This window comes from Lutra lutra, chromosome X, assembly GCF_902655055.1.
Source record: "Lutra lutra chromosome X, mLutLut1.2, whole genome shotgun sequence".
NCBI classification, from domain to species: Eukaryota; Metazoa; Chordata; class Mammalia; order Carnivora; family Mustelidae; genus Lutra; species Lutra lutra.
Window position 1 is genome coordinate 89,918,911 of NC_062296.1, and position 72,089 is coordinate 89,990,999.

General features: G+C 41.7%; 3 long non-coding RNA genes, 1 other non-coding gene and 1 pseudogene across 4 annotated transcripts; 1 reads left to right on the plus strand and 4 right to left on the minus strand.

Moving 5' to 3' along the window:
• Nucleotides 1-13,945: 13,945 nt before the first annotated feature.
• LOC125092215 (uncharacterized) lies at nt 13,946-28,715 on the minus strand. Its single transcript, XR_007124847.1, has 5 exons — nt 28,693-28,715; nt 28,317-28,388; nt 27,050-28,209; nt 26,925-26,964; nt 13,946-13,955 (listed from the first exon to the last, which is right to left on the minus strand). It is a non-coding gene; the product is annotated as an uncharacterized LOC125092215 (long non-coding RNA).
• LOC125092214 (uncharacterized) lies at nt 19,562-21,649 on the minus strand. The gene is made up of 3 exons (XR_007124846.1): nt 20,893-21,649; nt 20,499-20,557; nt 19,562-19,741 (listed from the first exon to the last, which is right to left on the minus strand). It is a non-coding gene; the product is annotated as an uncharacterized LOC125092214 (long non-coding RNA).
• Nucleotide 28,716: 1 nt separating the features above from the next.
• LOC125092213 (uncharacterized) lies at nt 28,717-32,922 on the minus strand. The gene is made up of 6 exons (XR_007124845.1): nt 32,577-32,922; nt 32,442-32,472; nt 32,109-32,172; nt 31,718-31,993; nt 30,554-31,498; nt 28,717-30,448 (listed from the first exon to the last, which is right to left on the minus strand). It is a non-coding gene; the product is annotated as an uncharacterized LOC125092213 (long non-coding RNA).
• Nucleotides 32,923-33,845: 923 nt separating this feature from the next.
• On the plus strand, nt 33,846-37,178 carry LOC125091547 (40S ribosomal protein S18-like; annotated as a pseudogene).
• A 13,478-nt stretch (nt 37,179-50,656) lies between these two features.
• LOC125092554 (small nucleolar RNA SNORA76) lies at nt 50,657-50,785 on the minus strand. The gene has a single exon (XR_007125008.1). It is a non-coding gene; the product is annotated as a small nucleolar RNA SNORA76 (small nucleolar RNA).
• Between the last annotated feature and the right edge of the window lie 21,304 nt (nt 50,786-72,089).

Genomic DNA, 72,089 nt, shown 5'->3' on the forward strand with positions numbered 1-72,089 from the left:
AGAAATGCATGTATTTATATGTATGTGTGTGCATAGACACATAGCTTCCCCCCGCTCCCCCGCAACAAATGGCTAATGTCGTTTACCTCTTGTGACAGGATTGGTGGGAAACTCGGATCTTAAATACGTTATTTCACAACAAGTAAATTGTTCTGCTTAGATTATTTCTCAGTCTGTCAAGTGGAACCCAGCAGACACGATTGCTGGAGTTTCCATTTATTCCTGAGTATGTCATCAAGGACGGTTAGAAGCATGTGAGGAAACCCAGCTGTCTGCTCGGGGCTGTAGTAGAAACCCCAGGCTTCAGGGGGAGCAGAATTGCCAGATCCAGAGACAAGCAGCCCCGGTCTGTTTGGGCCTCCCCAGGATCCAGTACGAGACAGATTCTCTCTGGCCCTGACCAAGTTCCCTGCTCCGTGCCAGGGGCTGTGGAGACCAGAGCCAGAGGATCAGACATGTTCGCACAGAATGCTCTCTTCACAAGTTGCTTACCAGCAGCCTAGAGAATCCAGACCAAACACAAATGAAGTCATTTCATCAGGACTATGCATTTTTTGACAAAGAACCAAAACAGGAAGCAAGATGCCATTAAAATCAGAAAGAAGACAAGGATCTTGGGGTGCCTGGGGGGCTCATTCAGTTAAGCAACTGCCTTCAGCTCAGATCATGATCCCAGGGTCCTGGGATCAAGCCCCATGTCGGGCTCCCTGTTTGGTAGGGAGCCTGCTTTTCCCTCTCCTGCTTGTGGTATCTCTCTCTCAATCAAATAAATAAATGAAAATCTTTTTAAAAATTAAAAAAAAAGAATAAGAAAACAAGGATCTCTACACCATTGTTAGTTAATACAATTCTAGAACAGCTATAGGAACATCGTTATTAAAAACGAGAAAACAAGGGGTGCCTGGCTGGCTCTGTTAGTGGAGTGTGCAACTCTTGATCTAGGGGTTGTGAGTTAGAGCCCCACATCGGGTGTGGAGATTCCTTAAAAAAAAATTAATAGAAAGAAAAGAAAATGAGAAAACAAAATGTATTATTTGGAGTTAATTGCCTATTGAGAAACCCAAACATAATTAAAAAGTGGTTATCTTTATGGAAGTTTAGTAAAATGCCTGGTTAAGGAGAAATGTAAAAATGTAACCAGTTTTCCTACTCTCCCCAAAGTAACTAGTCAAAAATATATGTTATATTGGGGGAACAACACTCTACCTCAAAATATCCAGATATAACCTTAATTTAAAAAGTGAATCTATGTGGGGCGCCTGAGTGGCTCCGTGGGTTAAGCCTCTGCCTTCGGCTCAGGTCCTGATCTCAGGGTCCTGGGATCAAGCCCCACAACGGGCTCTCTGCTCAGCCGGGAACCTGCTTCCCCCTCTCTCTCTGCCTCCCTCTCTGCCTACTTGTGATCTCTCTCTCTCTCTCTGTCAAGTAAATAAAAAAATAAAATCTTAAAAAAAAACAACTACTAATTGTCAATTTAAAAAAAAGTGAATCTATGTAAGGAGAGTTACAAGATATACTGAGAGGTTCAAAGAAAATTTGAATAAATGAATATATAACCCATGTAACAGGATGAGAAGACCAAATAGTACAGAAGTATGTGTTTTCCAAATTAGCATTCAAATTTTTTTTTAAAGATTTTATTTATTCATGGGGAGGGAGAGAGAGAGAGAGAGCAAGAGAGTGCACAAGCAGGGGAGGGGCAGAAGGGGAGGGAGAAGCAGACTCCCTGCTGAGCAAGGAGCCTGATGTGGTGTTTGATCCTAGGATGCTGGGATCAGAGCATACTTAGCTAATTAAGCCACTCAGGCACCCCAAATTAGCATACTGATTTAACACAACTGCAAGAGTAATTAAATGAGCTTCTTTGCTAGATACAAAACCATACTGTAAATTTTAAAAAATTATGTCAGTGGACCCTGGTTCAATACTTCCTTTAGAAAGAGATGCATTATTGCATTGTTCTACTTTTCTGTGTGTACACACACACACACACACACACACAAAGACACATTTAAAAAATGACAGAAATGGGAACATGGTGACACTAGCATGAAAATGCATATTTTCATCAATGGAAACAAAGTGATTATAGAGAAACAATTCTAATCTATTTGAGAAGATAATATGTAATAAAGAAAGCATCATAAACTAGTGGTCAAGATACTATTCGCCCAAGAGTTAACAAGAATTGGCTATCTGTAGGGCAAGTGTTAAATTTCGATTTCACACCATGCAAAGAACAAAATGCAAATACTTTTAAGAATTACAAAAAATAGTGGAGAAGTGTTGATAGTTGAATATTTGAGTGGGAAAGGACCTTGTAAGCCTAAGTCAGAGAGGGAAGCTAAAAGGGATAAGATTATTATAGACTAAGGAAACAAGATTATTTCCTTAAGAAAATAAGAAAAGAAACGATGCTAGAATTAAAATAAAGAACTTAATAAAAAATTTTTAAAAGGACTAAAATAATTACATTTAACTACATAAAAATACAAAATTATTTACTCATGTCAAAAAGATTATACACAACCATATAATATTTCAAGTGGGGTTTCTCTTAACACTGAATAAATATTTTAACTTTTAGAATTTTATTAATGTTGTATATCATATTTAAAGATTAGAGTGTAAGAAGCATTTTTCCAATTAATAAAAGAATTCAACAGAAGTCATTGGGACAAAAGCTTCTAGCAGATCAGTAGTGGAAAGGAATTTCTTTCTCTGACAAGGATATTGGTTACCAACCATTGTAGCAGATAATCAGACTTCACTGGAAACTCTGGAATCATTCCCATCAGGATCGAAAGAATTAACTCCTGGGCCAATTTTGTATTGGAGTTTCTAAATAATTCAAAACAAGAAGAGGTTTAAGAATTTTTTAAAAAGAAGATAAAACAGTCTTTATTTGTAAACAGTATGATCAACACCATAGAAAATTCAAGAGAATCTATAACAAACTTTTAGACTGGTAAGACTGGCTAATGTGTTGGTTCATAACCCTCTCCAGAGCTTCCTGGTTGTGAACTGAACCCAGCCTCCCCCGTGTAGGGCAGGGAGAAACAGATGAGGCAGGCCACTCTGTTGGTAGGTGGCAGTTTTAATAAGCAGAAGGAACTTATATACGAGGAGGTCTCAGGTGGCAGGGAGACAAATGGACCCCCACACCCACCCACCAACTCTTATTTGTTCATTTGACAGAGAGAGAGATCACAAGTAGGCAGAGAAGCAGAGAGAGAGAGAGGGGGAAGCAAGCTCCTGGCTGAGCAGAGAGCCCGTTGTGGGGCTTGATCCCAGGACCCTGAGATCAGGACCTGAGCCGAAGGCAGAGGCTTAACCCATGGAGCCACTCAGGCGCCCCACATAGATTCACTTTTTATTTTTTTTTTAAGGTTTTTTTTTTAATTTATTCATTTGACAGATAGAGATCACAAGTAGGTAGAGAGACAGGCAGAGAGGGAGGAGGAAGCAGGCTCCCCGCTGAGCAGAGAGAGAGCCCGATGCGGGGCTCGATCCCAGGACCCTGGGATCATGACCTGAGCCGAAGGCAGAGGCTTTAACCCACTGAGCCACCCGGGCGCCCCAGATTCACTTTTTAAATTAAGGTTATATCTGGATATTTTGAGGTAGAGTGTTGTTCCCCTAATATAACATATATTTTTGACTAGTTACTTTGGGGAGAGTAGGAAAACTGGTTACATTTTTACATTTCTCCTTAACCAGGCATTTTACTAAACTTCCATAAATCCCAGGACGCTGAGATCATGACCTGAGCCAAAGGCAGAGATTTAACCCACTAAGCCACCCAGGCACTCCCCACCCACCAACTCTTAAAGTATAAAAAGGCCTTAACTAGGTTTAGTCACTTATACTGCGCAGGTGTTCTCACTATCACATCACGGTCTCAAGTCCATGTCCTCGGAGCAGACTGTGGGAGCATGAAAGGCAAATGGAACCCACATTCCCAGGACAGGGGAGGGGACAAGGAGCCTATGAATGTCTGGATCCAGCTCCTGGATCCATCCATAGTCACATCTTTTCGATGCTGTTTCACAATGCTTTGTTGAATACAATATCAACACACTAACGTTTGTAGCATTTCTACTTACAGTGATGACCGATGGTAAATGTTTTAGAATCAAGTTCTTATTTATCATAGCAACCAAAAGTACAAAGTACCTAAGAATAAATTTGCACAAGATGTGAAAAATCTTGTATGGAGAAAATTACAAAACAGCACTGTAGGATGTGAAAGAAGATCCAGATACATTTAGAGATCACAGGTTCCCAGAAGTAAAGATCAAGAAAACCATAGCACTTTGTGGGCACCTGTGTGGCTCATTGGGTTAAGTGTCTGCTTTTGGCTCAGGTCATGATCCCAGGGTCCTGGGACTGAGCCCCAAGGTGAGCTCCCCGCTCAGTAGGGAGTCTGCTTCACCCTCTCCCTCTGACCCTACCCCCTCTTGTGCTCTAATAAATAAATAAATAAATAAAATGTTTTTAAAAAAGAAAGAACATGGCACTTGTCTCCAAATTAATCTATAAATGCAATGGAGTTAAAAGAAGTCTCAATAGGGTTTTCCATGTAATTTGACAAGCTGACCCTAACCTTTGTATAGGAGAGAAAAGAGACCACTTAGCTAGTCAGAATTCTCCAGAGAAGCGGGTTCAATGAGCTACAAAAGCAGATTTATTATGAGGAATTGAAAATTGGCTCACATGACTGGAGGCTGAGAAGTCCTACAGTCTGCTGTCTACAAGCTGGAAACCTGGGACAGCTGGTGGTGTCATTCCAGTGCTGAGAGCCAGGGAGCTGATGGCCTAAATCCCAGTGCAAAGCCTGGAGAAGATGGATGGCTGTTCCAGCTCAAACATGCAGGCAGGAAGGGAACGAATCCTCCCTTCTTCTGCCTTTTGTTCCATTTAGGCCCTGAGTGGATTAGATGACGCCCACCCAGAAATGTTTGATCTGGGCACCCCATGGCTCCATCAAGTTGACCCCCAAAATTAACCATCACAATAGCTAGAATGCAGCCAGAGAGCTTGCTCTGCCATATATCGAGATTTATTAAAGAAATACAGTAATGCAGACAGTACACTACTTAAGTTGAACAAAATAGACCCAGGCATATATAGAGACTCAATGCAAGACAGAGAAGACCCGACAAATTAGTGTGGAAAGTATGAACTTGTTACCAAATGAGTCTGGAAAAACTAGTTATCCTCCTGGAAAGAAAATTAAGTCACTATCTTACACCTCACAAAAATAAATTCCAGACAGACTATCGAAATGTCAAAAGAAACCGTGAAAAATTTTAGGAAAAAATTAAAGGAAATGTCTTTATAATCTGGAATCTTTGGAAGAGTCCACAGACAAGCTCAAGAAAACAAAACCCCTTAATTAAGGAAAAGGTAGACAAATATAGCTACACTAAATTTATAAACCTAAATGCAACAAAAACACCTTAAACAAAATTTAAAAGACAAGTCTTAGAAGATATTTCAATGCATATAACCAATAAATGTTAGTATCTAAAATATGTGGAGAAATTTTTACAATGCAGCAAGAAAAAGACAAAGACCCCCAAATGGGCAAAATATATCAAGAAGTAAATTCAGAAAAGAGGTAACCTAAATGTCAAATAAGTAAAAAGTGGCTCTATTTCTGTAGTTATTGGGAAAAGGCCATCTCAACGGCCAACAGATTGGGAAAATGAAGAAAAAGGAACTTCTTTCCTACATTGCGGGGAGAGGTGTGACTTGATAAACCATGATGGAATGAGATTCCTCACTCCACCCTTGTGGCTCTGTAACCTGGACGACTCTGACCTGTGCACAGGAAGTCACACAGCAGATTGGCCTTTACGGCATCATTTGTGACAGTGACAAATGGGAAGCGTAAACACTCATCGACAGAAGAATAGGTAAGTAGATGATACTATATTTGGAATATTATAGAGCAGTTCAAAAGAGGGAGCTAGAGCAACAAGGGTAAGACTCATAAAGCAATGAATGAAAAGGCAAGCTGCTGGATGACAGCACATATGGAGGACGCCATTTTCAAAACTATAGTCTTAACATGGCTGCACGCACATATGGCGGCGGCACACAATGTGTAGAAGATTGATTTGGGATACGATATAGAGTAAAAATAAAAACATCTTTCGAAGACTTCGCTAGTTTTATTTATCACAATATGAATTCTGAGCTAAAAACTGTATTTGCTCTGGAAACACAATTTCAAATACGTGTGCCTTCCCCTACCCAGTGCCCAGCTCCAAACAAATTGGAGCTTCTAAGTCTGTCCCGGATTGATATTCTGGGGCCACCAGCGCATGTGGCTTTCCAGACACCAAGGGAACAAAGGTGATGCGGAAGCTCTGAGGTTGTCCTCCATCGATGGCTGGAATTCTAACTGGAGAGCCTACCAGCTCACCAGTGCATGGAACAAAGCTACTTCTATTCTGCGTATGTTGTGCACATAAAACATCTTGGACATGGTTAATGCATAGCTTCCATCTGGCATTTTTCATATTATGTAAAATTGTTATGTCAGCAACAGATGGTGGAGCTAAGTGTTAAGAGATTTTGCTTATGCCCAATTATCAGGTTTGCAAATCTGAACGTGAAACAGTTCACAGGTCTGGGGAACTGCATGAGCTGCTGGATTTTCTCCTGTCAAGCTGCCTTACAGTGTATTAGCTCTTGTCTGCTTCTCCTTTCCTCCTTTCTAATAGACCTTGATTTTGTTCTGACGTCCTCATTTGAGCTCCTGAGCTGATTCCCCAACCATGAGTCCAACGAACACTTGGCACTGGTTTTTAGTAAACTGAAGGAGGACTTAACAACGGTTGTGTGAGTCAAGTGTTTGTATCTCTTCTCTCTCTCTGGCGTGATCTGACCAAAGAAGATGTTAGATGTATTTATTCCAGCAGACATCTGGTGACCACAAAGAAATGTCAGCTTAAGGATGATGCTAAGGACAGTGGAAAGGGAAATCAGAGAGAGTCAGAGCCTAACATTATTGAGCCGTTGAGTACTTGTCCACTGCCCAATTTCTGGACATGGTGTTTTGTCAGATGAAATATTCCCTTATTGTTCAATTTTGTGTGAGGTTGGCTTTCTTTTACTTAGAGCCCAAAGCATCCTAATAGGACATGGAGAAGCTCTCATGTTCATTAATTTAGAAGTCTCTTGCTATAAAATGTATGAAATACAGTGAAAAGGAACCATAGACATGGGTCAAGAGCATTTGAGCTCCTGCTTCCCCACTTGGAGGTCCCTCCACTGTCATTTCATTGAGGAGGCAGGAGATCTGAAATCCAGCCGAGGGCAGCACACTGATTTGTAGGTCTTACATTTGTTTAGTACTAAAATACTTCCATATATGATTGCTTCATCAACTGTGTGAAGTAAGCTGTTTAGGCATTTAAAAAATCTTTTAAAAAGATTTTATTTATCTGAGAAAGAGAGAGCAAGTGAGCACAAGTGAGTAGAGGGGCACAGGGAGTGGGAGAAACAAACTGCCCTTTGAGCGGGGAGCCCAGCAATGCAGGGCTTGCTCCCATGACCCTGAGATTGTGACCAGAGCTGAAGTCAGACACTTAAGCAGCTGAGCCACCCAGGCACCCCTGCATAGGCATTTTTTAAAAGTGGAACTTCAGGGGAGTTAGTAATATTATCGAGGGCAAACAAGTAAGAAACAGATCTCCTAAATTTAGGACTATTGAACTTTCTGCTGACTCCTAACAACTGTTCAAATATAATGTATGAATTAGTGTTTGCAGAAGAACTACCATACCAGCACTTAATCATGTGATGATAAATGTTTTGGAAACTGTAATGGACAGGATAGGATACGTTATGCCACAGTAACAAATTCCTTCAAATCTCAGAAGCTTGTAACAGCAAAGGATGTTTTCTCCTCATCGGGAACAGCGGGGTGGGCAACCAACCCCTCTGGTTGTCCTCATTCCAAGCCCCAGACTGATGGCCGGTCATCATGGTGGAGGGAAATGGGCATGGAAAACCACATGCTGACTCTAAAACGTCTGGCTGGAAGTAACACGAGTTGGGTCCACTTGTGTTCCACTGGCCAAAGCAAATTCTATGGCCAAACCTGCTGTTAATGGGGTGGGGAAATATGGCCCTGTCCTAGAGAGTGCTAATGCCTATGAACACAGGACACTTCCCATATTTCAAATGAACTTTCGTTCTAATTCTATGTCCCTAGATCCCACAACACTTGGCCTTGAGAATGAACAATTCATAAGGCTCTGATGTCACTCAGGAATTCGACATAACCCATGACTGATGTAGGAAAATGTTTCTCTGCAAGAACACTAGTTGTGCGAAACTCCCCTAAAGAATGGCATGCGTGGTCTCCTGATTTGGGAAAATGCTACATCCAGCTTCTCCCTTGTAACTTGGCAGTAGGTGGTAGTATGTTCAAGTTTCTAAGAAGTCCTGCCAAAAGCTTCCCAAATCTATTTCATCATGGAGCTTTTCATTTTCTTTTTTTTAATAACTTTGTTCTGCATGATTCCTATTGGCATCCCACAGCACTATTGTGGCCTGACTACCCCTCGGGCCAGGTTGCTCCAGTGAACCTGGGTTTGGGGTCAGGTCTCCAGGGTTTAGGTCCACTTCTTTCCCCAAATAGCAAGGAGAACTTGGTACATTATTCATCATTCTCTTTTAATTTCCACATTTGTTATGCAGCAATAATATTATTAGCCTGTAAGCCTCTAGTGAGATCGTTAATGTGAAAACATCCTGAATGATGTGTGTTGAATCCTGAATACATAGTGTGTTATGAATGCAAGGACCCAGCCTTGGACAAACACTTTAAGATCTGTCTTTATCCGAGTCCCGACTTCTTTCTGCACTGCTCGCGAGCCCATGGCTTTGGGCCCATGTCAAAATAGGGATAAACAGATACAGGTGCTTGATCTGAGCTGCCGTTGGGCTCCGCAGCCGGGCTGTAAGCATGGAGCTCTCCTCCTGGCAAGGGTTAACAGATGTGAGCCGGCCGTGAAATAACATACAGGAAAGTACTTTATAAACGATGAAGTGCCATACAGATTCATCAGTTTATGAGTGATACATTCCCCCTTACATTAGTCCTTTTTAAGATTTTGTTAAATGGTAAGATGCCTTTCAAATGCTACATTTATTTTCAGGTCCAATAAAGAGTTGGACATTTTGAAACTTCGCATGGACGCAAGTGCAGGCATATTCTCATTCATTCATTTATTCTCGCAACAAGCGTATATTAAGGGGCAATCTCTATGTATCTATTTTATATACCTGGTTTTATCTCCCTCTAAATTTTAAATGGGTTATAAATACCCACAAGGTGCAATACAAGATAAATAACTGGGTGAACAGGGGGAAAAACCTTAATTAGGGACGGAAGAGATGAAACAGCCCAGAAGCTATTCCGTGCCAAATACAGATTCCGTGAGGTCCTGCCCTGCTCTTTTAGCCTTTAGGACACAAGCTTGATGTTGAGCTCTCAAGGCCAATACAAAGACTAAAACACACTCCACTACAGATGTCCTTCGAGAAAAGCTAGAAAGTGAGTGATGATTTGCTGTATTCCGAGTTTTAACTGTTGACAACGCTTTTAAATTTGTTCCCCAACTGCAGGCTAAAGAAGATATTTGTGAAAGCTGAGTCTAGCCTACAGCTTTCAAGTTTGCAATCTCAAATGCGTTCGCTGAGGGAGGGTGGCTTTCATTCAAGGAGAGGCGAGGAGGCTGGGGTCACTGTAAAAGGGACACAGTGCAGAATCTGGGGGATGGACATGCTATGGGCTGTGTCCCCCTCAAATTCACATGTGAAGCACTGATCCCCAGGATGCCTGTTTTTGGAGAATGGGCTTTCAGGAGGTAATTCAAGTTAAATGAGGTCATAAGGGTAGAGTCCTACTGCAATGGGATTGGTGGCCTTTTAAGAAGAGGAAGGTCACCATCCATGTGTAGGCATCAAAGAAAGGCCATTTGAGGACAGAAAGGGGAGGAGGCCGTCAACAAACCAGGAAGAACATGATTACCAGACTCCTGATCTAGAACTTCCAGCTTCCAGAACAGTGAGAGCATCTATTTTGATTGTTCAAGCCAGCCAATCTAATGCACTCTGTTACGACAGCCGGAGGCCACTAATGCGGGGAGCTCCAATTTCCTGACCCCTGTCACCCCTGTCCTGCTGACGTCAGGACAGCCACACTAAGGACACGTTTACCTCTTCAGTCTTCTCCAGATAGGTTTTGTCAGGAAATGAAGAGAGGAAAAGGCTTAGGAGGAGTCTTCAATTTGAAGGCTGGGATCCTGGATGAAGTGAACCAGGGCTGGTCAAGATGAGCGGCAACAAGCCCCTGGATTCTAGAAGACACAAAGCATTAAGTTAAGGCTCATGTCCCTAACACATCTGCTGCTGAAGGTGTATTCTGCAGTTGGCATAAACTTTAAGAACCTTAGTTTTGGGGTAATAATAGCCTTTAAGGAGCCCAGTTTTCAGTCATGTCCTTCACATGGTTTCAAGGGAGCAACGGAGATTCTGTAAGTGATCTGTGAAAAGGTGTGATCTGAGAGAGATATCTGCCAGAGAGAAAAGCAATGGTACTTCTGTAATTGCTGATGGGAAGGCTTAGGGCTTCAGCCTCCCTCCTTCTATTTGGATCTCCCCAAGTGGGTATAAAGGAAAGTCATTGGACCCTCTGACGGGGACTATGTCTCTTTTTGTGAGTAACGTCACCTGATTCTTAAGCGACTTGGAGAGCACAATACACTAGCAGCTCAGTTTGTGCTTTTGGGACTAAGTCCTTCGGAGAGTGGCAGAAGAGTTATTATCAGATGAGTTCCATTGAGGACACAATTAGAATTTGATAATGAATGACTATCAGTCCATGCAAAATAAAGATATCATTCAGTGGGGTGCCTGGGGGGCTCAGTGGGTTAAATCCTCTGCCTTCGCCTCAGGTCATGATCCCAGGGTCCTGGGATTGAGCCCTGCATCGGGCTCTCTGCTCCACAGGGAGCCTGCTTCCTCCCGTCTCTCTCTCTGTCTGCCTCTCTGCCTACTTGTGATCTCTCCGTCAAATAAATAAAATCTTTAAAAAAATATATCATTCAGGAGGCTTCTAACATATTTTCCCATTGTATGACTGGACTTTTCATACTTAAATGAACTTACCCCAACCTACACTCCACGATCGTCTCCTTCCTCTCTCCGCCCTTCACTTCCGGCTAGTCACGTGGCTTTTCAGATATACCTACAAATGTCACCAAACGTGTTCCTGATATGTAGGAGACAGCATGTCATCGTATTTAAAATCATGAACTCCGGAGCTAGGCTTGTGGGTTCAAAGCCCAGCGATGACAGTTACTCTGAGCAAGTTACTTAATATCTTTGTGGCTTAATTTCTTGATCTGCAAGATGGAGATGGCATTAATAGGGCTTACCTCACAAGGAGGCTGTGAAGATAAAATGAGTGAACACGTTAAACTTTTGGAACATTGCCCAGTGGATAAGCCTTTCGTGCTTATTAAATAAAATGCCTCTCTTGGTATGCACCTTTCTTTCTGCTTAGATGCTCATCCTCCACTCTGTCAGCCCCCACCCTATTCCTATGGCTTTTTTTTAAAAAGCAGATTTATTGAGGCATAATTGACATGCAAATATTGGAAGTTTTGACATATGTGTGCATTCATGAACACATCACTGTAATCAAGGTAATGAACAGCTCCATCACCCCCTAAAGGTTTCTCATGCCCCTTATAATTCCTTTCTTCTCTCCTGCACTTCCTTCCCCTGCAACTGCTAGTCTTCTTTCTGTCTCTAAACATTCATTTGAATTATCTAGAGTTTTATAAAAATGTAATCGTAACATAGAGCCTTTGGTGTCTGGCTTCTTTCACTTAGCGAAATGTTTTTGAGCTTCAGCTATGTTGTACTATGTATCAGTAGTTAGTTCTTCTTAATTGCTAAGCACTATTCCATTGAATGGATATACCACAACTTATCAATTACCTGTTGACGGACACTGGGATTTTGTCTACTTTTAACAATTGCTTTTCTAATGCCTTGAGCAGGGTCTGACACAGAGTAACTACTCAATAAATAATTTTTAAAAATGAACAAAATAATGTCCTTCTGGTGTGCTTCAGCTTGCCCTTGAAGCTCGAGTTATCATCAAAATGAATATTATACAACCATGATACGCTATGGTTTCAAAGAATATTTGATCAAATGTAACAAAGCAGATTGCTGATAAGATAGGAGGCAAAAAAGGCAAAGCCTCAGAGTGCATAAAAACAGAGTATAGGGGCGCCTGGGTGGCTCAGTGGGTTAAGCCGCTGCCTTCGGCTCAGGTCATGATCCCAGGTCCTGGGTTCGAGCCCCGCGTCGGGCTTTCTGCTCAGCAGGGAGCCTGCTTCCTCCTCTCTCTCTGCCTGCCTCTCTGCTTGTGATTTCTCTCTGTCAAATAAATAAATAAAATCTTAAAAAAAAACCAAAACAGAGTATACATGGAGAAGGATTCCAGTAAGAAAGGATGAAGAGGTCTTTGACTTTACATTTAATGCTTTCCTTATTTTCCAGATTTTTCACAACAAAGAGATGAAATGTTTCTATTTTCAAAAGTATAATTATAACTCATTTAAATGTTCCTTCCTCCATGAATGCTTTGCCATCTCTCCCGGGCAGTATCAATTATTTCTTCTGTAAAGGCAACAAATCTCAACGGCCTATAAGATCTTCTCACTCCTGGGTCTGTGGGTTGGCTTCAGGCTAGGGTTGACTGGGCTGCTCTTATTCTTGGCCTATGACCTTCTCATGGCGTGGCCTTTTCCTAGGACCTTCTCATGACATGGCCTTGTCCTGGAAGAAGTGAGTGCAAACACGTGATACCTCTCAGAGCTGAGGTTCAGAACTGTCCCGTTGTCCTTCCCGTTGACATACCATGGCCAAAATGAGACACACTGCCAAGTTCACATCAGTGGGGCTGAGAGTAATCCATCCCATGAAGATGAGAAGGGATGGGAGACTAAGAACTTGCTGAACAGTAATTTCATCTGCCATGCAATAGGGGACAAAACACTGCTTTCAGGGTCTTTTGAACCCAGCTTTGGAAGTGGACTTGACTACTTAAGAGCCATGTGCTTCACCCCTTTTGTGATCTGGGGCTAATAAAATTGCCTGGAAGAGAGCGGTGGTGAGCTTTCAGTGTGGTGAGTGGAGGTGGCCACAGAGGTGCACTCGCCAGAGCTCCTTCTGGACAACCCATTGTGAGGAACCTGTTTCGCAACACTGGCTGCTGCCCTCTGGGTCCGCCATCCGCGTGCACTGAGGCCATGCTCCTCTTAGGCTGCAGGCTGCCAGCAATGAAGCACAGCCAAGAAACTCTTCTGGGCCCATGGCTGGAGGATGGGGGATGCCTGAGAGAGGACACTTGGACTTGAAGATGGCCTATCAATCCAGAAACATTCCTGCCTGGACCACAATGCCCCCTGAGGCTCTTCCTCCTCAATCCCCCTCCTCCCCTTCTGTGCACCAGACCCACATTGCTGTGGGGGAGGCCCCCTGCCTGCTTCTGATTCCTCCCCTTTGTCCTGCACAGGGACTCTCCCCAGGATGGCTCCTGCACACGCACATTCACTCCTCATTTCGTCTTGCCCTTTGCTTCTTGGTGGCTCCAGACTGAGATGCTATCCAGCACCCAAGGACAAGTAGGAAGTCAAGACATTTTGTTTCTCAGTGACTGTTTCTTCCGCTTACTGTCAAGATCTTTGGCGTGGATCTCCTCTACAGCCACACTCACCTACTTCAGATAGTTGTGTTTTAACTGTGGGAAAACACGTAGGACGGAAAATCTGCAATTTTAACCATTTTTCAGGGTAAATTCAGGAACACCAATTACCTTCATGAAGTTTCACAACCATCCCTGTCAGCAGTTTCTAAAACTTTTCCATCACCCCAGAGATGCAAACCATGAAGCGCTAACTCCCCACATCCCCTCCCCCAGTCCCTGGAAACCTCTCCTCTACTTCGAGTCTCAGAGAGCTGCTTTTATGACCTATCCCCCCACTTAACTGAGCTTGGAGAGAGGAATTTAAGCCTACAACAAGTGTTTGTATCGTACGTGGCGTACTGAATCTTGACTGCAGTGGAATGAGAAATATAAACAGGCATGGTTCCCACAGCTCTCTTCACTTGAACGTGATTTTGGTTGACTTTACCAGCTCTCAACGTCTTTGCTTCATAGTAAAACTTGGAAACAGGAAAGCGAGGATGTGATGCTCATTACAGTTGGAAGTTCTAGGTCTCATCTTTCCCCCTTGCATCCTCCTCCTCCCCTCAACTGCATTTTCTAGAAACTCTGACACCCAGCTGTTTAAGTATAATAGACAAAATAGTCAAGCAAATAGTCAAATAGTCAAAGTAGTTCAACAGATAATTCTGGGACAAAGACCTAGAAGACGACAAAGCCTCCTCTTCCCGTCAGCATGGAAAAGATAGCACGATATGCTGTAGAGGTTTCTTCCAGAAGGGTCTTTCTTTGACCTGGCATTTGACCTTGTTTCTGCTCAAATGAAATGAACTGGCTGGTACCTTTGAGTAGAAATGTGCATAGGCCCTCCTAAAAGGACCCTGGATCACTTCAGAGTAAAAGCACAACAGTTACCTTCTGAGAAAATCAACAGTGCAGCAGCTAGAACACGTTCAGATTTAGACTCTGCACAGCTGGGTTCCCAGGCCTGATGAAGGGATCAGGGAGCAAGCATTGGGAAGGACCGCCATGGAGAGCCAGCCTGGAGTCGGGGGCATTGAGGTCAATCACTACCTCCAACTGGCTGGGGGGGGGGGATTTGGAGTTACCTTTCTGACAAGGTAACAATTTAGAGTAGAGTTCCTCAACCTGGGCACTATTGGTATTTGGGGCTGGGCCTTTGTGGGTGATGGGAGCTGTCAGGTGCATTGTAGGACATTTCAGGCAGCAGCCCAGACTGCCATTGTCCAGCTGCCAGTGTCCCTCCATTTGCCCAAGTGAGGACAACCACAAGTGTCCTCTAGACACTGTCAAAGGTCCCAGGGGGGTGGGCGATGGGACAAAACCACACCTGGCAGAGCATAACTTAGATAAAAATGGCCATGAATGAATCTTACCATTGCATTCTGTGTTTCTGCATTATGAATGTGGACATACTGTTTTTCCAGGTGTTTCTCTTAAAGCTTTTCTGTTTGGATTTCTGTGCCAGAATGAGGAAACGGAAGGCATGCTTTTGAGGATCTCTTATTCTATCATATCCTTCCTTCTTACTCACACCTGCTTGGGTTTTTTTTCTTTCTTTCCTTCCTCTTCTTACCGAGAAATAACTATTGTTTTACAGAATTGATTGAGGCTTGGCAGTTTACTCTATTTTCCTACTGCACTAACTCAATAAATAGATACTTTTCCATAACAAGTAACAAAAAATACTTTTTGACAGGTGGTTTATACTAGCCGGACATCATTTAAAAGAGCACTTCAAGGGCTTTCGTTTGACGAAGCATCACAAGAAACACTTCCTTTTTGGAGCTTCACAAAAGTTCTAAAGGGGTATTAAATCCTCTTTCAGGCAAGGGGCTGTTACATGGAAGCCCCCATGTAACAGGACTCTCTGTGGCTTGAGGGAAAAGCAGTAACTCTCTCCATAAGCATTCTCTTGGCCCAAGCCCACCAGGGAGCTAAAGTGTAATTAATGTTTGTAAAACATTTTTGAGATGGAAAACACTATTAAGTCAGACCACTGCTACGAAAAGTGTTATTTTCAAAACCTCACCGACATGCTAGCATCTGTCTTAACTAGTCCTGAGGCAGGCCGTAAAGGCTAGAAGTACCAAGGGGTGACAGAGATGGGGGTCCTAACAGGACTCCCGGCGCCAGGCAAGGAGGTGCTTGAGATAATGATACATTCCTCGCTGGCACGCTGACTACAGTCCTGCTCTCCAGAGCAGTCTTGAGCAACTAATTATTTATGCGAGTGAATAATGGAAATGCTTCTCTTCATTTTATACCTCGGATGTTGCTGAAACAAATCAAGAGTTTCCAACCCAGGGTGCGAATCAGGAGGCAGAACGAGCCAGCTGGTGACAGTGAGTCTGCTAAGAGATTCAAACAGTAAGGGACACGGTCAGAGGCCATAAGGGACCCAGGGATGTCCCAAACATGGGGCTACAAGGCTCAGCAGTCTTGGTGACATCCCCTCGGGGCATGGCCCTCTTCCCAGTCAGAGGTGGAAAGGCAGGGAGTGGGCACCCATTTTACTGCCGTGGACGGGGCAGAGATTCCAAGTATCTCAGGGGCTTGGGATTCATAGAACCCAAAGGCAAAGCAAAGCTGAAGATGTATCCCTTCCTCTGAGCTAACCTGGTTTGGGTGGCAGAATGACCTAGAACCTGGCCCCTGCTTCAGCTTCTGCAGCCTGGCGCACTCGTGTTGCACGCCATCTGTGCGGCCAAGTACTGGGCCTTGGGACACTGAGCACAGCAGGATGGAGGTACGCCTCTGAGCTGGATCATGCTAAAATGCCTCAGGAGGAATGTGGAAGCTGCTGGAACACCTAACAAGGACCTCTACCAGATTGTAGCATCTTGCCCCTCCCTCCCTATCCAAACCAGTTCCAACCACAGGAGTAAGTGTGCCCCAAGTGGCCACTCCCTGGGGGCTGGAGACATGTCCGACTACTTTCAAACTATGAGATCCTTAACAGATGGCATGCACGATGAGAGGGGTACTTGAATAAACTTGTAAAAATTGGAATTTGTTTGCAATTCTGTTCTCACGTGCTAAAAGTAAACACTTGGATGTATTTTATCCTTTAATGCTTTGGGGGGAGAGAGTTGTGGACACATTCCGTGCAGTCTGATCACTGATCTTTCATTCTGGTGCCGGTAATAAGTGGGAGCCACTGGACTGTAAATTTGAGAGTCCTTCACCAGATACCAGTTCGCGGTCCTGTGGAATTGCATAAATTGGGCAAAGACACACAAATTAGGTAACTTTGTTTTCTTTCAAAGAGCACCCACTGCATTTCAAATGCAAGCCAAGCCCCTCCCCACGCTGTACAAGGCCTTGCACAGTCTAGCCCTTGCACACTCTTGGGCTGCTCTCCCCTCTCACGCACAGCCCGCCGTCCACATTGCCTCTGTCCTTTCCACACGTCTGCTTGCATTTGCTACTCCTGAATGCCCGCACCCCTCCCATCTTCCCAACTGGTTCTTTCTTTTCATTGTTTTAGCTCTCTTCAGAGAGGACTTCCCTGACCACTCAAAAAGTCCCGTTCCCCAAATAGTATCACCTTACCTTGTTTTTATAGCACCTACTACTCTGATTAAAGTTCATATTCACTTGTATATTATTATATCCAGGGTGTCCATTTAATGTATTGTCCAAACTGAGCCATCCTTGAGCGTAAGAGCCATTAATAATTATGCTGGGACAACGAAATGCTGAACTAACAGGGCCCCCAGATGTATGAATCACTGGAATTGTCGCATGCCAGGAAATGGAATCTTCCTTAGGGCATGGATGTTGTCTGGCTTTTTCACTGTTGATCCCTGGGCCGGGGAAGTGCCCCTACCACTGGTGTTGAATGAAGGACTTCTATGTGCATGGATTTACATGGTTAATTTTGCCTGGTCATTTTTGTAATTTTCTAGATATTAAAATACGTGCATATATATTTACAATTTTAAGAGAAAGAAATCTTCCCCAAATTATATCAACTGTATGGTAACTATGTAAGATGTAGTAATATGGATGTTGACTGATAAACACAAAATTTTCCTTGGTTCTGTATGTGTTTTAATGGCGGTATAATGGTTGAGTTTTTCCTTCTTCAACCTCTTATCTCTGTGACAATACGGTCTGTAAAATTTTCAAACTAAAAGAAAAAAAATGGGAAGACAGAAGAATGTTTCCTTAAACAGCACATTGGATCCTGAGCTGGATCTCCAGCTTTTGGCTTACCTGTTTTATGAATTCCAAGCTCCTGAAACACATCTGTCCCGAACCATGGGGGCCCGCTGCAATCCAGGCCAGTAAAATGGTGGTCCACTCCTTGCCCGTCTACATGCTTACTTACTTCCAGTCACAGTTAAGTGGACTGCTGCATTGGATGGCAGAACCGGAGTCACACTCACAGCCGTGTGGCAGGAAGTCTGGGAAACGGGTTTTTAGCATTCTTGCTTTCAGACACTAGAAGAAAAAATGTTGGTTGGATGGGCTGATCCACAATCATCCAAACTCTTCAGAAGCATTCATTTACTTAAAAAAATACTGAGTGCCTGCTATAGACATGGCCTGGGGTGAAGGCATCTTGTCAAGTTTGTTCATCCTCATTTAATTTTCTTTCTCCATCACTTTCGTCATCTACTGTTGCAGATTAAACCCTTTACTTCTCTTTTCCTACGGAATTATACCTACTGGGTCTTGCTCTGACATTATGTCCGATGGTGTTGAAATGCAGAGAACAGTGGCTGCAAATGGGCCCCAGAACGATGATATCAGAGGAGGACAGAAGTTCACAGGGATCGCACTTGGCTGAACTGAAATTCAGACTTGGTCGCTTCCCTTCCTGGGAGGCATTTGTGGCTAGGGGTTTGGGACAGAGACCCGGGGCCAAAGAGAGTTTTATACTGAATATATGAACAAAAAAATCAAAGTGTATGTTGAATAATCTGGCCAATTGGAAGTGCATTTCCTGAGCTATATTGATTCGAACAAGCACTTCCCTGATTTTTTTTTTTAAAGATTTTTATTTATTTATTTGACAGACAAAGATCACAAGTAGACAGAGAGTCAGGCAGAGAGAGAGGAGGAAGCAGGCTCCCTGCTGAACAGAGAGCCCGACACGGGTCTCGATCCCAGGACCCTGAGATCATGACCCGAGCCGAAGGCAGAGGCTTAACCCACTGAGTCACCCAGGCACCCCATGCCTTACTGATTTTTAATTCATCTCAGTTTTTCAAATTGAGAAACCAGGATACTAGAAAGGGCACATCACAACTAGATAGCTGTGTGACCTTGATGAACCTCTCTGTACTCAGGGCTCTCTCACTCATGGTGGTGTTGGGCTAAATGATCATTAAATTCTTATTCAGCTCTCATTTCCTATGTGTCAATGATATAAGCTAAATAAATTAATAATTGAATATTTAGATAAGAGATATTCAAGTTCCCCATTAATCTCTATCATGTTTCACCTATTTTCCTAACATATTAACTACTGCCTATTCATATCAGGAAAGGGAGAGTACAGATGTTTTTTGCCCACAGTATGTACACCCGTATTCTTCTTCCTTGGTTCCCCTAACCCTTTAATTAAGAATTGGGTTTTTAGGCCACTTTTCTTTAGGAATAACCACATTTCATATGAAGTCTGTCGGTATTGATGGCTCCAAGATATTAACACATTTCATAAACGTGGGCCCAAGATTCCTGGTGCAAATGTCATTAGGGAGAAATTAAATTGATATAAGAAAATATGATCATGAATAATATTTAATAGTCATTGAACATTAAAATTCTTTTAACAAATTATATAGGTAATCAAAAAGAAACATTCTATTTCTTTCATTTCCATAGACAGCAATGTTGATAGAGATGCCATCGTCTCTTCACTGGATATGTGCAGAATCCTACTACAGTCATTAGTGTTGTTAGGAACACCATCATCTCTTCTCAGAATATCTAAAACACCTGAAGAGAAATATTATGTTGTAGATATATGACATCTTACCTGGATACCTGCAGAATCTCATGGTAATTAATATGGTTAAGGACACACCACTCCTTGTCTAGACTAAAATATTCCAAGGCCACTTGCATGGTAAGGGATAGATTAGCTCTTACCTAGATACATGTAAAACTCCAAAGTCAGCCCTATAGTTACATAGTCATCATCTGCCTGCGAATGGGTAAAAGCCCCACGGTCACAAATATATTCAGACAAATACCATCTCCGATCTGAGTATCTAGCAAGGTGCAGGATCAAGATCGTGGTAGGGACACATCATCCCTTGCTTAGAAAACTGCAAAATCCCTGATTAGGGACACCAACAACTCTTACCTGGACATCTACAGATTTCCAAGAAAAATACCTTAGTTAGAGATACCATCATAGTGTGACAGGATATCTGCAAAATTTCCCTGATCACTGCCTACAACTTACAAATACTTGCAAATAAACATGGTCACTAGGTTGGCTTCAGAAGACCAACACGGTCTACCTGGATATGTGCAGAGTCTCATGAGCTCTAACTCTGGTATAAACACCATTATCTTGTACTTAGTGCAAACAAAATTTTGCCTACAATACCACACAGAGGTTCTCAACAATCTCTTAACTGGAGAGAACGGTGGAGAACGGTGTTTAATGATAATGCCCAAAGCCGGACACCTGAAAATCGAATGAGCACTGCACACCTAAAATGAACCGTAAAATGTATCCAGATACCTGAAAAATCTAGCGAGAAGACCTTGGATAGAGACACTTTTCTCCTCCTGAGTGGGTAGCTGCAAAAACACAAATCAAGAGATGATGGTTCAAATAACAATAGTATTCATTCATTCATTGCATTTTTTTACTAGCATTTTATTTCCTTACTAGCACAAGTTCAATTTATTCATTCATATGGAGTACATTTTTCTCATTTTATGCATTTCGAGCAAGACTTTTTTCCACAGGCAGCTATTAGAAACTAAAAATATTATTATATGACTTGAGTGGGTCATTTTTCCCTGGGATTGTTTTTGAATCCCCTTATAATATTTTTAAATTTTAATTCCAGTAAACATACAGTGTTCTACTAGTTTCAGGTGTACAATACGGCAATTTGACAATTTCATACATCACCCGGTGCTCATCACGACCATAGTATTTAATCTGGGATTTTCCTGGTATATTTTCTTGAAGGCCTTCCATCATCTTTTGAGTGTATTCTATAAAAACTCATGGTAAAAACTGCGTTAGGAATACATGTATTATCTGAACATCTGAAAAATCCCATCAAATTCATGAAGTCTATCAAATCTACCTAGAAACTTGTGGAAGTTCAAGGTCAACCCCCTAGTTAGAGACACAACAGTCTTGACAAGATAACTGTAAGAAGCCAGCTCAAGAAAGAGGAGATGAGCAAAATGCTAACTTACCTGGACACTTATGTAATCTCTGATTATCACTGATGTTCTACAAACATTATATCTAAACTTTAAAATAATAAGGGCTAATGCTTACTAGCATCGATTGACAATATCATTTCTTACCTGAATACCCGCAAAAAACCAGCAGCACGAGGTTAGGAATACCATCCGTACTTACTCAGCTATCCAAATGTTAGATGGCCTAGCGCATGGAAAAGGCTATCATCGTCACTTACTTGGATTCAAACAAAATCCCTTTAACGATCATTATGAGGATTACCATGGTATCTTACCAGTAACCTGAAGAACACATTTTGGCAGATGTGTTAGACACACCTTTATTACCTGGACCCTGATAATAACCTTGTCACCAGCGTCACTGCAGGACTCTCTGAATCTTTTTTTTTTTTCTAAAGATTTTATTTATTTGTCAGAGAGAGAGAGAGAGAGCGCGTGCACGAGCACAAGCAGAGAGAGTGGCAGGCAGGAGGAGAAGCAGGCTCCCCATTGAGCAAGGAGCCAATGTGGGGCTCGATCCCAGGACCCTGGGATCATGACCTGAGGCAAAAGCAGACACTTAAATGACTCAACCATCCAGGCATCCCACGACTCATTAAATCTACCTAGAATCACAGACAGGCCTACCTCGCTGTCAGAAATGCCATCACCTCTTGAATGTTCTCCTGTAAGAAAGCAAAAACACACACACAAACACAAAAACAACAAAAATAAACCCAAACCACACTACTAACAGTAATTACATAGATATTTGCAAACTGCTCAACAACTTTTTTTCTAAAATATAAAGCAGTAGGATAACACAGTTTCTACAACTGGTAAAACATGATCATTTCTTACCTAAAAACCTAGCAAAAAGAAAAAGAAAAACCCATGGTCAAACAAGAACGAACATCCCTTATGTCAGTATGTGACGACTGGATGGTCTGTGATGTGATGAAGGTGCGTACCATCGCTTACCTGGATACCAGAAATGTCACCTGTTAATAACCATTAGGTTCATCATGAGCTTAGCACATGAACCTAAAAAACACATTATGATATATGTATAAAAGAATACAACTTGTTCTACCAGGACATCTCCTAAAAATCTTTATCATTTTCATCATTGAAAAACATTAACTATACCAGAATCTTTGTATACTCCAAGGTCAAGATCACAGTCAGGCGAGACAACATTTCCTAACAAGACACTGGCAAAATTCCCATGGTCACTACTGTGGTAGGAAACATCATCCTAATGGCCTAGCTATGATATTACTCTAACATTCAGAGATAAACAAAAATTTTCTTTAAAACATAGAAAATGAAAACACATGGTTTCTATATGGGCAAGGGATCTATATCATTTCTTACCTGAATGCCCCTGAAGAAATCATGGTATCAATGTTCGGGCCACCGCCAACACTTAGCAAATTCCCTGGAGACTGGATGGCCTGTCCTGTGGTTTAGGCCCACAGCCTCCCTTAGCTGCATACCAGCAACATCCCTGCCCCCATTAATGACCCGTATTAGGTTCACTGTGATCTCTTGACAGGAATCTGAAAAAAAATGTTATAAAACATGAGTTTAAGGACACAACTTTCTACCAGGACACCTGCAAATAACCTTGGTCACTTCATCATGATGACACATGTCAACTCTGGATACTTACAGTACTCCCAGGTCAACACCAATGTCAGAAAACCATCATTTCCTGACTGCACACCTGTACAAAATCATATGGGTAGTACTGCGGCGGGGAAAACCATGACAAATACCTACATACCTATGATCTCTTAACATGTATGGTGTTAAACATAAATTTTATCTAAAATGTAAAAAGTAAAAATGCATAGTCTCTAGAATTGGTAAGGATTTTTATTTCTTACCTGAATCCCTGTAACAAAATCATGATAACAAGAAGTGTCAGCACACGTTACCAACTTACCTAAACATTTGTGGTTTCAGCCTAGCATATCACTTACCTCGATACAAGCAATGTCCCGCAGCCCCATTCATGGCTATGGCTAGGCTCAGGGGATCTCTCCATGTGTGCTGGAAAACGTGTTGTGGTTTATGTGTTTGGTACACGTCTCATTCTCCCTGTGCACTTGCAAATCCCCTTGTCACTTGTACCATTTGTACCATTTGGGGACCCATTTGTACCATTTGGGGACCATGGGGACCATGAACATTACCTGGACACTCCCAGAACACGGAGGTTAAACTCCAGTAAGGTTTACCTTCCTCTCTTGGGGGCACACCTGCAAATATCTCACAGTAATAATGCAGTTACAACAATATAATAAAGAAGCTGGATGTTTACCATTTGTCTGCCACTGTGAGTGAGAAATACACTTTATCACCGTACAAGAGAACAATAAAAACTCCTACTTGGCTGGTAGTAGGAGGGTCCAATTAATGGAACTTGTACTTGCTCAAAACGAGGGAAGTAGGAGTCTGGAGCAAGGACGTCTATAATGAGTTCACATTACACCACGCATATACGGTGCACTGTCAAGGCCTGAGAGGGATATCTGCAAAAATGTATGCTAGCCGAGGTGTTAGAGCCACTGTAATCACTCACCTCTGTGTATGAAGATCATGTGACCTGTGCCATGGTGTAGACCCACGTAATCACTTACTCCAGCATCTGATATGAGCACGACATTAACTATCAGTGACAGGCTCACAGTGAGGTCTTCACATGAACCTGGAAACAAATAGCGGAAAATGTGCTTGGTCCACAGCTCATTCTAGTGGGACACCAGCAAAATCCTCGGTCAACTGTATCATCTGCAGTTCATCAGTGTTACCTGGATACCTGCAGGACACTGACATTTTATCCTAATGAGAGATACCTTCCTCTCCCGAAGGGCTACCTGCAAAACTGCCCTGGGCAGTAACGTGGTGAGGGATAGTATGAGGAATGAGCAGGTCTTTGCCTATCCACCACCCGGGGTGTAGGAAACATACAATCTCGGAACAAGAAACCAATAAAGTCTCATACTTACTAGAACTAGTTGGGTCAATTTCTGAGCTGCGAAGATGTCAAAAACACAGTTAACACAGTGCTGAAAGCCACATTCACATATGAAAATCAAGCAGCTCTCTAAGGCGGTAATGCCGCATATTCTCATACCGGTGTACCAGGAAAGGCCTTCACGGGGACACTTGTGAAACCACTAGGTGACACGGTGTCTGGGAAACCACACTCAATCACTCAGATATCTGAAGATCAGATGGTCTGTACTGAGTTAAGACCCACTTTATCACTGATTTGGTTACCAGTAAGGTCCTGTTAAGGACCATTGTCAGGTTCACTGTGATCTCATGACTGCTGGAACCTGAGGACATGACGGACAAGTGTGTTGAAGGACAAAACATGTTTTATCTACAAAAATTTAAAAAAAAAATCCTGCAAATAATCTTGATCACCTCCATTGCTGCAGGAACCACCAAGACTCCTGGAATCCTCGCAGAGTTTAAAGGTAAACACCAGTGTTAGAGAAACCTCATTGTAAGTACCATGGTATGGAACAGAGGAGTAAGTTACTGGAATACCCACCTATCCCTCAGTTGCTACTAAGGTTATATATACAGTATATCTAAACTCTAAAATAATAAAGACTTATTGGTTATGTTGGGAAAGACTTATTATGTTGGGAAAACATAACTGAGTAACTGCAAAAGAAAAAAAAAAACCCACCATGGTAACACAAATGTTAAGAACCCCACTGACTCTAAGATCTGAAGATCGGTGGTCTGTAGGGAGCTTGGGGCAGAGAGCATTACTTACCTGATTCAAGCAATGTCCCTTTAATGATCATTAGGAGGTTCACCGTGATCTCTTGACAGGAACCTGGAAAACACTTTGTAGCAAATACGTCTATAGTCACACTTTCTACAGCTGGACCCCCCAAAAAACCTTGTTCACTGCCATCACTGCAGAACTCATCAGCTCTCCCTGGAAACTTGAAGTACCCTAAGATCTGTGCCATTGTTAGAGACGTCCTCATCTCTTGACTGCTCTCCTGAAAAATACCAAGGTTATTCCTGTAACTCAGAGCTTAGTCGTAATTATGTGGATATCTGTAAATTGCTCAACAATCACATGGTCAAACATAATTCTCTCTAACATGTAAAACAGTAGGATAATATGGTCGCTAGAATTTATAAGGTTTCTATAATTTCTTACCTGACTACCTGCAAAAGAGTCATGATAATAAGAAACGTGAGAAACACATCACCTATGTAAATATCTGATTAAATATTAATTAATATCAATTAATATCTGACTATTAAACACAGATACTAAATATCTGTAGGCCCAAGCATCACCCACCTCCATACAACAATGTCCAATGTTAACTACCATTGATAGGTTTACCATTAATGTGTTGACGTGAACTTGAAAAACATACAGTAATAAATGTCTTATTTCACTTCCACACCTTCAAAGTCCCTTGTCACTTGTATCATTTTGGGATCCATCCACAGTACCTGGATACTTGCAGAACGCCAAGGTCAAACCTTAAGAAGAGACACCTTCCTCTCTTGGAAGGGTGCCTGCAACCCCTTTGTCAGTAACACCTTAAAGGACGATATAATAAGTACATGAAAACCTGCATAACCATCTTTCATTAGTATTAATACATGTTATTTAATGAAGAATAGACAAATCTCACTCTTAATAGTATTACTAGGGACAAGTTAATTTCTTAACTATATGATGACAAAAACTAGGTGAATGTAAGTGTCTCAGAAACATTCATTTTATAGATCCTAAGATTGAGAATGTCTCTAATTCTCAACATCTGTCACAACATCTCCTACCCATACACTGGGGAGGCAAAGGCCTTAACAGGATGCCTGCAAAAAACATGGTAACACTGTGTTGAGAGACCCCATCCTCACTTCCCTAGATAGGTGAAGATCAAACGATCTGTACTTACATACCTGCTTACTATCGAGGTCCAACGCACAACTGTGGTGAGGTTCACTATGACATCATGGCTTCTGGAACCTTTCAAAAACAAGTGTTTAGGGGCTAAATGACAGTTTGTTCAACTTGAATCAAAAACGAAACAAAAAAAGGTACCAGCCAATCATGTTATAGTCACATCATTAAGGGAACCACCAACACTACCAGGTTCTTTCAGAACTTCAACGTCAACGTCAGTGTTAGAGACGGACCACCTCCAAGCACCTGTAGAAGTCTCCTGGTCAAAAGCACGGTGTGGAACAGGAGGATGACTTAGTGCACACCTTCATATCCTTCGGTCATCGCTCAGGTTAAGCACACTGATAGGTAAACTCTCAAAAACATTAGGGATATCCTTGGGACAATAGCATTTCTTCACTGAATCCCTGCATAAAAACAGAAAAGTTAGGCACACTGTCCATCCTTCCTTACATAAATGAAGACCAGACTGCGTTTAGGGTGCCAGAGGCCCACGTCATTACTTACCGAGACACAAGCAAAGTCTTATTATTGATCATTAGGATATTTACCATGACTTCTGATAAGAACTTGACAAACACCTGTAAAAAAGGTATCTGCCGGGACACCTTTGCTGCCAGGTGCCTGCGAGTAGCCTTCCTCACTACCATCGCTGCAGGACCCAACATCTAACTCCACCTGGATTCCCTCAGTGCTCCAAAGTCTATGCCATTGTCAGAAACACCATCGTCTCTTCCCTGCTCACCTGCAGAGGGACCCTGGTTACTGTTGTGCTACACAATTCCATCGTCATTATGTGCAGGCCCACAAGTGTCTCCTGGTTAAAAATAAATTTTCTCAAAAATATAAAACAGTAGGATAACATGACTTCTAGAACTGACAAAAACACTATCATTACTTACCTGAAAAGCTGAACTAAATCACATAGTAGAGCAAGTTTAGTCCTTCATTATCACTTAACTAGGTATGTGAATGTCAGTTGGTCTCATGTGTGAAGATAAACAACATCGCTCATCTGGATACCAGCAATGTCCCCCGTTAACCATTAATTTCACCTTGATCTCTTGACAGGAATCTGAAAAGCACACGATATATGTGTAAAAAAATAGAACCTGTAGCAAGACACCTCAAATTAACTGCCTTATGAGAACATCAGCTCCATCTGAATATCTACAGTACTCCAAGGTCAAGACTATTATCAGATATGACATTTCATTATGAGACACCTGCAGAATTTCCATGGCTACTGCTAGGGTTAAGAAGATTATGGTAATTACCTGAATGTGGCAATCTCTCATTACTCACTGGGATAACATAAAAGTTTCTCTAAAATGTAAAAAGAAAAAAAAAGCACATGGTTTCTAGAACTGATAAGGACTATCATTTCCTACCTGAATACCTTCAAAGAAAAATGGTAACAACTGATTACAAATGTAATCACCTAGCCAGCTATATGGAGAGCAGAAGGCCTGGGCAAGGCCCACATCATCACTTACCTGCACACCAGGAACATTCCTGGTGATGAGCAGTGTTAGGTTTACCATGACTTCTTAACTGGAAAGACGCTGTGAATGTGTGTTTAAAGGACATAACTTTTTCCTATCAGGAAGCCTACAAATAACATTCACTTCATCATTACGAGACACATCAGCTCTACAGGATTACTTAAAATAATCCAAAGTTAATACAGATAAAACGGTCATACTATGATTGGTCACCTCTAAGTATCCTATGGAGAATACTATCACAGGGAGTATCATAATAAAGACCTGTGTACATGCAGTCCCTCAACACTCATAGGGTTAAAAATGAACATTTCCAGAAATATAGAAAAGTGGAGAAATACGGTCTCTGGAGCTGGTGAGGACTCCATCATTCCTTACCTCACACCTTCAAAAAAAAATTCATGGTAACGAGGAATGTAAGGACGCTCATCACTTACCTAGGTACCTGAAGGCCAGATGGCATATGCTGTGGTTTCAACCCACAGGATCACTTACCCCCATACCAGCAGTGTCCCACACTATCCCTGATAAACTCACTGTGAGGTCTTGATATTAACCTGAAAATACACACCGTGGAACATGTTTTTGGTACAGGAATGATTCTACTTCCACTCTTGCAAATTCCCCTGGTCACGTGTATCATTTCAGGACCCATGGGGACTACCTGGATACTTTGATTTGCAGAACTCCAAGGTCAAACCCTGGGAAGGGACATCTACTTCTCTTGAAAGGATACCTGAAAAAAATTCCCAAGGTCAAGAACACAATGATGGTATAAGACAAATTATTTGGATTAGATACTATCTCTAAAGAAGATTAAGAAAAATCTAATTTTTATTAGTATTATTAGGATCAAATTAATGTCTTCATTGTACACATGCCAAAACAAGATAAATATGAGTCTTGAACATTAATTACATAGCTATCTGAAAGTAAAAATGTCTCTAGTAGGTTAATGTCACATAGATATTCCAGCAAAGAGCAGAACAAGATACATGCAAACAAACAGGTAACACAAGTATTACAGACATCATCCTCACCTGCTTCATGCTAAAAATCAGATTCACTTTATCATGTACCTGGTCAAGGGCAAGGTTCTGTTAACAAACATTGTTAGGCTGACTATGTTTTCTTGAAAGGAAACTGAAGAAACACACAGGAAAAGTGTGTTTAAGGACACGACTTCTACCAGAACACCTGCTAATAATCCTTTTCACTTTCATTATTACGGAACACATAACACACTGATTCTACCCTGACACTTGCATTAATTCAGGTCAACACCTTGGTCAGAAGAAAGCCATCGTGTCTTAACTGGATTCCTGCAAAAACACTGTAGTCACGACTGGGGTAGGAACTTGACAATTACAGATATGGTCAACTCTCAACACTCACAGGGTTAAACATGTTCTTTCTAAAATGTAAAAAGTGTAAAGTCATGGTCACTAGATTTGGTAAGGACTATCATTTCTTACCTGGATACCTGCAACGAAATCATAGTAACGAGAGGTATTAGACACCATCCCTTACCGACATTACATACAGGATCAGATGGTCTGCGCTGTGGGTCATCCTCACTTACCTCCATACCTGCTGTGCGCTTCCTGTACTGTGACTGATGTTTTAACATGAACCTGAAAACACAGCATAGAAAACTTGTTCCACCCACATTTTATTCGACCTGGGTAACTGCAAGTTCTCTTGGTCAGCGCATTATTTTGTGGCCCCTTCCACATTACTGGGCAATATGTAGAACTCAAAAGGTTAAATTGTAGTTAGATTTACCTTCATCTCTTGAGGAGATACCTGCAAAGATACCACAGTCATTATCACAAATCTGGAACATATGATAAATTACCTGGATAACGGACTACATAGGTCCATTGGTATGGGCGTATAAGCACATGTTATCTCTGAACAAGGAGACAGTAAAAGCTCAGGCTAGTATTGTCAGGGACAAATTGATTTCTGAACAGTTTATATGCCAAGAAGATTAATATAAAGGCCTAGGAAACATTAATTGCTTATATATCTGAAGATAAGAAATCTCTAATAATTTATTGTCACATCATCTCATATTTTTATACTAGCAAAGAACTTAATGGGATCCCAGCAAAAAGCATAGTAACACTGTGTTAGGGACACCATCCTCACTCACCTAAATATCCAAAGGTCAGCTGGATCTATGTTTTGGTAAAACCAGTCTATCACATACCTGGTTACTGGCAAGGTCCCGTCAAGGACCGTCATTTGTTTCACTGTGATGTCATAATGGCTGGAACCTTAAAAAATACAACAAGTGTGTTGAAGGACACAACTTACTTTACCTGGGGGGAAAAAAAGATACAAATAATTTTGGTTACTGCCATTATTGGAAACCATTATCACTACCTGGATATTGGCAGAACTTCAAGATTAACACCATTATGAGAGACATCGCCTTCTTGAGTATCTGTAGGGATCTCATGGACAATGATGTGGGGTGGAACAGTAGGGTAACTTACCTAGACACCTGTATCTGCCTCCATCACTACTAAGTTTAAATGCCCATTGAATAGAAACTTTATAGTACTAAGGGCTAATGGTCACGACTAATATCTATTGGAACAGTATCATTTCTTAACTGGACACATACAGAAAAACATGCTATCGCAAATGTTAGGACCATCCACACTAATCTAAGTATTTGAAGATCAGATTGTAAGGTGCTTTAGGCTCATATCATCACTTACCTGGATGCAACCAAAGTTCTGTTAACAGTCATCGTGAGGCTTACTATGATTTCTTGACCGCAACCTGAAAATCACATTATGACAAAGGTCACTACAGACACACTTTTCCTCTCAGGTCCCTGCAAATAACCTTGTTCAGTTCCATCATTGCAGGACCCATCAGCTCTACCTGGATTTTGCAGTGCTCCACCACCTACACCACTGTTAGAAACACCACCATCTCTTGAATGGTTATCAGCAAAAATACCATAGTTTCTAGTGTGATGGACAGCTCCATGATCATTACAGGAACACCCGCAAATTGATCAACACTCACATGGTTAAACAGACATTTTCTCTAAAATAGCTACCAGTAGGATAACATGATTGTTAGAATGGGTTAAAACATTATCATTTCTCACCAGCACACCTTAAAAGAATCACATGGTAAAAAAAGCTAAGGCAATCAACATCTTACACATTACTTACACACACACACACACACATAGATCAGAGGGTCTGATGTGATAAAGATATACACCACCACTTACCTGGATATAAGAAATGTCCCCCATTAATGACCACTGTTAAGTGCTTCATGATCTTGAAGAAACCTGACAAAATAATATGATGATATATGTGTAAAGGGATATGACTTGCTGTAACCAGAACACCTGCAAAGAACTTTGGTCACTTCCACTATTAGGAGAACGTCAACTCTACCTCAATGCTTGCAGTACTCCAAGGTCAAGGCCATTGTGGTTAGGTAAGACAATATTTCTTTAGAGGACACCTGCAAAATTCCCATGGTTACTACCAAGGTTGGGAACATCATGATAAATATCTGGATATGGCAATCCCCCAACACTCACAGGGTTAAACAACTTACCTTTTCTAAAATACAAAAAGTAAAAACTCAACATTTCCAGAATTGGTAAGGACTATCAATTCCAACCTGAATATCTGCAAAGAAATCATGATAACAACTCTTAGACACACCATAATCACTTACCTATTTGGAGATCGGATGGCTTGTGCCATGGTAGGGCCACAGCCTCCCTTACCTGCATACCAGCAAAGTCTCTGCCCCCATGAATGACCTATGCTAAGTTCACCGTGAGGTCTTGACTGGAACCTGGAAAACACATCATGAAATTTGTGTTAATGGAAGCAACTTTTTCTGCCATGATACCTGCAAATAACATTGTTCACTTCATCATTATGGAACAAAGTAACTCTAGCTGGGTACTTGACATTAAAAATTAGCACCAATGTCAGAAAACCACCAGTGTTTGGACACTTCTCAATATCATATAGATAGTACTATGGAGGGAAATATAACAGAAATACTTACATATATGTAATCCCTCAACACTCACAGTGTTCAACATAGACTTCCCTGGAATAAAAAAGTGAAAACTCCTGTTTTCTAGAGTTGGGCAAACCATCATTTCTTTCCTAAACACGTGCCAAAAAAATCATGGTAACAGGAAGTGTGAGGACACATAATCACTTACGCACGTGTGTGAAAATCTAATGGTCCGTGCTGGGGACGCAGGCCCACATCATCACTTACCTCGCACCACCAATGTCCTCCATCAACTACCATGAAGAGACTCACCATGACATCCTGAAATGTATTGAGAAAACACACTGTGGAAAATGTTCCTGTTTACATCTCATTTAAACCATACACCTGCAAATTCCCTGGCCATTTGTATTGTTTTGGGATCCATCAGCACTACCTGGGTACTTGCAGAGCTCCAAGCTTGAAGCTTGAAAGAGACTGGTTCCCCTTGGAAGGGATCCCTACAAAAAAGCCAGGGTCAATAATGCCGTGATGGACAACAGGACACATTACTGGGTATCGGCATATCCTTCCATCACCACTGGTTTTGAAAACACAGTAGCTCCAAACAAGGACACAACTCTCATTCTTACCAGTATTAGAGAAACACGTTAATTTCTTAACAGAATACATGCCCAAACAATGTCAACATAGAATCATCAACATATTAATGCACAGGTATCTAAAAATCCGAATGTCTCTAGTAAGCTAATGTCACATTATCATATACCTGTGTACTAGGAAAGATCTTAAGAGGATATCTGCGGATAAACACAGTAACACAAGTGTTAGGGACACCATTCTCATTTACCTAGACATTGAAGATTAGATCAGTCTGTATGGTAAGACCCACGGTAGCACTCACCTGGTTACTAGTAAGGATCTGTTACCAACCACGGTGAGGTTCACTGTGTTCTCCTGACAAGAACCTGAAAACGCACAAGCAACGATGTGTTTGAAATGCAAATTATTCCATGGGGAAACCTAAACATAACCTTTTCACTCCCATTTCCATGGAACACATCAATTCTACCTAGCGACTTCCATTACTCAGGGCAACACCGTTGTCAGGAGACGCCATCATTCTTGACTGGACACCTGCCAGATTCTGTGGTTACAACCAGGTGTGAGCTCCATAACGATCACCTGTACAAGTGTAATCCCCTAATGCTAACAGGGTTCTACATTATCTCTAAATATAAAAGTGAAAATTCACTGTTTTTATTACTGGTAAGTGCGACATCATCTCTTACCTCAACACCTGCAAAAACATAATGGTGACAAGAAATTGTATCATCACTTACCTAGCTATGTGGAGATGAGATGACCTGTCCTGTGCTTTAGGACCCCAGCCTCTCCTATCTGTGTCCTGCCATAAAGCTCCCTGCTAATGCCCATGGCTGGGTTCATCGTGATGTCTTGACAGGAAGCTGAAAAACACACTGTGGCAAATGTGTTTGGTATGAGTTCATTCTAACAGACAGCTGCGAACTCTCCTGGTCCTTTGTGTTACCTCAGGACCCATCAACGAGGCCTGAATATACTTGCGAAACTCCAAGGTCAGCCCCAAGTAAGAGCAATCTTCCTCGCCTGAAGGAGTGCCTGCAGAAATCCTGTGGTTGGTGACACAGTGATAGACAATACGATAAAGGACCTGGGAATGTGAAAGTTCCCCAATCAGTCTGAAACCATCTCTAAACAGTCATAAATTCTCAGTCATACTAATTGTTAGGGACAACTTAATTGCTTAACTGCATACAGGCCTCTCACCAGGTTACTATTAGAGCCTGAACAATATCATTCATCACACAGATTTCTGAAAGTAATGTTTCCTGGAGTTAATGTCACAGCATCTGAGACCTGGTTACTAGGAGAACCTTAATAGTTTATCTGCAGAAAGATGGTAATACAAATGTGAGAGACCTCATTCTCACTTGCCTTGATCATCTGAGGATGAGATGCTCTTACCCATAGGTAAAACTCTCTTTAGCACTTAACTGGTTCCTGACAAGATTTTGCTAATAACCATTATTCTGTTCGGAGTGATCCTAAAAAAGAGGGACAGCGAATGTGTATAAGGCAACAACTCATCCTGGCAGGGTATCTATAGGTAATTTTGGTCCATTCTCTCACTATGGGAACCATCAACGTCACCTGGATCATGGCAAAACTTCAAGGTCAACATGGATATAGGAGACATCATCACCTCTTGACTGGCCACCTGGAAAAATCTTATGGTAATAACTGTGGTGTGGAACCTAGATGACTAACCTGCACTCGGTCTCAGTCACTACTGATGTTAGACACACATTATATATATAAACTCGGTGGGGGTGTTAAGTAATCTTTTTTTAAAGGAAACTCTAAGCTCAGTGCTTAGAACTCTTGAACTTACAACCTGAGATCAAGAGTCACGTGCTCCACCGACTGAACTTTAATCCTGTAAGAGCTAATGCTTACTAGCATTGTTTGAGATATGATTTTTTACCTGAATACCTACTCAAAAAAACCCAAAACAAAATCACGGGTACACTAATGTTAGTGATGCTATCAAACTTACCTGGAAATCTCCACATCAGAAGGTCTGTGGGGATGCTTGGGGCATATCATCACTTACCGAAACACGGGCAACGTCGCTGATAAAAACCATTACGAAGGTCATCATGATCTCTTGACAGGAATCTGAAAACCACACTGTGACAAATGTGTCTACAAACACATATTTCCCACCAGGACACCTGCAAATACCCTCCTCTCTGCCTGGATACCTGCAGTACTCCAAGTTCTGCACCACTGTTAAAAATACCGTCATCTTCTACTGCTGTCAAGTAACACACCGTTGCTACCGTGACACAGAAGTTTGTAACCGTTATATGGATACCCATAAATCACTCAAAACTCCCAGGGTTAAACACATTTTCTCTGAAATAAAGAAAGGTACATGGTTACTGGTATTGACAAGGATACTATCGTCTCTAAACTTAAATACCTAAACAAATGAACAGCAAGTGAGAAAAATATGGCAACCAAAAGTTTAGGCAAGTGAATCTTACTTACTTCTCTGTATATGAAAGTCAGATGGCCTGTGCTGTGGTTTAGGCCCACTTCATCACTGACCTTGACACCAGCAATGTCCCATGTTATCTACCAATAATGGGTTTATCATGTTCTGACATGAGCCTGAAAACCATATTGTGGAGAATAAATCCTTCTTCCACTACACCTGCAATTTCTCTTGGTTACTTGTGGAAGGAACGCTCAGGTAAAAGCTGAGGACATACCCTTCTCTCTTGATGGATACCTGCAAAAATTCCAGGGTCAATAATGCTATGATAGATTACGGGACAGAATATCTGGATCTTTCTGTCACTCCCAACTGTTAAATACATAGTATCTCTAAACAAGAATACAGAAAATCACATTCTTACTAGTGTTACTAGGGGCACATTAATTTCTTAACAGAATACATCCCAAAATAACATAAATGTAAGCGTCTCAAACATTAATTATATAGATGCCTGGAAATAAAAATGTCTCTAATAAGATGTCATATAATCTCATACCTGTATACTAACAGAGACCGTAACAGGATATCTGCAAACAAACTCAGTAACACCAACGTTAGCGACACCACCCTCACCTACTTTCCTATTGGAGAGCAGAGGGTCTGGATAGTGGTAGAACCCACGTCATCACTTACCAGGTTAAGAGCAAGGTTCCATTAACGAATATTGTTAGGTTCACTGGGTTTTCTTGACAAGAGCCTGAAGAAACACACAGGAAAAATGTGTTTACGCAACTTATTCTACCAGAACTCCTGCTAATAATCCTTTTCATTTCCATTATCATGGAGCACGTCAACTCTACTTTGATACTTGTATTAATTCAGGTCAACACCTTTGTCAGAAGAGACAACCATGTTTTAACTGGACTCCTGCAAAAATACTGTGGTTACTGCTGGCACGGGAACTTCTTGACAATCACAGATACAATCAAATGTCAGCACTCACAGAGTTAAACACATTATCTCTAAAATATAAAAAGTGTAAAGTCAAGGCCACTAGAGTTGGTAAGGACTCTACCATTTCTTACCTGAATACAGCAACAAAATCATAGTAACAAGAAGTGTCAGGGACACAATCACTTACCTACATAGTAGGATCAGAAAGAGTGCGCTGTGGTTTAGGCCCACATTATCCCTTACCTCAATATCCCTATATGCCTCATTAAATGTGAGAGGGGAGCCTATTAATCATGAGGTCTTCACATAAGCCTGAAAACACAGTGTGGAAAATGTGTTCAGTACATGCTTTGTTCTACCTGGTCTGGTCTACTGCAGTTTCCACTGGTCAAGGGCATCCCTTTGAGGCTCATCACCACCATGTGGATACTTTTAGCAGTCCAAGACTAAACCCTGGTTGAGAGAGACCTTCCCCTCTTAAAGAGATACCTGTAAAAATTCCATGTTTAATATTGTGAAGATGGACAATATGATAAAAGTATAGGCAGGTATCCAGATATTCTATCAGTAGGTGTGTACGAAACACAACCTCTGAACAGGAATACAGTAAAATATTGTGCTTACTCATATTGTTAGGGACGAATTAATCTTACTACATACAAGCCAGAAATACAGGTAATATAAGACTACTTAAGTCATCATTAATTACATACGTATCTGAAAAATACGAAGGTCTAATGAGTTAATGCACTGTCATCTCATACCTGTACAACAGCAGAAACCTTAGCATGATACCTACAGAAAAAACATGCTAACTGTGTTCGGGACACCATCCTCACTTACCTAAGACATCTGAAGAATAGGTGATCTCAAGTATGGTGTAACATCCACAATATCACATACCAGGTTACGAGCAGGGTCCCATTAATGGGACTGCAACAGGACTAACTACCATAACCTGAAAAAACAAAATTGACAAGTATGTTTAAGACAAAAGTTGTTTTGCTCTTCCACAGGAGGCCTACATGCCTCCACCGGGGCTGCTGCTACATCTCTAGTGATCCCTGAGAAGTTCCGGCACATTCTGTGAGTATTCAACATCGATCTCGATGGGCGACAGAAAAGAGCCTTTGCCATCACTGCAATTAAGGATGTGGGGTGAAGATATGCTCACATGGTGTTGAGGAAAGCAGACATTGATCTCCCCAAGAGGACAGGAGAGCTCCCTGAGGATGAGGGGGAATGTGCAATCACCATTATGCAGCATCTATGCCAATGTAAGACCCCAGACTGGCTTCAGACAGACGAAAGGACATGAAGGATGGAAAATATAACCAGGTCCTGGCCAATGGTCTGGACAACAAACTTTGTGAAGACCTGGAGTGACTGAAGAAGATTCAGGCCCCCCAAGGGCTGTGCCACTTCTGGGGACTTTGCGTCCAAGGCCAGTGCATCAAGACCACAGGCTGCCATGGCCACACTGTGGGGGTGTCCAAGAAGAAATAAATCTGTGGGCCTGTCTGTTAATAGCTTATACACCTAAAAAAAAGAAAAAGTTTTTCACCTGGGGGAAAAAAGAATACATAAAATTAACACTGGTTATTTCCATCATTAGAAAACCTATCAACACTACTTGGTTCTTGGCATAACTAGAACTTCAAGGTCAACTCCATTGTTAGAGAAGGCATCATCTCCTGAGTACCTGTAAAAAATTTCACTCTCAACACTGTGATGTGGAACAGGAGGATGACTTACCTGGATACCTGCATATCCCGCGGTCACCATCTAAACTTTAAATAATTACTAGCATGGTTACTAGCCTACTCTATCATTTCTTACCTGAATACCTGTAAAAACAAAAACAAAAACATAGTCATAAAGAAGCTGGGAAATCCATCCACACTTACCCACCTATCAGATGGTTAGATTGTTTCTAGGGAGCTTGAGGCCCACATCAACACTTACCTGAATGAAAGCAAAGTCCTATTATTGATCATTATGGGGTTCACCAGGATTTCTTGACAGGAACTTGAATAACATACAGTGACAAATGGGTCTATAGGATACCCTCTCTACCAGGTCATGGAAATAATCTTGTGCACTTATATCATTGTAGGATCCATTGACTCTACATGGGATCTTTCAGTACTCCACGGTCTATGCCATTGCCATCATGTTTTGATTACCTACAAAAACACCATGGTAACTTGTGGGGTCTGAAACCATTTATTCCATGAATACCCATGAATCGCTGAATATTCACATGGTTTTATGTAAATTTCCTCTAAAACACAAAAAATTTGGATAATAGGTTTGCCAGAATTGGTAAAAACGCTATCAGTTCTGCCTGAATGCCTTAAAAAAAAAAAAAAAACCCACATCGTAAAACAAATTCAAGTAATCAACAAAATTTAATGGCAAAAGACTCATGAAGATCAGAGGGTCTGATGTAGTGAAAGTACACCTCATCAGATATCTGGATACCAGAAACGTACCCCCTTTACCGACCATCATCAGATTCATTGAAATCTTTCGACAGGAACCTGAAAAACACATGATCTACGTGTAAAGGGACACAACTTGTTCTACCAAGACACCTGTAAATAACCTTGGTCAGTTTATCATTCTGAGACATATCAACTATACCTAAACACCTGTAGTACTCCAAGGTCAAAATCATCACCAGATAAGACAATATTTCTCCATGGGACACCTCCAAAATCGTTGGTTATTGCTGCGGTTGAGGATACAATGTTAATTACCTCGATATGGCAATCCCTCATTACTCACAAGGTTAAACAAAAATCTTTCCTAAAATGTAAAAAGTAAAACTCATGGTTTCTATAATTAGTAAGGACTATCAATTCCTACCTGAACACCTGCAAAGAAATCATGGTAACAACTCTTAGGGACACCGTCAACACTTACCTATCTGGAGATCAGATGGCCTGTGCTGTGATTTAGGGCCACAGCCTCACTTATCTGGAAACATACCAGCAATGTCTGCCATTACCATCAATGCTAGGCGCACAGTGATGTCTTTTTCAGGTTGCTGTCCAGACATGATGAGATCTATGTTAAAGGAAACAACTTTTTTCTAGCAAGGTATCTGCAAATAAGCTGGCCGCTCCATCATTATGGGACACACCAGCTCTACCTGGGTATTTTCAGTAATCAAAGATCAACACTGATGTCAGATAAAATCAGCCTTACTTCACTGGACACCGACAGAAAACCCATGGGTAGTACTATGATGGAAAACAGCGTGATAAACAGCTGGATATGTGCTATCCTTAGACACTCAGAGGGCCAGACAAACTTTTCCTAAGATAAAAAGTGAATGTATCTAATGAGTTAATGTCACATCATCTCGTATATGTAAACTAGCGAAGAGCTTAACAGGAAACTTACAAAGAAAGTATGGTACACTGTGTTAGAGACACCATCCTCACCCACCCGGATAGCTGAAACTCAGATTTCCATACTGAGATAAGACCCACTTCACCACGTGTCTGGTTACCAGCAAGTTCCCCCTGACAACCACTGTCTACTTCACTGTGATGTCATGACTGCACAGAACCTTGAGAAACACGCTCAGCAAATGTGTTGTTGCAGGATACAACTTGTCTAGCCGCAGAAAGAAATAGTACATTTGTAAATAATCTTGGTCACTTCCATCATTAGGGGAAGCATAAAAGGACACGTATTTTGGCATAACTTTAAGGTCAACACCATTGTTAGATGCATTAACTTGTAGAAATCTCATGGTCAATGCTTGATGTACGGCAGCAGTAAGTTACCTAGACCTGCATAGCCCTTTATCACTACTAACATTAAATACACACTGTACCTAAATTTAAAAAAATAAAAAAGGCATATACTTACTAGCATTGGTTGGGACAGTATCATTTAACTGGAAACCTGCAATGGAAACATTGTGACAGAACAGTTAGGAACACCACCTACACTTACCTAAATATCTGAAAATCAATTTGTAAGGAGCAGAAGGCCCATATCATCACTTACCTGAATATAAGCAAAGTCCCAGCAATGATCACTTTGAAATTTACCATGACCTCTCAATGGTAATTTAAACAACTCTGTGGAAAACGTGTCTAGAGACCCTCCTTTGAGACTAGAAATACTATTTGCAGTGTTTGTTGCCATTACTGCAGGACCCATCAGATCTTTCTGGATTGTTGCAATACTTCAAGGTCCATGCCAAACAAATACGCCTTCATCTCTTCCCTGCTCACCTGTGAAAACACCAATATTATGACTGTATCACACCACTCCATGATTATGGGTATTCATGGCATAATTTGCCCAATACTCACATGACTAAACATACATTTTCTCTGAAATAGAAACACAATAGCATGACTACTACAACTGGTAAAATTCGCTATCATTTCTTACCTGATCATCTGAAAAAAAACATGGCAAACAAGTTTAGTCGATCAATAACACTTACCTAGGTACGTGAAGATCAGATGATTTGAAATGGTGAAGGTGAACATCATCACTTACGTGGGCAACAGAAATGTCCACAGAGAATGACTAGTATTAGGTTCATCATCACCTCTTGACAGGAACCTAAAAAACACATTATGATATATGTGTAAAAAGGACGCAGCTCACTCTAACACAACACTTATGAATAAGCTTGGTCATTCCCATCATTACGAAAGCATCAACCCTGCCTGAATATCTGTAGCTCTCCAAGGTCAAGACCATTGTCAGGTAATACAGCTTTTACAGGACACCTACAAAATTTCCATGATAAGTACTGTGGTTGAGATATGACCAAAACCTGATATGTGTAATCCCTCACCACTCAGAGTTAAACAAGAGTTTTCTCTAAAAGCTGAAAACTCATGGTTTCAAGAATTAGTTTGGAATCTATCATTTCTTACCTGAATACTTGCAAAGAAGTCATGGTAATAGCAAGTAGCAAGTGTTAGGGATACCATCATGACTTACCAACCTATCTGAAGATCACATGGTCTGTATTGTGACTTAGGCCCACATCATCACTTACTATGACATCAGCAATGCCCCATGGTAACTGCCATTGATGGGCTCACTGTGATGTATTGACAGGAGTCTGAAAAAAATACAAACTGCTATAGAAAATATTTTTGGTGCCTATCTTACTCTACCTCTATACCTGCAAATTCCCTTGGTCACTGTATCATTTCAGGAACCATCAGTACCACCTAGTTATTTATAGATCTCTAAGGTAATCCTTGAAGAGACACCTTCCTCTTTTCATGGTATACCTGTGATAATTTCATAGTCAATGAAGTAGTGAAGGACAATATGATTAATTACCTGGATATCTGCAAATCCGTCTATCACCACTATGTTAAGTACACATTATCTCTAAACACGAATACCAAAAAAAAAATCTTATTCCTATCAATATTATAAGGGACAAATTAAACTCTAAAGAAATACATACCAAAAGCAAAGTAAATTCAAGAGACTTGAAATGATAAATTTGTAGATATCTGAATATGGAAAAGTCTTTAGGGGCGCCTAGCTGACTCAGTTGGTGGAGCATGACTCTCGATCTCGGGGTTGTAAGTTCGAGCCCCATGTTGGGTGCAGAGATTATTTAAAAATAAAGTCTTTTAAAAAGGGGGCACCTAGGTAGCTCACTTTTAAGCAGCTGCCTTTGGCTTGGGTCATGATCCTGGGGTCCTGGGATCAAGCTCCATGTCAGCTTCCCTGCTCAGCAGGGAGTCTGTTTCTCCCCCTCCCTCTGCCCCTCCCCCCTGCTCATGCACACATCCTCTCTCTCTCAAATAAATAAAATATTTTTTAAAAAATCTTCCAATAAATAGGGGCACCTGGGTGGCTCAGTGGGTTAAAGCCTCTGCCTTAGGCTCAGGTCATGATCTCAGGGTCCTGGGATCAAGCCCCGCATCAGGCTCTCTGCTCAGCAGGGAGCCTGCTTCCTCCTCTCTCTCTGCCTGCCTCTCTGCCTACTTGTGATCTATCAAATAAAATAAATAAAATCTTCAAAAAAAAAAAATCTTCCAATAAAGAAAGAAAGAAAGAAAGAAAGAAAGAAAGAAAGAAAGAAAGGTCTGGGCCACCTCGGTGGCTCAGTTGGTTAAGCATCAGTTGATTTTGTCTCAGGTCATGATCTTGGGGTCATGGGACTGAGCCCCGAGTCTGGCTCTGAACCCCTCAGGCCCTGTGTTTGAGATTTTCCCTCTCCCTCTACCCCTCCCCCCATTCATAATCTCTTTCTAAAATAAAAAAATCTAAAGAAATAGAAGGTCTTTAATTAGTCAATATCACATCATCTCATACCTACATATTAGTAAAAATCTTAACCTGATACCCATAAAAATTAAAAAAAAAAACATTAACACAAATGTTAAGGACATCATCCTCACTTAACCTAGATACTCAAGTTCAGATGGTCTTTATTGTAGTAGGATTCACTTTAACACTTACCTGGTTGCCAGCAAGGCTGTGTTAAAAACCATTTTAAGCTCACCTTGTTTTCTTAACAGGAACCTGAAGAAACACATACAAATGAGTTTAAGATACAATTTGTTCTACCAAGACACCTGCACCCATCCTTGTTCATGTCCATTATTATGGAACACCTCAGCTCCACCAGCATATTCGCACCAATTCAAGGTCAACAGCATTGTCAGCAGAGACTAATATGACTTGACCGGATACCTGGAAAAACCCTGTGGGTCCAGATGAGATCAACTCCTCAATATGTACATGATTAAACACAGATTTTCTCTACAATGTACAAAGTATAAACTCATGGTTATTAGAATTGGTAAGGACTCTATCATTTCTTACCTGAATATCGGCAACAAAATCATGGTAATGAGAAGTGTTAAGGACCCCACCATCACTTACCTAAGTGTGTGAGGATCAGATGGTCTGTTTGTGGTTTTGTCCCACATCTCTTACCTCACTATGTGCTATGTGTCTCCTTCACTACTCACAGTCATAGTATTAATAGGAACCTGAAAAACAAGCTGTGGAAAGTGTTCAGTACACATCTTATTCTACCTAGACACCCACAGAATTCCCTTGGCCCGTTGTATCATTTTATAACTCATCAAGGTCACCTGAATTACTGAAGAACTCTGAGGTTAAACCCTCATATGAGATACCTTCCTTTCTTGAAGCGGTAGATGCAAAAAATTCCGTGGTTACTTGCCTATCTGTCACCACTCTGAGTATAAAAAACACATTATCTCTAAACAAGAAGATAGTTAAGACTCATGCTTGCTAGTATTGTTCAGGACAAATCAAATTCCTAACTGTAAAGATGCCCCCAAACAAGTTTTTAGAAGAGTCTTGGGAATGTTAATTACCTAGATGTCTGAAAATAACCAAAAGTCTCTAATGAGTGTATGGCCCGTCACATCCTACCTCTATTAGCAAAGACCTTAATAGGATACCTGCAAAAAACCACAACACATGTGTTGGGGACGCATTCCTTATCTAGATACTGAAGATCGCACAGTCTGCACTGTAGTAAGAACCACTTTATCACTTACCTGGTTACTAGCGCTGTTGAATAATGACCATCGCTAGATTCACTGTGATTTCTTGACTCGAACCTGAAAAACACATGCAGTGGCTATGTTTAAGAACACAACTAGTGGGGTGCCTGGGTGGCTCAGTCGGTTGGGTGTCTGACTCTTGATTTTGCTCAGATCATGATCTCAGGTTTGTGGGATCAGGCCCCACATCAGGCTCCGCACTCGGTGTGGAATCTGCTTGAGATTCTCTCTCTCCCTTTGCCCTTCCACCCCTTCTCTCTCTCTCAAGATAAATATATCTTAAAACACACACACACACACACACACACACACACATACACAACTTGTTTGGAGTGCCTGGGTGGGTCAGCCAGTTAAACATCCAACTCTTGATCCCAGCTTAGGACTTGTTCTCAGGGTGGTGAGTTCGAGCCCCGTGTTGGGCTTCACGCTGCCCCCCACCATGAAAAAGAATACAACTTGTTCTACCATGATTCCTACAAATAATCTTAGCTACCTTCATTATCAGGGAAGTTTCAACACTACCTCGATCTTGGCAGAACTTCAAAGCTAACACTGTTAGAGATGCTATCATTTGTTTACCAAGTGCTTGTAGAAATCTCCTAGTCAGTAGTGTTTGGCAGTAGTAGTAGGCAGTCTAGTAGGATAACCCGAATACCTCTTTATCCCTCAGTCTCTTCTATATATAAACATACATTACATCTAAACTCTAAAATACTAAAGGCTAATGCTTACTAGCATCAGCAGGTACAATATCATTTCTTACCTGAATACCTGCCCCCCACACTCCCCCCCAAAAAAAAGAAAGAAAGGGTAGCACAAATGTTAGGGACATCATCCTCACTGACCTCAATATCTGAAGATCACCTGATCTTCAAGGGGCTAAAGGCCCATATCAGTACTTACTGAGATACATGCAAAGTCTCTGTTAATGACAAGGATCAGGTTCACTATGAACTCTTGACTGGAACCTGAAAAATACATTGTGACAAATGTTTACCTGAGGACACACACCTTCATACGGGCATCTGTAAATAACCACCTTCATTTCCATCATGGCAGGATTCATCAACCTAGCTGGATTTTTGCAATATTCAAGGTCTAGCTATACTGAGACACCATCATCTCCTAATTACTTATCTATAAAATACCATGGTTATAATTGTGAGGCAGAATTTCAGGGTAGTGACCTGGAAAAATACAAATTACTCATTACTCACATGATTACACATACTTTTTCTATACAATATGACAGCAGGATAACATGGTTTTTAGCATTGGCAAAACATCATCATTGCTCGCTTACCTGAATCCCTGCTAAGAGCTCACATAATTAAAGCAGGTCTGGGCAATCCAACATCATTCGGCCAGGTATATAAAGATCAGATGGTCTGTGATGTGTATATCATCACTTACCCGCATACCAGAGATGTCCCGCTGTTACTGACTTAAGATTTCATCATGGTATCTTGATAAGAACCTGAAAAACACTTTATAAAGTATTTATTAAGGGATACAAGTTTTCTTTTTTAACCAGAACATCTGCAAATAACCACAGATGCTCTTCAGAGCACATCAAGTCTACCCGGATACTCGGATTAATTCAGGGTCAACACCACTGTCCGATAACACCATCATTTCATAACATAAAAACTGTAAAAATCCCATATCTACTAACTGGAGGCAGACCCCATGACATTTACCTGGATCCACAAAATCCCTCAATGCTCACAGAGTTGAATATAATTTTCTCTGAAATATAAAATGTAAAAACCTATAATTACAAGTATTGGTTTGGAACCTATCCTTTATTAATTGAATACTTGTAAGAATTATGTTAACAAGAAGTATTAGAGGTACCTACATCACTTCTTACCTATCCATGCGAAGAGCAGATCATCTATGCTGTGGTTTAGGCCCACATCATCACTCACCTTGATAACAGCAATATCCTCTGTGAACTTATCACTGATAAGCTCACCAGGGGGTCTTGACATGAATCCAAAAAACACATTGTGAAAAACGTGTTTGGTGCATGAATCATTCTACCTCTACGCCTACAAATTCCCTTCGTCATTTGTATGATTTCGGGGTCGACCCATCAAGTTTACCTGGATACCTGCAGAAGTCCAAGGTTAAACTTTAGAAAAAAACATCCTCCACTTGTGGAGAGAGGCCTGCAAAAGTCCATGGTTACTAAGGTTTGATGGAGAATATGATAAATCACAGAATGCCTGCCTATCTCCTTACAAATGTTAAGTACACATTAGTTCCAAAGAGAATACTGTAAAATCTATGCTTATTAGTATTGTTATGAACAAATTTCTTAATAGCGTACATGCTGAAAGAGAACTTAATATAAGTGTTTCTACAACATCACTAATTGTCTAGATGCCTGAAATAAAGGTCTCTCCTGAGTTAATGTCACGTAATAGTTGTACACTAGCAAAGACCTTAAAGAGATACTTGCAAAAAACATGATAACACAAGGGTTATGAACATGGTCCCCGCTTACCTTGATATTTGAAGGTCAGGTTGTCTGTACTGTGCTCAGACCCACATCATCACTCACCTGGTTAAGAGCAATGTTCTGTTAATGTGTTTAATGACACAACTACTTCTACCAGGACACCTGCAAATAACCTTGACCACTTCTGCCATTATGGGACACGTCAACTATCTCTAGACACTTATAGTCCTCCCAAATTAATAACCATTGTCAGATTAAGACCACCATCTGGTGACTTTATACCTACAGGATTCCCATGGTTACCTGTGTTGTGGAACACCATGATTGTTACCTCACTCTCAGGGTTAAATATACATTTTCTCTCAAATACCAAAAGTGAAAACTTGGGGCACTGGGTGGCTCAGATGGTTAAGCATCTGCCTTTGGCTCAGGTCATGATCTCCAGGTCCTGGGATTGAGCCCTGTGTTGGGCTTCCAGCTCAACAGGGAGTCTGCTTCTTCCTCTCTCACTGCCTTGCCCCCTGCTTGTGCGCTCTCTCTCTCTCGTCTGTCTTAAAATGAATAAACTTTTTTTTTTTTTTAAAAGTGAAAACTCATAGTTTCTAGAATGTAAGGACTCTACGTTTTCATACCAGAATTGTATGCAATCAAAATACCATAAATATTAATGAATCATCACTTACCTACATTTAAGATTTTATTTATTTATTTATTTATCAATCAGAGAGAGAGAGCAAGCTCACAATAGAACAAGCAGGGGGAGCAGCAGGCAAAGGGAGAAGCAGGCTCTCTGGTGAGCAAGGAGCCCGATGTGGTACTCAGTTCCAGGACCCCAGGATCATGACCTGAGCTGAAGGCAGATGCTTAACCGACTGAGTCACCCAGCCATCCCAACTTACTGACCTTTCTGAAGGTCAGCTGGTCTATGCTGTGGTTTAGGCTCACTTTCATCACTTCCCTGGACATCAGCAATGTTCCCACTAATGATCCTTGTTAGGGTCACTGTGAGGTCTTAACAGGAACCTGGAAGGCATATTATGAAGGAGGTGTCAAAGGATACCTGTAAATAACCTTGTTGATTTCCATCATTATGGGACACATTAACTCTGCCTGGATCCTAGCAGTATTCCAAGGTCAACATTTTTAGGTAAGACCACTATTTCCTAATTGCACACTTGTAAAGACCCCATGGTTCCTGCTGTGGTGAGGAACACCATAATTATCCATATACCTACAATCTCTTAACACTTGGTCCCTTGTTTAGGGACCCATCAATGGCCCCTGGATTCTGCAGAATTTCTAGGTCAAATCCTAGTAAAAGACATCTTCCTCTCATGGAGGCAAACCTGCAGAAATCCCATGGATAATAACATAATGTTGAAGATGATAAATTAATTGGACACTTGCTTATCTATCACTAGGCAAGTCAAATACATGTTACCCTTAAACATTAAGAATTCAGTAAGATTTCATGCTTACTAGTACTGTTAGGGACAAATTCTTTTTTTTTTTTTTTAAGATTTTATTTATTTGAGAGGAATAGTGAGTAAGAGAGAGAGCACGAGCAGGAGGAGGGGCAGAGAGAAGCAGACTCCCCTGCTAAGCAGGGGGTCTGACTCGGGGCTCCATCCCAGGACCCGGGGACCACAACTCAAGCTGAAGGCAGATGCTTAACCGGCTGAGCCACCCAGGTGCCAGGACAAATCCATTTTTAACTGCATACATGCCCATAACAATTTTAATGTTTAAGAGTCTAGACAACATCATTAATGTAGATTCTGGAAATAAAAATGTCTTCAATGATGGGCACTTGAATCGCTCAGTTGGTTAATCAGCTGATTTGGTTTCAGCTCACCTCATGATCTCAGGGTCTTGAGATCAAGTCCCATGTTGGGCTCTGTGCTCAGCGGGGTGTCTGCTTAAGATTCCCTTTCCCCCACCCCTCCCCTCTAAAATCAGTAAATATATCTTAAAAAAGGGGGGGGACATCTTTAATGAGTATATATTGTATCATCCCATACCCATACACTAGGCAAGACCTTAATGGGAAACCTGCAAAGAAACAAAAACCAAAAAACATGGGACACAAGTGTTAGGGCTGCCATCCTAATTTCCTGATTTCTGATTATTAGTTGCACAACTAATATATTAATTAATATAATATATATATTGTACAACATATATTATCACTTTCCTGGATACTCCATTAATGAATACTTTCACATGCCCCATGATCTCTACCCTGGAACCTAAAAAACAAACAAACAAACAAAACAAAAACATGTGGCAAGTGTGTTTAAGGATGCAACTTGTCCTACAGATCATGACAAATAAATACTCTTGGTCACTTCCATTATTAGGGAACTATCAGCACTACTTGGTTCTTGGCATATCTCCAAGGTCGACAACATTCTCAAAAGGCACCATCATCTCTTGACTGAAAACCTCTAAAAATCTCCTGGTCATTACTGTGGTTGGAAACAGCAGAATATCTTACTTGGATTTATGTGACATCCCTGCTGTACCTAAGGTTAAACACATATTATATTGAAATTTTTAAACAATGAAGAGTAATGCTTACCAGCATTGGTTGGGACATTAGATTTCCTACCTGAATGCATGTGAAAAAACCATAACACAAATTTTAGAGACTCTATCCTTGCTTACCTAGATAACCAAAGATCTGGTCTGTAGTGTGCTTAAGGCATGTATGGTCACCAGACACCAGATCTCTGTAAACAACCTTGGTGAAGTTCACCATGCTATCTTGATTGAAACCTGAAAAACACATTTTATCTCTGCCTACATATCTTTTACCTCTGGGATACATGTAAATAAAGCTGGTGGCTTCCTTAATTGCAGGATCCATCAATTCTACCTGGTTACTTGTTCTGTATTCCATCAACTATACCTCTGTTAGCAGTAATATCTTTGTCCTCTGGACACTTGCAAAAATCCCATTATTGTTACTATGGTGGGGAACACATCACAAGTCCGTGGATACAACAATTCCTCAACACTCTGATATACCTCTCTGAAAATGAATACAGCAAAATCTCACACTTACTATGAGGGACAAGTTGGTTTCTTCCTTATATGCCTGTCAAAAAAAAAGTCAGTATAAGAGTTCTTGATGCCATTCTTATTTACCTAGGTATCTGAAAGTAAGGAGGTCTCTAATGTGTACAGGTCATGTCATCTCTTACCAGTATACTAGAAAAGTTCTTACCTGATACCTGGAAAAAACAAAACAAAACATGGAAACACAAGTGTTAGGGACACTATCATTGACCCATTTGTGAAGATCAGATGTGGTGAGGAACACCATAATAATCACCTAGATATGGTAATTAAACAACAATTAACACCCACGGCATTAAACATACATTTTCTCAAAAACATAGAAAGAATTCACGATTTCTAACAGTGGTAAGGATTCTATTATTTCTTACCTCAATGCCTGCAAAACAAACATAGTAACAATAATGGTTATGTTACTTCATCAAGAGCCTTTTCCCCCCATCCCTTGATTGCTGCCAATTTTGTTGTGTACATTTGCCTCAGATGTTCAGTTTACAAGTTTGGGGGCCCTCTGGTTATAGGATTTACTTTGAGAAGTGCACTTAAAACACAATTTTTTTTTTTTATTGTTTAAAGCTGCATTCACATCAAAATTACCTTGGGAAACCTTTGATATTTGTATTTGTGGACAAAGTGAATAGTGGTTTTTTTTTAAACAGCCCCTTGCCTTTAAAAGAAATGGGTATTTTGAAAAAATATTTATCTTAACCCTTGATTACTCTAACTGCAACATTAAAACATTTGACTTACACTATTTGACCCCTCCAGTCAGCGTACTATTTCCTCATCATCTGGGCTGATTTGTCAGTCAGTCCATTGGTCTTGTTCACTGGGCTTTGTAATTTTTGTGCAAGTAAAGGCGAGGGACTAAATGCACCACTGTGTAAAGAGATCACACATGACTACCCTGTTACACTTCATCAAACAGTATGTGGGGATTTATAATTGCCTGCATTATTTTACAAAATAAATACCTCATGGCAAATACCTGATAAGCATCTAGGTTATTTCTACCGAATCTTGGTTAGCTAGGGACAGAATAAACAGTGGGTACAGGGCACTAAGGCACTCAGCGCCAAGAGCAGCTTTCACTTCCTGGGTGATCATGGGACAGGTCCTCTCACAAGATGGTCAGGAATCCTCACCACACCTTGACAAGAGAGGAGGCAGGCGCTATTATCCTCAACCTGCATTTAAAAACCTGAGAAAAACAGTCCCTTCTGAGCTGGGACTTTACACCCTTGAGTGCCCAGTAATCCTGTTAACTCGGGGGCCCCCTCCCGTTACAAAGTGTCAGAGCCTATTAGTCACCGCCCCTGTGCATCCTCCGGGTGAGAACATTTCCCCCTTTATAAACCATCACCTAATCCAGATCAGGGAGTGTGCCTTTATTTAGGGGCCTATGTTGGGCCAGCAACACAGAAAATCAAATTTCTTTTTCACAAGTCCCCTGTTTTTGTGAGCTGCTGGGGCGAACTGGGACACATTCAAGTGCCCAAAGCTTTTAGCGTGCGTTGCACACATAGTATCCAAAGAAGACGGTGACCCTCCCTGGGAGTTTCTCTAAGTAGGTCGCAGCTACCCCTTAGCCAGGTGAGTTAAATTCAAGCAGTTCAAGACTGAAGTCAGTCTTCTAAGTACACCTCAGCGGCTCAAGGCTACTCTCCTGACACATATCCGTGGCTCGGGTACCCGAACTTGCACGTCACTGATGACCACGGAGAGGGCAGTTGAGACTTAAAGGAAAGGCACAGAAATGTGCCACGTACTAAGTAGCTGATGTCTCCCTAGGGTACTTCAACCTTGGCTTTAAGGACTGAAGCACGAGTCTCGAAACCCGGAACACTTCTCATCCCAAACAGCAACAGCGCGTAACGTAGCCGGGTCACTGGCATTTAAATTCAAAATGGCGGAGGGGGTGGAGTTCAGTAATGCGCAAGCGCATACTATGGCGTCACATCCTGACCCCTGACCCAGGCGCAGGGGTGGCTGGGACTCCAAGGCAGCGCGATCGCTTGCTTTCTTCAGTGAAGATCAAATGGGTTTCTGCTCCGGTTTAACCCTACATCATCACTTACCTGGATACCAGCACTGTCCTCCATTAACCACGACTATTCTTGGGCTCATCGTGGTCTCTTGAAAGGAACAGGAAGAGCACATGGTGAAAGTTGTCTTTAGTACTAGCTGTACACTAACTAGCCACCTGCTTATTTCCTTGATCACATCTATGTTTGCTGTACATCAGTGCTACCTGATTACTTGCGGAGCTGTGAAGCTAAACCCTAATAAAAGATACCTTCCGATCTCTTGAAAGACACCTGCAAAAATCCCATGGTCAATAACACAGTGATGGTCGATACAATTCCTGCTTATTGATACATCACTATGAGTGTTAAAAAACAAAACAAAACAACACATCATCTCTGAACAAGAATATATAGCATTTCATGCTTACTGATACGGTGGGGCAAATTAACTTCTTCCCTGTATCCCTGCCAAAAACCAGGTTTATATGATCACCATCAATAATTACCTAGATACCCAAAATTCAGAAGGTCTCCAATGTGAAAATGTCATAACATTTCTTGCCTGTATATTAGCAAAGTCCTCAACTGAAAACCTATCAAAACCAAAACAAAGCACACTCTTGTTTATAAGGTTATAGTATTATAGGAACCATCATCTCTTACCTAGATATTGGGAACTCTGAAGATGTCTAACATGTAAATGCTCACAACATCTCTTTCCTGCCTACCAGCAAAATCCCTTATTTGCGGTCATTGTCAATTTCATGGTCATCTGAACCTTTAAAACCCAGGGTGGCAACCATGGTTAGGGACGCATCTTTTTCAACCTACACCGTGCCACATCTCATGGGAACTACTAGCATTAGAGGAACCATCAACTTTATCTGCATAGTTGCAAAATATCAAGGCCAAAGTCATTGAGATACCATCATCTCTTGACTGGGTACCTATAAAAATCCCATCGTCAATAGTGAGATGAAAAACACCATGATACCTTACCTGGAAACTTCAGAAGACCAGATGGTCTGTGCTCTGTTTAAGGCCCACATCATCACTTACTGATTCCATGTTCTTTACCAGTATCTCTTGATTAGAACCTATAAAAATGCATGGTGGTGACTATAAGTAGGCATACAGCTTCTACATGGGCCTCAAAAAATTCCATGATCACTACTATTATTAGGGGGACCATGAACTCTACCTGGATTCTTTAGTTTGAAGGTCCACACTGTAGTTACAGAGATCATGACCTCTTGAACGGGAACTGAAAAAACACATGGTGGAAACCCTGGTTAGGGATACATGTTCATCCATCTGGACCCCTGCTAATTCCATCTCTCTGTTGCATTAGGGCAGCCACTAACTCTGCCTGAATGCTGGGAGAACCCTAAGGTCAACACTGTAGTTTCAGACACCACTATGGATTCACTAGACACCTGCAAATATCCCACGGTTACTAATGTAGTGAGGACTTTGATGTCTTGTTGGGGCGCCTGCAAATATCTTTGTCACTACTAAGTGTTAAGACAAATCATCTCTGAATTAAAAAAACCAAACAAGTGTAAAATCTGATGGTTACTACTTTTGTTAGGGACATTGATTTTTTACTTGAATACCTGCAAAAACACATGGTAATAATAAGAGCTTGGGATAGCATCATGACTTTTCTAGATATTTGGAATTCATATGGTCTCTACCGTGTTTAAGGCCCACCTCATCTCCTACCTGGATATTAGCAAAGTCCCACATTTACTCCCCTTATTAGTTTGCCATCATTTATGGATTGAAACCTGCAAAATGCCATGGTCTGCAGTGGTGAAGGATACCATTATAACTTATCTGAACAATTCCAAAATACCACAATGTCTACCTGGTTAAAGCCTACATTATTTCTTGTCCTGTTATCTAGCAAATCCCATGGTTACTACTGTGGCTAATTTCACCTTCATTTCTTTACTGGAACCTGCCAAAAAAACCCACAAACAAACCATGATGACAACTCTAATTAGAGATACATTGTCTCTTACCAGGACACCTGGAAATCCCATGGTCGTTACCACGGTTTAGGTCACCATCATTATTTAATGGATACTGAAAGGCAGCAGAATACGCCTCTTTGGCCTGAGAATTATTTTGAACTGATTATTTTGAGCAACTGCAGACACAGGAAAAAGCTCTGGAAGCTCAGTAGAAGTTATGCTTTTGTAAGAAAAATATGTATCAGAAAGGGGCCTATCCTAAGAAGACAGCCATTACCAGAGAAGTCTGTCAGGTGAGTAAGTCATCTGCATGGCTAAGCAAACTGTTTGGAGACATTTCCTCTTCACATCTTCCTGTGAATTGCCCTTCTCCCCTTGGAAGCCCCAGGTCCCTGGCCCTTGCCTTGGCTCAGGATAGAATATGTCTCAACTGCCTGGCTGCCTTTTGAATTTCATTTCTTTGTGGGGTTCCCATATGTCCATATGTGCATAAATATCTAAAAATTTTTTTTTTTCTTGTTAATGGGTCTTTTGTTACTGGAGGGTTTCAACCAAGAACCTAGAAGGGCAAAGGGAAATTATTTTTTCTCCCCTACAAGACTTTCCCAGCCCTGTATTTACTTGAGGTTTGCCATCAGTTCTTAACTAAATACTTGTAAAATACCTTGGTCACCACAGTGATCTATGACAGATCATCTTAGTTGGTTATCTACAGAAGCCTATGGTCTCTGCGAGGTTTAGAAAAGCATAGCTTGGGGCGCCTGGGTGGCTCAGTGGGTTAAGCCGCTGCCTTCGGCTCAGGTCGTGATCTCAGGGTCCTGGGATCGAGCCCCACATCGGGCTCTCTGCTCAGCAGGGAGCCTGCTTCCTCCTCTCTCTCTGCCTGCCTCTTTGCCTACTTGTGATCTCTCTCTGTCAGATAAATAAATAAAGTCTTTAAAAAAAAATAAAAAAAAAAAAAAGAAAAGCATAGCTTTCATGGAGATCTACAAATTATCCAGATAAATGCCATCATTAGGGATACTTCATCTCCAACCAGGGAAACTATAAAATAGCTTGGAACTCCCATTATTAGTTACACGTCATTTCTTACCTGGATACCTTCAAATGTTATGGTCACCACATTTCCAGGGACATCAACATCTCTTACCTGGATACATGGAAAATTTCTTGTTTGCTATTGTGGTTAGGAGTGCCATCAACTCTTGACCACAATGCTCTGCGAAGCCCCATCATCACTTTACTAGACCTCTGAAAAGTCCCGTGGTTTCTTCTGTGGCTAGAATTCCCATCATAGGGGCGCATGGGTGGCTCAGTGGGTTAAGCCTCTGCCTTTGGCTCAGGTCATGATCTCGGGGTCCTGGGATCGATCCCCACAACGGGCTCTCTGCTCAGTAGGAAGCCTACTTGCCCCTATCTCTCTGCCTACTTGCGATCTCTCTCTCTGTCAAATAAATAAATAAATAAATAAATAAATAAAATCTTAAAAAAAAAAAAGAATTCCCATCATACCTGGAATACCACAAAATGTCATGTTCACTAATGTAATAAGGGATACCATCAGCTTCTACCTGCCTACTTGAGAAATCCCAATTTCGGTGCTTTAGTTAAGGCTGCCATCTCTGAACTGGGTATCTACAAAATACCATGGTTACTCCCCTGGCTAAATGCATCATTTCTTACCTCTAGAACTTCCAAGACTCTACATTTACCACCTCATTTCCTACCTGGATATGTACTAACTCCCACAGACATTATGATGGTTAGGCCTCAGTCATTTGTTCACCCTAGATCTACAAAATCCCATGGATATGACCGTGGTTAGGGACACTATTATCTCTTCCCTGGATTCCTTTAAAAACCACAGTTACCAAAATGTAAGAGCCGCTGTCATCTCTTACCTGAGTATCTGTCAATCTCATGGTCATGGAATGTCTTGAATAGACGTTTAAGGGCTTCATGCTCTGACTTTTTTTTTTTTTTAAGATTTTATTTATTTATTTGACAGAGAGAGATCACAAGTAGACAAAGAGGCAGGCGGAGAGGGAGAGAGGGAAGCAGGCTTCCTGCTGAGCAAAGAGCCCAATGTGGGAGTCGATCCCAGGACCCTGAGATCATGACCTGAGCCGAAGGCAGCGGCTTAACCCACTGAGCCACCCAGGCGCCCCTCATGCTCTGACTTTTGCCTGTCTCATCCGCCTCAGCCCCAGCCGCCCCTTCTCATCCTTTATAATGTGAACATTCTAAGTATTTGAACATCCCTGAAAATTCCTTTCTCTCCTGGTTACAGGTGGTAGAAGACTCAAGCCAGCCTTTATCATTCACTGGGCACTGATTACTGACATCTCTTTGCAACTCACTGTTGAGCGGCCTGGAAATTTGGCCACGGTGGAGGTATTTATGCCACGGAAATCGGCAAATGCTACACATTAGGTCTTTTGTTTTGGGCATTTACCAGCATGTGCTGATGAATAAAATAAATGAACAGGGAGAGGTACTCCTGAATAATGACAACGCCATCTTGCTTCCTCATGAATTTGATGGGACTTCTGTGAATGAAGAAATATGTCTGTTCTACAGATGCCTTAAAATAATGTTTTTCCAAGAGTGTGTAGTTAATGAACAAAATGGGTAAATGCTTTTATCATAAATTCATACAATATTAATGCTGAACAGGATTTACCTAATTTCAGTGTGTCCGAAGTTCTTAAGTTCGCTAAAAAAAAAGAACCTAATAATTAAACACTAACTAGACCTAGCCAAAACAAAAACAAACAAACAAAAAACCTCTCTATTTTTTATATATTATATAACATATATGTCTTACCCATTTACCAGAGCAAATCTTTTCCTTACCATATAAATTTTTTATTGTGCTTTTGGTGACAATCTACATTTCTATCAGTAACCATATTTAGATTTCATGAGGTTCTTAGTCACTATTCTTTTGAAAAACAAGTAAAATGTCAAGTGAGAGAAGCACCACCCTACATCCCTGCTTTTGGGGTCTGCAGTGTGGGGGCCAATTTTATGGTGATTGTGGGGGAGGGGAGGAAGAAAAGTAAAAGAAACTCTACTCCGTGGCAGTTCTGATGGCTGTGTCCTTTAGGATGCCCGGAGACCAGCAGAAATGGAATGCAATAAATAAAGGTTTTTTTCTCATGGTGGGATTGCTTTCAGCTTCTTCACTTCTCCTTGCTCCTTCACTTTCCGGAACCCTTCCCGATCATAGAATCCCCCTAAATTAAGTGAACCATGGAGATTATAAATATAAAAACTGAAAATACCACTGGGCAATCTCCCCCCACTTTTTTTTTTTTAAACATACTGTTCTATTTCTTAATGCTTCTTGTTAGCTACTACCCACTTGTACTCACCAAGGTCAGCCATCAACCACGAGAAACGACGTCGGCCGAGCAAGTGTGCCCCCAGGGGCATAACCCCCCTCCCCGAACACTGTTCCATCTCCAGAACCCACTTCTCACCCACCCTGCCCCTGACATTTTCTTTTCTTTCTTTTTTTTTTTTTAAAGATTTTTATTTATTTGACAGAGAGAGATCACAAATAGGCAGAGAGACAGGCAGAGAGAGAGGGGAAGCAGGCTCCCTGCCAAGCAGACAGCCCAATGTGGGACTCGATCCCAGGACCCTGAGATCATGACCTGAGCTGAAGGCAGAAGCTTAACCCACTAAGCCACACAGGTGTCCCCCTGACATTTTCTAGGTGAAAAAGATGATCTTGGCTAGTACTGATCTGTACATGCGCTGATTGAATTCAGGTGGAATCATTTCCGGCCTTGCAGGGAATTAAACTTGCATTGCAATTATAATGGGCTACCAACTGGGTCTTTAGGTTCCAAAGTCCCCCCCAGGGTCAGATTCATGTGGGGCTTTCGCTTTATATTTTGGCTTCAGTGGAGAAAGTGTTTTTACAGTCTTCTCTATTAGCCATTTGGTTAGAGTAACTGACAAGCTCGCCTCCGTGTTTATCAACCGCTATCTGGCAGCAAGCAAGGGACGGCTAGGCTTTGTGCTCGCTCCTGGTTACAGGTGGTAGAAGATTCAAGCCAGCCCTTTTCATTCACTGGGCGCTGATGACTGACATCTCTTTGCAACTCACTGTTGAGTGGCCTGCTTTTGGCAGAGCAGAGGGCAAAGTCAGGCATTTGGGCTTCTAGCTATGGCACCCCCGGAATCAGCAAGGTCCCTTGTCGTTAGCAGCCTTGCACTCCCCGCGCCCATCCCAGACACGACTGAGAGATGCCTTCTAAAATTAATTCTGAGATTGTAGCTACACTTGTGGCAAGCACAGCACTCCTTAGAGTTGTTGAATCATTATGTTCTACACCTGAAACTAATGTCACCGCATGTGTCAACTCTACTCCTATTTAATTTTTTGTAATTCTGTAATTTACATATGTCCGGTCTTGACTATTATGTCTGAATACAGTCACAGTACTATATAGTTGTGCTGTTTAGGATCTAGAGGATACATGTAGGTTAGGATTGCTACTACCCATAATTTTATGTAACGAGCTTGGAAATCCTGGAATTGATAACTAAAATTACTAGTTTGGCACTTAAGAGTTCTAATACCCATTACAACGTGTGGAGGGGAGGTTTTCCCCATACCACCAATCCTCAGGCACCAGCTGGGTGTTCCACAAATTTAACTCAAGTCAGATCCTGCAGGTTAAGGGGTCAGTCCCACAAGACCGGCCCCCTCCTTCAGATGTCAGTTGCAACCCCAGGTCCTTAGCTGTGTTTTGGGGTTGGGGGACCCCATCGGATGATCGGATGGGGGCGCCTGGCAGTCTGGGCAGGGAAAGATTCACTCCAGGGCAGGACAGAAGAGACAGAAGTTTATGGGATACACTGCAAGGGAGCCGTGGGGCGGGGCCACAGTTACAGGGCAGAGTAAGGGAGTATGGGAATGTGTGGAATTTTCCCCTTTTTTGGTACTTATGCCTGGTTGTAAGTAGACCATTGGTCAACGAGGGCCTGTGGTTATTTCCACATGGGCAGCTTTAATGAACTTCTTTGCATTCAGCCCCGTGGTCGTTGTGGGCCCTTTTACCTTACTCGCCTCCATCACGCAAGCCTGCTGCCCAAACGCGACCCCTAAAGCCTTTTGAAACCCGCTTGAAAATCGGATGTCCCCACGACTCCGTCCTTGGGTTTGCTGAGCAGCTCCTGGAACTGAGAAACGTTTTACTTACTAGATCACCCATTCATTTTAAAAGGATATCACTCAGCCACAGCCAGATGAAAGAGAGGCAGAGGACAGGGTATGGGGGGGGTGACCAACCCGGAAGCTCTCCAATAACCCTCCTCTGGGTTTTTATGGAGGCTTCATCACGCAGGCATGATTACTTCTATCACTGACCGCTGCTGACTGATTGAACCTCTCGTCCTCTCCAGCTCCCAGAGATCCGGGGGAGGGACTGAAATTTAACAAAGCTGAAAGGTTGCAGGAAGGTTTAAGCCTGGCTGGGTTCCCTGGCGACCAGCTCCTACCCTTAGACATTTTGCAAAAGTCACCTCATTAATATCAACCCCATTGTGGTGGAAAGGAGTTCGTTAGGAATAAACACATACACATTACACCTTTATGGCTCTGTGGGGATTTCAGAACTAAGGACAAGAGACCAAATCTTTTGACAAAAGATGCTCCCTTTGGTCTTATTACTCAGGAAATGCCAAGGGTTTTAGGAACTGTAAACCACTAAGCATGGATGAAAACGAAAAATATATGAGAAATACATTTTGATCATCTGAATCACCAAACATATAATTCTTAAAAGTCACAATATTGCGGTCCTTTAAAAAAAAATCAAGAAAAACCACACACACACACACACACACACACACAGGCTGCCACTTCTAAGCATGTTACTTATATTAAAAGTGAAACCCTACTTATGAATTCTGATTGTTTAACTTCACTCTCCTCTCCCTTTTCTATAAGCAGACACCAAAGAATCAGATCTTCTGGGCACAGTGAAAAATTCCAACATCCATGTACACGGATTTGTACATCATCAAACAGGTCTTTATAAAACCCAGCATGAATGGAATGAATGAAAAAGCAAACAATTTAGTGATGAGTTTGATGTCCTTTGTTCAAGGGAAAACAATCCACGGGTTGGGGGCAGTACGGTCCCTCACCAGCAGCAGACCCCCCTTCCTGGGAGATCTGGGGCAGCAGAGAGCTGTGTAAAGAGGTAGGAGAGCCAACACAGAGAAGAGGCATGACTGGCTAGGGGCTCAAGGATTTTCTTGCAGGCTAACAGGTCCTACTTCCAGGAAAAGGGAAGCTAGCTAAAGCTGAGTGGGAGGACTGTGACGGGTCCATGTTGGGTTCCCCTCACAACTGTTCCCACAGGCACCGGCTACCTTAGGTTTAGATCTGTAGCACTGGGCCGGGCCACTGGGGAGGCCTCCAGTCTGTGGGTCTTGAGTTAAGGATTAACGTTATCATTAGATACGATGGAAAGTCAAAGATCTGTTTATCCTTTGGAGTCCAGTGTTTGGTGCCGTTCAGCCCCCTGGGTTCTCGGTCCTCTTTTTTTGTTTTGTTTTGTTTTGTTTTTAATACAGAAAAATGGGGCTACACATCAAAGAGCTAACTCTACGAGGCAGTCAGATGGTGAATTCTTACACAACCATGAACCTACTTTACGTGGGACACTCGGGTGGCTCAGTCGGTTAAGCGTTCGACTCTTGATTTCAGCTCAGACAGTGATCTCGGGGTTGTGGGATTGAGCTCCGTGTCAGGCTCTGTGCTCTGTGTGGAGTCTGCTTGTCCCTCTCCCTCTGCTCCTACCGCCCCCCCAACCTTGCTCTCTTTCTCTCTCTCTCTCAAATAAATAAATAAATAAATAAAATCTTAAAAAAAAAAGAACAGTGGGACATCCTGGATCCGGTAGAGGCCAGTGGTGTGGGAAGTGAAAAAATTCACCCCAGGGCAGAACAAAGGAGATAGAAGCTTATTGAATAAACTGCAAGGGGGCAGCTGGCAGGACAGCAGAGGAGAGACTGTCTGCCAGGAAGTGGTGGGGAGGGGCCACAGTTATAGGGCAGAGGGAGGGAATGTGGGGCTATAGGGAATTTTCCCCTTTTTGGTAACCTTAGGAACTGTGCCTGGTTGTAAGTAGCCCACCAGTCCGTTAGGGCCTGTGGCTCTTTCGAGGTAGGCAGCTCAGTCGTCACTGTAGCCCTTTTGCCTCGTTCGGGTTTCCAATACTCAAGCCTGTTGCCTCAAAGTGGCCTTTATGGGGCAACTGGTGGCTCAGTCGGTTAAGCAACCAATTCAGTTTCAGCTCAGGTTATGATCTCAGGGTCATGAGATTGAGCCCCCTCAGCGTGAAGTCTGCTTGGGATTCTCATTCTCTCCCTCAATCTCTGCCCCTCCCCCAGTGCACACAAGAATGCACACACATGCTCTCTTTCTCTCTCAACAAAAGAAATCTTAAAAAATAAATAAATAAAAGTGGTCTCTACATTTTAGAAAGTATCAACTAACCTACAAAAATACCCATGAATAATATTGTAGGGAGAGGAAAAGATATTACACACACACACACACATACACATATATGTAAAATAAACTCAATTATATTTAAAATACATTATTCATGCAAAAAATAAGTTTCAAATTCATACACTGAACAGTTATCTCTGAGAATGGAATAATGGGTGAGTTTTGTTTTTTTTTTTTTAAAGATTTTATTTATTTATTTGACAGAGAGAGATCACAAGTAGGCAGAGAGGCAGGCAGAGAGAAAGGGGGAAGCAGGCTTCCTGCTGAGCAGAGAGCCCGATGCGGGGCTCGATCCCAGGACCCTGGGATCATGACCTGAGCCGAAGGCAGCGGCTTAACCCACTGAGCCACCCAGGCGCCCCTAATGGGTGAGTTTTACGTTCCCCTGTAGACACTTTGTAGCTTGTAAATTTGTACGAGGCATCTCATCTATTTGAGTTAATACCAGGAAGGGAACAAACCATCTCCAAGGTATCTGTTTTCCTTTTGACTGCTTTATTTGAGGAGAGCAAGGTTGTCTAATGGGACTTCTATGAGGATTAACTAGAACATCTGTAAACCACATCTGTGGCTCAGTAGCTCTAAAGAAGCTGGTTCTTGTCTCTCCGCCAAGGCTATTTCTGCAATTTTATTTGTACTTTTGAAACCACTTAAAAGTCTGAAGTTGGACAAAAATCAAAATGGCTGCCCTAATGCTTCAGTGAAGCGCAATCTTAAAGTAAACCTTTCCCCTCACTTCTGCAAACTTCCCCTCCTTCCTTCGTAACCTTCTGTTTGAGGAACTTGGTAGGATCCTAAAGACAGAAACAGCAAGGATTCCTGTCAAAACGGGCTAGATCCTGTGTTTCCCTATAATAGCACCCTCCCAGCTCAGCTGACCCCACAGCTTGCAGTTTTTTAAGGCCATAGCATAAAGCTATCGTCCTAATCCCAAACTCTTGTCTTTGCGTTATACTTTGGCTCTGAAGCATGGAGGTCGGTTTTTGACAACATCTCTGATCTGGAGTTATCTGGTGTTATTACTAATTTTTACTTGTATAATCTGCATGCCAAACAGACTGTAATTTCTTCACTGCTTACCTCTTAGGACCCTGGTACCTAGTAGGCCTCCAGTAAGTAGATGAGACTGTAAATATTGACCTGTAGGCTTTGTGGGGCAGCATTTCAAGACTAACTTCCTTAGCCTCTTGGAAAAATGGTCTAAGAAGACGCATTACCTTTGTACTACAAAAATCAATAAAGAAATAAGAATAATGAGATTTACTAGGATTCTGGTATAGCTGAGGAGCTAGGCCATGGCAGCTGATTTCTCACATTGTGGCAGGGTTCTACCTCGCCCTATTAATATCTTGGAACAGATCATTTTTTGTGGATAATTCTTTGTTATGGGAAACCTCCCTGTGTGTTGTAAATGTTTAGCAGGGTCTTGAGCCTCTACCCACAAGAGATCAGCAGCACCCACCTCCCACCCCAACCCAGTTATGTCAACTAGAAATGTATCCAGACATTACCAAATGGCCCCTTGGGGGATGAAACTGCCCCCAGTTGAGAACCGATGGCTTAGAGGAAGAAGAATAAAAATCACATGCATGGTATTTTTTTTTTTTTTAACTTTCTCTAAATCATCTGACCAATAAGACTGTGAATGGAAACCTAGAGACAGGTCATAACAGAAGAGACTTAATTCAGCAAGATACAGTTATGGATTTAGTAACTTGAATACAAATTATTCTTACTCAGTCTACTCCCTAACCATCCTCGGAAGAGTGTCTCTTTTTTTTTGAAAATGGATTTTATTTTTTATTTTATTTATTTGACAGCGAGATAGAGAGAGAGAGTGCAAGTAGGCAGAGCGGCAGACAGAGGGAGAGGGAGAAGCAGGCTCCCCGCTGAGCAGGGAGCCCGATTCGGGGCTCTATCCCAGCCTGGGATCATGATGTGAGCTGAAGGCAGATGCTTAACCGACTGAGACACCCAGGCACCCATCTTGGAAGAGTGTCTTAACAAGCAGGCCTCTTGGGCTGGAACCTATGACTGTGTTTCAGATTTAAGGGAAAAGAGCTGGAAACTCAAAAGGTGGAGCAGACATCTGCTTATAAGCCAAAGAAAGCATATTCTGGAGCAACTTAATAATTAGCTGCAATGCACAGAATTTGTAAGAAACCCTTTCTGTCACTGAAAAGGCTACTGGGATTTGATACAGTAGAAATGAAGTCTGGTTCAAAGCATAAAACCAAATAGCACTAAAAGATCCTTCTTTGGAAAAGTACATTTAGTTTGATTTCAACGCTGTATTTGTAGAGCGTGATTTCAACTGAAAATGTGGTTTTGTGAAGGGGTCAGTGGCTGCTGGTCGTCATCAACATGCCTGGTGCCTCGGTGGCCAGAGGCTCATCACACCTGCATTTCAACAGACCTGCCTCTGTTTGTATGCTGATCATGTCTCCCTGTTACCTCTGATATGCAAAGAGCTGGGAAGTCAGCACTCCTGTGGTTACAACAAGAAAAAGGCTGAGAGAGATATGTAAATACAGAGCCAGACTAGCTGGAACATTAAAACGGTAGTTGGTGGGGCGCCTGGGTGGTTTAGTTGGTGAAGCATCTGCCCTCAGCTCAGGTCATAATCTCAGGGTCCCGGGATTGATCCCCACATCAGGCTCCCTGCTCCGTGGGGAGTCTGCTTCTTCCTCTCCTTCTGTCCCCCCCCCACTTATGATCTCCCTCTCTCTTTCAAATAAATAAATAATCTTTTTTAAAAAATGGCAGTTGGTGAATTGCTAAAGGCTAAGGTGTGGGTTAATTTGAGGGCTAAAACTGCTACTGCCCCAGTCCTAGGGGCCCTCCCACACTCTTGTGGGTTTTATCTCCAGGAGTACTACCAGGAATAAATACATGGGGGAGAACAATCCCCTTTTCTTTAGGCACCAAGAATCAACTGGGTCAAAGTGATATTTATAGAATACTTCTTCCAACAAAGCAGAATACAAATTCTTCTCAAGCTCACATGGAACATTCACCAAGTTAGATTACAATATGGGCCATAAAACACATCTTAATTTAAAAGAAGAGAAACCATACAATGTGTGTTCTCAGATCACAGTGGACTTTAACTAGAAATCAACAACAGAAAGGCAGCTGGAAAATCCCCAAATGTTTGGAGATTTAAGAACACAATTCTAAATAATACAAGTGTTAAAGAATTATCAAGAGAGATTTAAAAAAATTTTTAGAAAAAATTTATTTATTTTAGAGAGAGAGTGCACATGAGTTAGGGGGCAGAAAGAGAGGGAGAGGGACAAGGGGACTCCTCACTGAGCAGGAAGTCAAATACAGAGCTCAATCCCAGGACCCCCAAATCACGACTTGAACCAAAACCAAGAGTCCGACGCTCAACCGATACCCCAAAATTTTAAAACATTTTGAACTAAATGAAAATTAAAATACAACTTGTCAAAATATGGAAGATACAACAAAAGCAGCACTTAGAGAGAAATGTATAGCATTGAATGCATATATTACCAAAAAAAAAAAAAAGATCTAAAATCTATATTCTAAGTTTCCACTTCAGGAAACTCGAGAAAGAAGAGCAATAATAGAAACCTAAAGCAAGCACAAGAAAAGAAATAGTAAAAAGTGCAGCAGAAATCAATGAACTTGAAAACAGGAAAACAATTTAAAAATACCCACAAAACCATAAGTTGTTTCTTTGAAAAAAAATCAATAAAATTGATAACCCTTGGTCAGGCTAATCGAGACAGAAAGAGAGAGAAGAAACAAATTATTAATAAAAGAAATGAAAGAGGAGCCATCCCTACTGACCCTGTGGACACTAAAAAAAAAGATAATGAAGGAATATTAGGAACAACGCTATGCCCATGAATTTGATAACTTAGATGAAATGGACCGATTCCTTGGAAGACACAATCTACCAAAATTTGCCCAAGAAGAAATAGGTCATTGAATTGCCAAAAACTGGAAGTAACCAAGATATTTTTTGAGAGGTGAATAGGTAAATAAAATTTATCATGTCCAGACAATGGAATATTACGCACTGATCGCAAAGTGACCTGTCAAGCCATGAAAAGACATGGAGGAGCCTTAAATGCATATTCCTCCATGCAAAGATTCAGTTTGAAAAACGCTACATACTGAATGATTCCAACTATGACATTCCAGAAAAGGCAACCCTAGAGTCAGTAGAAAGATCCAGTGATTGTCAGGGGATTCACATGGCAGCGGGGTGGGGTGGGGGTCATGTGGGTGAAAGGGGAAGTGTAAGCAGGCAAAACATGGAAATTGCAGGGCAACGAAACTACTTTATATGACACTGTGACCGTGGATACATATTAAGCATTCATCAAACCCCATAGAATGTACAACACGAGGAATGAACGCTAATGTAAATTAGAGACTTTAGTTAATAATAATGTGTCAATATTGGTTCACTTATTGTTAACAAATGTACCACACCAACACAAGATGTTAATAAGAGGGGAACTGGGCATGGGTGAGGAAGAAAGGGGGCGATACGTGGGAACTCTCTGTACTATTGGCTCAATTTTCTTGTAAACCTAAAACTAAATTCTAAAAAAAAAGTCTATAAATAAAAAGAAAAATAAAAAAAGGAAAGAAAAAGCCTGCTAATTTCAGACTCCTTCCAAGCCTACCACTAGTCACAGGAGTCAAAGCCACCAGCTCCATTTTTCCCACTTGGTGTATATCTCTCTTTCATCAGCCTTCCTGATGGGTGTGTTGGTGTTCAAATAAAACTTTATTGAGGGGCACCTGGGTGGCTCAGTGGGTTAAAGCCTCTGCCTTCAGCTCGGGTCATGGTCCCAGGGTTCTGGGATTGAGCCCCGTATCGGGTTCTCCATTCAGCAGGGAGCCTGCTTCCTCCTCTCTCTCTCTCTGCCTGCCTCTCTGCCTACTTGTAATCTCTCTCTGTCAAATAAATAAATAAAATCTTAAAAAAAAACTTTATTGAAAAAACAGGTGATAGGATACCAAGTTTTGCTAATCCCTGGCATCAGGAGATGCCAGGCATGCAATTTAAAAAATACTGGAGGGCGTCTGGGTGGCTCAATCGTTTAAGGTCTACCTTCAGCTCAGGTCATGATCCTAGGGTCCTGGGATGGAGCCCCATGTCGGGCTCCCTGCTCAGCAGGGAATCTGCTTCTCCCTCTGCCCCTCGCCCCCACTCATACTCTCTCTCTCACAAAAATAAATAAATAAAATCTTAAAAAAATAAAAATAGAGTATTGGATTTGGAGTCAAAAGATATACTTTCAAGCCTCTGGCAAGGAAGGCGATTCAGCTGAGCTTTCTAACTGCAATCAGAATCCACCCTTCCTCAAAGGATTTAATGGGATATTTGTGAAAATGCCGTGTAAGCTGTAATGCAAGACATCCATGGAAATACAGGACACAATTGCAGAAAGGTGTTGTGGCCGAGGTGTTGAGGGCTCTGCTCATATCCTCCTGGCACTCCGAGTTCTAGTACATTCCAGTGGTATCCACTGGCCCGTGTCTGTGCTTCTACATCTGAGGATTTCTGCTTGAGGCCAGAGTGGGTGCACGGGAAGTGGGGGAAAGCTAGCATCTCTGGGAGCAGCCCTCAGTCAACAACAGACGGGAGCTGGAGGAAAAGTCACCCATATAACTTGCTTCTCAGTAGGGAGTGCTCTGAGACCTGTTCTACAGTGTTCCCCAAAACTCGCCTACAAATCCAGCCTCAGTTGTCCTCAACGGTGACCTGCTCTCTGGTGTGCCACTGGTCAGAGTCCTTCCCCGCCCTGCCTTGCTCCCCTTATGTGTGCTTGCTGGGCTCACCTCTCAAACAGGAAGGACCCCTGGCTCAGAGCTGGCTCTTCTGGGACAAAGCCATACTAAAAGTAGTCGCCGAAGAGAAAGCTTTCATCGAAACCACACGACCATGGTGACAGGAGTCCAGACCAAGATGGATGGTGATAGAAGGTGTGGATATAAAATGAAAAGATGGATGGAGAAAGATGGGGAAAGATAAAGCACTCCACAAATATAGGGGGAAAGCATTAGTATTATGGATGTCGTGAGCATCAGAGCTGGAAAATTGCTCTCTAAACCCTGCCAGCTCACAGCCACCTGTAACGATGGAGGCAAGCAGCAGCATGAATAATGTAAAAACAGTGAATGATTGAAAACCTAATAACACACAGCTTCGGAGAACATTATGTGCAATTTAAACTGCATTTTTTAATATTTTCTTATAAATGTATAAAAATACAGTAGTTTGGAGAGTAACATAATATCCGTGTACGCACTAGCTGGAATGAAAAAGTGGTAACGTTTCGCAGTTATTTGTTTTAGATCTCTTTAAAAATAAGCAAAGCTTTTCAGCTACAGTTGGCTTTTCTTTTGTACTCCTCGTCTGTCCGAATTCCCTCCCTCTTTTCTCAGGGGCGACCATACTTGTTAAGCTCGTGTGTATTCTTCATATTCATGGTTTTATCCTTTTACTCCATGCGCGTGTTTCTATAAGCGATACACATTATAAGGCTTCATGATTTTAAGACTTGCATAAATAGTATCACGCATGCAAAGCATTCTGCAACTTTCTGTGTTCGCTCAGCACCATTACTGAGACCAATTCTTGTTGCTAGTATCTGCTGGGTTCACTCACTTGTCTTTGGGGAGATCCTCCCTTTATCCTGGAAGGAACGATGTAAAAGGCTTTTAAAGATTTTTTTTTTTTTTAATTTGACAGATAGAGATCACAGGTAGGCAGTGAGGCAGGCAGAGAGAGAGAGGAGGAAGCGGGCTCCCCGCTGAGCAGAGAGCCCGATGTGGGGCTCGATCCCAGGACCCTGGGATCATGACCTGAGCTGAAGGCAGAGGCTTTAACCCACTGAGCCACCCAGGCGCCCCTAAAAGGCTTTTAATACAATAAACCGGTGGTTCTCAACTGGGGGTGACTGTGCGCCTCCCAGTGAAATATGGTCATGTTTGGAGATGTTTTGGGTTGTCACAGTTAGAGGTGGGGTGCCGCTGGTCTCTGGCAAGTAGTAGGCAGGAGTGTGGCTAAACTTTCAATAGGCAGGATAGAATTATCTAGTCCAAAATGTCGACAGTGCTGAGGCTGACAAACCCTGATATGGACAAAAGATAAAGATTCAACATTCTCAAAGAATGTCTAGATACAGGGAAATAACCCCAAAGGAGGGCCCTTCAAGCTGAGACATGTCTCACATTTTCTGCTTGGTGGATCACATTAGAAAGTGTATTATGTTAAAAACTATTTTCTTGGGACACCTGCGTGGCTCAGTTGGTTAAGCAGCTGCCTTCGGCTCAGGTCATGATCCCAGCGTCCTGGAATCCAGTCCCACATCGGGCTCCTTGCTCGGTAGGGAGCCTCCTTCTCCCTCTGCCTCTGCCTGCCATTCATTCTGCCTGTGCTCGCTCTCTCTCCCTCTCTCTCTCTGATAAATAAAATCTTTAAAAAATTAAAAAAAAAGTCTTTTCTTCTTGGAGGTGGATTTTAGACTCTTTTCTATAAAAATTATTGCTTATTTGGGGGGAGTTGTGTGTATGTATATGTGTATTGCCGATGTGTGAATATTGTGCCAAGTATGGGGGAGGGGGATCCACAGACTCCATCTCTAGTCCTCACTTTAAAAAAAAAAAGATTGTATTTATTTATTTGAGAGACAGTGAGAGAGATCAGAGAGGGAGAAGCAGGCTCCCTGCTGAGCAGAGAGCCTGACAACAGGGCTCCATCCTAGAACCCCGGGGATCATGACCTGAGCTGAAGGCAGATACTTAACCAACTGAGCCACCCAGGCACCCCTATTCTTCATTTTGGTAGAAAAATATAATAAGGAACTAAACTAGATATGAGTTAGCAAAAACTAACCTGGCTTTAAGGTCCTATTCATGGTGTTAAAAAATAACTTTTTTTTTTTTAAAGATTTTTATTATGTATTTGACTGAGAGAGATCACAAGTAGGCAGAGAGAGAGAGAGGAGGAAGCAGGCTCCCTGCCAAGCAGAGAGCCTGATGTGGGACTTGATCCTAGGACCCTGAGATCATGACCTGGGCCAAAGGCAGAGGCTTAACCCACTGAGCCACCCAGGTGCCCAAAAAATAACTTTTTAAAATCATGACTCTCATAGATATAAAAATGAACATGCATTAAAGACCTTATTCAACTCATTAATGAGGAAAATGCTAAGGGTTTACAGCCAGTTCAAGGAAGGATTTAAGAACAGATACAGTCATTGTGATGTTGTGATTTATAATGAATATATATTTGGTCTTTGTCTGTATGTGGCACAGAGCTCCCAAAAACCCTGGGGATCAAAGTTATAAAGGTGTCTTGATATTCATTAACAACCCCTTTCAAGCACACCTAAGTTTATGTTAATGAGATGACTCTTGGACAGCATCTACAAGGGGAGAGGGGTGGTTCCCACGGGAACCAACCAAGTGATTGGAGTGTTGAACTTTTGGTCCCACCTGCCTGACCTCCCAGCTGGCAGAGGGGCTGGAGGTTGACTCAATCACCAGTGGTCAATGATCTAATCAATCATGCCTCTGTATGTAAAGAAGCCTCCATAAAAGAACAAAAAAGGCTGGGATTCAGCTCTGGGATTCAGAGCTTCTGACTTGGTGACTACATGAAGATTGGGTAGAGTGGCATCTGGAGAGGGCATAGAAGCTCTACCCCCTTTCCCCATGCCTTGCCCTCTGCATCTCTTCCATCTGGCTATTGACCAGTGATCATGTAAGTAAAATATTTCTGTGAGCTGATTTCCATAACCTGCTCCAGCAAATAATCAAATCCAAGGATGTGATCTTTGGAACCACCAATCTATGCTTGGTCAGAAGCATAGGCAAAAACCTGGACTATGCCATTGGTATCTGAGGTTGGGAAGGGGGGTAGTCCTGCAGGATGGAGCCCTTAACCTGTGGGATCTGACGTTATCTCTTGGTAGATGGGGTGAAATTACATCGAACTGTAGGATACCAGTAACTGTAGGATAATCAGCAACTCTGGGTGTTGCTCTAGCTTGGAGTTCAGGTCCGATTGCCTGCCAACTTAGAGAAAGAAGAAATCCTTAGTGTGAAAGAATTCCTTAGGGGTATAAAGAACCCCTCCCCACACACACAGTTTACACACATCAGAACTGGAATCAAACTCATTAGTTGGTAATCAGAAGTGAAACGAGTGCAGAATATTAGTTCTAGATGAGCAAGAGTGAAATGAATATGTCCATTGGGACACAACTGGTTTCTTCCACAGCAGAAGAGAGAAGTCAGTTGAAACTCTACCCCTCTACCAGACAGGACATAATTTGTTGTTATAAACAACAAGTATTTTGCATTGCTGTCAGTTACCAACAATTTGCAGAGTCGTAACATAGCTCCCATGAACTGGATAACCCAGAGAGGTGCCCTATACTCTAGAAAAATCCAGTTTCCCACCCAAGTACAAAATTTTCCCCACAAATGTGGTAATTTTAAGACTGCATAAGCCAGTCTTCGGAAAATACACTGTTACTATTACAATTATCTTGCTGAAGCTACGAAGCCCAGCTCCAACCCTAGAGTGGGTATAGGCTTTCTACCACGTCCCTGCCCCCTGTCCCCTGCCGAAGGGAATGGATATTCTCCTTGTCAGTCATTCTGAGTGAAGACAATTCTGGGGCAGGAAAATAAAGCTAGGCTAGGGCTTGAGAAAGTCTGGAGGATTTCTTCTAAGTTGGCAGGCAATCGGACCCGAACTCCAAGCTAGGGCAACAGCCGGAGTTGCTGATTTCTTCTTGAGCCATGTCCTTGTCACGTGAGGGACTGCTGAGAATTAGGCAAGTCTTCGGGCTTTGAGTTTGGACTAGTCATCTCTAAAGATAGCTACTTCTCCTGGATGGTGTAAGTTACTCTCTGTTCTGAGTTTTCTTCCCCTGGAGGCTTCAAGATGTAGCTTTTTATTTTTTTAATTTTAACATTTATTTATTTTTAAAGGTTTATTTATTTATTTGAGAGAGAGAGCAAGCGAGGGGAGGGTCACAGGGATTGGGGAGAGAAGCAGACTCATGCGGGGGTCGGTCTCACCACCCTGAGATCATGCCAGGAGCTGAAATCAAGAGTAGGATGCTTAAGTGAGACTGAGCCACCCAGGGGCCCCTGACATGGCTTTTTAAAAGTACAGTTTCATAACAGCTTCGATATGAGGAATTTGGAGAAGGACTAACCTTGCTTTGAGACCACAGTAAAGGTGGGTGAACTGTGGTCACCAAGGGAGGAGAGTGGTGGCCAGCAGCATTACTGTCCAGAGGGAAGACCAACGGCCAGGGATAAGCTATGGTGACTGCTCCTGGGTACTGACGAGGCATCAGAAATGCTGAAAAAACAATTTGAGGAGGGCCAGTTTCCAGCAGTTTTGCTGACTTGAGCTCCAGACATACTTTGGGTATGAGACAGAAATGTGACTTAATATTGTTGTTACAGACTGATAAAGCCCGAGACTTGGGTTAACAATTGTTGGCACATCTTATAAAATCAGGAAAGATCGAAAATAACAAAGCCAATGGGCTAAAAATATGCCATTCTTCGGATGTTAAGTTTGAGCGCTGATTTGGTTTGGAAACGGAAGCACAGCATCAATATTTAATAGCAATGAGACCGAATTTACAGTGAGAAGAATCCGAGAGCATGGTGATTCAGTTCCTTGGAGGGCTTAATCACCGACAAATGTGAATTACTAGACTTAAGACATCTCCCTCAGGCTTTACTATGTAAGCCAATTCCAGGAGTGCATGACTTGGTGAAGCGTATTGAGGTAGAGTCCATTTTCTTTCGTGTTTGGATCTATAATCTTAAATCTAAGATCCGGAGGATTCACTTTGTTGACTAATTATTTAGTAAGAATGAGTAATATTTTAAGCCTAAGTTTTATACTGCCCAGCCTAAACGTCAAGGACTGATAGATCTGTCATTAGCATTCAAATAAAATTCGCACCAGAGAGGCAGTGTGCCTGGTAGAAAGGTCCAGAATTTTGGTCTCAAATTTTAGCCCTGCCACTTCTTAGTTGCAAAATCTTGAGCAATTTGAATCTCACTGGGTTTTTATCTAATCATATGGTAAACTGAGGGTTTTAACCAGATGATCCGTAAGGATTCTAGCTTAAAAACTATGATTCTACAAAGAAATCACTGCCTTCTCCCAATTTTGCATATGGTGGCAAAACTGATAAGAAACAGGGAAAGGGAAGAGCCAAGAAGCAAGATGGCTCCTCTTACTACTAAAATAGCTAAATATATTAAAATTAAAATTATAATGAGGAAACAATTTGCATCTATTTAGACCAAAAAGTCAACAGAAAAGTCAAATTTCATATGCTGGCAAAGCTGTAGGAAAATAGTAACACACATATACTGCAGATGTTATTGGCAAAATCTTTTTAGAGGACATTTTGATATACATATCAAGTATCATAAATCTGTTTTGACTCAGTAAACCCTCTACTCTGATTTTTATATTATAGAATTATTGTATTTCTCCCTTTCTAAGGCAGTATCAATTTTAAGATGCAGCATCAGTTTAACTGAGGCAATATGAAAATGCAAAAGGAGAAAACTCCATATGTATGAAGATATTTACAGCAGAGTTATTCATAATTTGAAAAAACCAGCATTTGCAGCCAATAATAAAGAAATGGTTAAATAAAGTAGACATATTGTGTATAAATAAAATGGGATGGTATATGGTTATTAAAAAAATTTATGATAA